General features: G+C 31.3%; 6 protein-coding genes, 1 long non-coding RNA gene and 1 pseudogene across 13 annotated transcripts in view; 3 read left to right on the forward strand and 5 right to left on the reverse strand.

The window, feature by feature from the left end:
• Positions 1-861: 861 nt before the first annotated feature.
• Positions 862-4,197, reverse strand: BAG4 (BCL-2-associated athanogene 4). Its single transcript, XM_028069763.2, has 4 exons — positions 3,948-4,197; positions 2,537-2,793; positions 2,305-2,451; positions 862-1,252 (listed from the first exon to the last, which is right to left on the reverse strand). The coding sequence occupies exons 1-4, from the start codon at positions 4,108-4,110 to the stop codon at positions 1,052-1,054; spliced, it is 768 nt and encodes a 255-aa protein (XP_027925564.1). The 5' UTR covers positions 4,111-4,197; the 3' UTR covers positions 862-1,051.
• A 733-nt stretch (positions 4,198-4,930) lies between these two features.
• On the reverse strand, positions 4,931-6,686 carry LOC114183745 (uncharacterized). Its single transcript, XR_003604508.2, has 3 exons — positions 6,598-6,686; positions 6,419-6,491; positions 4,931-5,188 (listed from the first exon to the last, which is right to left on the reverse strand). It is a non-coding gene; the product is annotated as an uncharacterized LOC114183745 (long non-coding RNA).
• Positions 6,687-23,485: 16,799 nt separating this feature from the next.
• On the forward strand, positions 23,486-24,344 carry LOC146886050 (uncharacterized). The gene has a single exon (XM_085672919.1). It carries the CDS (start codon positions 23,672-23,674, stop codon positions 24,167-24,169), a length of 498 nt encoding a protein of 165 aa, XP_085529045.1. The 5' UTR covers positions 23,486-23,671; the 3' UTR covers positions 24,170-24,344.
• Positions 24,345-29,884: 5,540 nt separating this feature from the next.
• LOC114183261 (receptor-like protein 7) lies at positions 29,885-33,933 on the reverse strand. The gene has a single exon (XM_028070203.2). It carries the CDS (start codon positions 33,552-33,554, stop codon positions 30,117-30,119), a length of 3,438 nt encoding a protein of 1,145 aa, XP_027926004.1. The 5' UTR covers positions 33,555-33,933; the 3' UTR covers positions 29,885-30,116.
• Positions 33,934-41,165: 7,232 nt separating this feature from the next.
• On the forward strand, positions 41,166-44,120 carry LOC114183426 (pantoate--beta-alanine ligase-like; annotated as a pseudogene). The gene is made up of 6 exons (XR_014995378.1): positions 41,166-41,871; positions 42,215-42,326; positions 42,528-42,659; positions 42,866-43,442; positions 43,639-43,699; positions 43,798-44,120. The product of XR_014995378.1 is annotated as a pantoate--beta-alanine ligase-like (transcript).
• Positions 44,121-45,339: 1,219 nt separating this feature from the next.
• On the reverse strand, positions 45,340-48,963 carry LOC114183536 (receptor-like protein 7). 2 transcript variants are annotated; one of them, XM_028070589.2, is made up of 2 exons: positions 48,197-48,291; positions 45,340-48,128 (listed from the first exon to the last, which is right to left on the reverse strand). In XM_028070589.2, exon 2 carries the CDS (start codon positions 48,118-48,120, stop codon positions 45,451-45,453), a length of 2,670 nt encoding a protein of 889 aa, XP_027926390.1. In that variant the 5' UTR covers positions 48,121-48,128; positions 48,197-48,291; the 3' UTR covers positions 45,340-45,450. The 2 variants fall into 2 exon arrangements, with proteins under 2 accessions (XP_027926390.1, XP_027926389.1); XM_028070588.2 differs by having other exon boundaries at positions 45,340-48,963.
• Positions 48,964-53,481: 4,518 nt separating this feature from the next.
• On the reverse strand, positions 53,482-56,578 carry LOC114185083 (pyruvate decarboxylase 2). Its single transcript, XM_028072584.2, has 6 exons — positions 55,820-56,578; positions 55,150-55,313; positions 54,409-55,059; positions 54,200-54,317; positions 53,914-54,102; positions 53,482-53,825 (listed from the first exon to the last, which is right to left on the reverse strand). The coding sequence occupies exons 1-6, from the start codon at positions 56,345-56,347 to the stop codon at positions 53,655-53,657; spliced, it is 1,821 nt and encodes a 606-aa protein (XP_027928385.1). The 5' UTR covers positions 56,348-56,578; the 3' UTR covers positions 53,482-53,654.
• A 10,965-nt stretch (positions 56,579-67,543) lies between these two features.
• LOC114184150 (uncharacterized) overlaps positions 67,544-72,089 on the forward strand; it is a 9,781-nt gene continuing 5,235 nt past the window's right edge. Inside the window, exons 1-8 of one of the 5 annotated variants that reach the window (XM_085673652.1) lie at positions 67,544-67,643; positions 67,759-67,833; positions 68,338-68,392; positions 69,730-69,898; positions 70,504-71,193; positions 71,277-71,403; positions 71,504-71,785; positions 71,867-71,971. In XM_085673652.1, coding sequence (XP_085529778.1) covers positions 70,526-71,193; positions 71,277-71,403; positions 71,504-71,785; positions 71,867-71,971 — 1,182 coding nt within the window. In that variant the 5' untranslated portion in view covers positions 67,544-67,643; positions 67,759-67,833; positions 68,338-68,392; positions 69,730-69,898; positions 70,504-70,525. Of the gene's footprint in view, positions 67,834-68,337; positions 68,393-69,729; positions 71,194-71,276; positions 71,404-71,503; positions 71,786-71,866; positions 71,972-72,089 lie in introns of all 5 variants that reach the window. The other 4 variants (XM_085673653.1, XM_085673651.1, XM_085673654.1 and 1 more) reach the window with 4 other exon arrangements.

Below are 72,089 nucleotides of genomic sequence, written 5' to 3' on the forward strand. Positions count from 1 at the left end.
ATGGAAAATTACGACACTGTCGCTGTGCTATCGTTCTTGTACATTTGTTCTCCATTGCCCTCTTTGAGAGGAAGAAGAAGAAGAGAAGAGAAAGTTCGCTCCGTAAAACTCATTCCGGAGAATTACCAATCATGTTCGAAAAACATTTTCCAGAAATTTTCATAGAAAACTCATTTCAAAACGTATTTCGTATCTTCTAAAAAGCTCATTTTAGAATTTTATTCCAGAAAGCTCTCGTTCTATTCTAAAAAGCTATGTCTAAAATGTTTACGTGTTGAAATCTTGTTTTAAAAGTTTTATTCTAAAAATCTTATTTCAAAAATTATAAAATTTATATTCCAAAAATTCTGAAAAACTGATTTAAAAAATTTCCAAAACAGATAATTTGGAAGTCTCGTTTTATGAACGGTAAAATAGTCATTTTAAAATTTTGGATCTGCGGCAAGAAATTGTGGCGATGCATCCTCCTTAGGGTTGCTTCAGTGTTGGGTTCAATATGACGGGCTTTCCGAGGAAAAGGGTGGAGAGGCAAGGAAGGGGAGGTGTTGTGGTTGAAAGGGAACTAGACTTTGTAGAGAGAAAGACTTGGAAGCGTTGATATATAATATAATTATCAAAATTATATGAATCAAAATGGTAAAATTTGTTGGTACACAGTAGATTACATAAATAGTTGGTTTACTTTAATTCTTGTGTTTAAATTTTTATGCTGACATTTTCTTACGGAAAGTTATCTTTTCAATTTTTGAAAGTGTATATTTTTCAAAGTAGTCCTTGAATGTTGTAGTAATTTAATTAATTAAAAATGGATGCAGGGTACTTGCTATGGACAATCTCAGTGCATATCAGAACAGATTCACGTAACCAGATTATGATCCTCGATTTTCCATTTTGTTCCAAATTCTAACTTTCAAGTATGGCCCTTAAAGGTTTATAGATATTTTGTGTTCAGCAAACTACAAGAAATTCAACTTTAGTTGAAGAATGAAGGTCCAAAAGTATGTTGTTGTAAATGCTTTATATAGTTTAATGTTACATAGAAAATTCCGACCTAATCATACCGCTCCCAATCTTGAGTAAAATTTGCAGATGATGACATTGTTGGGGCATTCAAGCTCCCCATTCCAGAGTCGAAGTGCTCCCACTGGGTTCCCACAGAGACAGTTTTAACAGTGGTGGGTAAAGGGTTGGGGTTGGAGTTTCTTTCCTTCAGAGCATCTAAAGTATCTACTAACTTCTGCACACGACGCACCTGTTGACAGGTGAAAAAAATTGATCTTCAGGGCTTCTAAAGAAAATGAAATTATGAATGATTATAAAAAAAATAAAAAATTGGAAATACATCAGTCACCACCATGTATTAAGCACAAAACAATACATTTTTTCACTCCATGACAAGAAAGAGGGTAGAGGGATAGTTTGCAAGAAGAGTATTTGATAAATATACTCGTAGTGACAAAAAATGCACATTAAGTTTCAACTCCACGACATGCATCAACCGTCATTCATACATAATGTAGTATTTCAGTTATATTGATGTTGTGATTGGATCTAGTATAGAGAAAAACAACGATGAGAAGTGTGAGAGTAGATGACATGGTCAGGTGATCTACATACAACATAGATAAAAATCAATAAATTATGATGATATGAGGAGAATTCACAAAGGATTTGGCATAGAACTCAAATTTTTCCATGGTAATTAGGCATATTACAGTACCCTATACAGATAAGCTTGACGGGAAAAGCGGAGAAGGTTGAAGTACAGCCACTATTTTTAGCGACATAAAAATTTGGGTTATAAAACTTAAACTAAAATGGTTGCATGCGGGTATGCAATTACACTCATTCCTAAAACCACCCTTTAACATCACTAAATGTCATTTTTCCCCCAATCCACATCAAATACTTTTCACCTTGATGAGAAAAATATTGTTACTTGACCAGCAACAACCACCGGATTTTTCATAATATATTTTCTAGTGAGGCTTTTGATTTTACAAAGTGCTTGCTAAGAAATTTCACACGAGATAGAAAATGTGTCAAAAGTCATCTTAGAAATAGAAGTAAATAAAAGTCTCACATACATGGATAGGGTAAGAAAAACTTTTTGATCCACATGCTGGCACAAAATATTGAGCTATATTGCGCCAGTGACAACAACTTATCTATATATAAATGCTGAAATAGGTGCTAATCAACATATTGCAAATGACAAACCAATAGAATTGTTTTTGTGGTTATGGAAATAAGCTCAACAATTAATACAAAGTTAAATTTTCTGCAACACCGTAGATACTCTACCTCAGCTTTTCTCTGCAGCTTTGCTTCACCTTCAGCCTGAATACCATCTAGTTTCAGCAATTGCCTCATAAGCAACTCCGTGCACGTCGAAAATTCTTTGTCAGAAACCCTGGTCCCTGCATCTGCAGCCACTTTCAATACAAATACCTGCAAATCAGATATGCATACCTTATTCTTAGGTCCTGTTATTATTTCTCGGTAAGGGATAATAATACAGGAAACATAAACTCACCCTCTCACCAAGCTCGTCCACATCTGCTCTGACTTCAGCAATAGCTTCAAAAGCCTTTAACATGTCATTATGTTTTCTAATTTCCTCAAGTTTCCATTCTTCACTAGCAGTATTATCCAAAAGCAAAAGCTTTGATTTGTCCATCACACCTTCTGCGTACAAATTCTCTTCATTATACTTTTCTTCTCCTCGGAAGAAGAGTTGCTGCTCTTCAGGCAGTAAACCAGTTTTGTTTGCAAGCAGTTTCTTAACATCCCCTGCCATCGAAGGCTTGGTTAAGAGAAAAACACATACCAATGTCAACGGGACATAAGCTTATGCAGACTTATTTGAGCTTATTAAATTTCCTTGTTTCAGTTTGATGACTATGCACAATATCTCAACTTGGCTTATATCAGAATATTGGCCTATTGAAAACTTACATCAGAAATGACTATGCAGAATATATAACCTTTCCCATAAACTCCAGCTTATTTCAATAAGCTTATTAATGAGTGTTTAATTAAACTACATCATACACATATTCTAGGGCATATACTACTTTTACGCAGCAACTTCTAAGACAACCACTGTTTTTCTGAAATATACTCCAAATTAAGGAACAATCAATGCCATAACACAGGACAATACATCAATCAGTTATGTTAAGAACATATCACAAAAAGAATTTATATAATATGCTTCAGGTCCCAGAACTCTCCAGTTTATCAACACATTCTTCTTATTTTCTCACAAAGTAGAATATTGTCACTGTGTGTGTGAGTATATGCTGAGTCGTCACTCTGGGTATCAACTATGTCTATACCGATAAGAACCCAAATAAGTAACATATAAATAATAAATGATTCCAAAAAAACAGCTGCCAACCAACCACAATCCCAGTAACAGCATCAAGGTTTTTTTATTCAAACCAACAGCAATTGTAACCACATGAGCAGCATTCTGATCTAATTGCAAGGATAACTAGTTACTAACTCACAAACAAACACAATTTAAACTATGAAAGAATTAAACAAAAACAAGAGTAAAATCAGTCAGAACATGCATATTCTCAAAAAACTATAACTCTGTAATCTCATCCCGTGGATTCGCCTCCTTCCCTAATTCATCTGGTTTGGATCTCAAAAAATTGCCTGTTCTAAAACAAAGAACATGTTAATTTCATAAAAAAGACCTAGTTTTCTTTTTCTTGTTTTGCATGAATTTAATCTCTGCTCTCCTCAACCAATCAATCAATTCCTAGCACATATGCATAAAACGAGCCACAGTGGAAAAACTGATCCATAAAAAACGTGAGATATTCTATGCTGTTGACCATATGGCAAGAGCCAAGAAAACTTCTGGAAACTGTACAATGTGCAAAATCCAATGGCTGAGAAGTGTTTGAGAAAAAGAAAGAGAAGATACTAACAGAAAGTGGAGTTAATCGGTAAGGAGAGGTCGTGGTGAGAAGAAGAGTGTGTCACAGTGATCGTCATCATCATCACGTTGATGTTCTTGAAGATGGCGCCGCTATCCTCGGCGGCGGCGCGTCTCTGCACGAACATGCCGCCTGGCCTCATCTCCCACTCCATCTCCGCCGCGGTTCCTGCAGACACCGGTTGTCGTTACTGTCGTCCACTTTCCCCTACCGTTCTCTCTGATCTCTAACTCCACCAACGATGACCGCTCTATTTATATGTTCAGATAAATCTAATGATTCTTTTTACATTAGTAACCAATTTTTGTAATGATATATTTAAATGTTAAGTTTTTATACTTTTTCAAATTTTATTATTTAATTTTTAAATTAAAAAAATTTCTTGCACGATTTTGAGATTATGCAATTTGTTAATCTTTCCGCCAGTTGCCTTTTAAATTAATTAGTAATATTGTGATCTATAAAAAAAGACGTGTGATGCTGTTAACTCTAAATTATACATTTTATTAGTTAATTTTTTGAATTATGAAAATTTTTATCATTTACTTTGTAATTATATGATATTTTTGTTAACTTTTAATTTCGTAAATCATAATTCCAAAAGTATACATATTAATTTATACTATTTTATTAAATGAATGTCATTTTACTAATAGAGGTAAGAGTCAATTAAAAAGGGAAGATAAGTGTTTTATTAATTATTAATTTTAAAAAATTATGACAAGAGGGTATTTGTGATCTCATACTCATATCTACTTAATTGGATAATTTTGTTAAAACGGAAATAAGTTTGGACTATATTCATTAAGAAAAACAATAGGGTGGGATGAAGACGAATCTCGTTATTTCATACTCATCTAAATAAAAAAAATCCATAATCATATATTCACTCCTAGGGATGGACCTTAGTTGATCCATGACGGGACCATGACTGTAACACCATATTTAATTAATAACCCTAATTAAAGGAATGTCACATAGATAATTGAGAGGCAAAGTCCTGGAGTATAATACTACTCCTTACCGTACCCAAGGCACTTAAAATGAAGTACTAAGGCACATCACGATGCCATAGACTAAACCAGATACAAGTTACACAAATAAACATCCAAAGGGCAAGATATTACATGGGCTATAGCCCTAAAGAAAACTCGGACAAAACAAGATCTGATCCAAGATGATCTAGGCAGCGAAATCTCCATCACCCTGACGACCACGGGGAGTTCTCGCATCTGCTCACATCAATAAATTGATGATCATTGCAAAGTGAGAAAACCACACACATAACAATCAAACAAGCAAAAGGTAAGCCAAAGTAGAAAATAGTTTATCATATTGTCACATACACTTTCATAATCCAACATGCAAATGTCAACAGATCATGTTATGACATGCACACAATACACTAAGACTCGAGACACGACTCATCCAGATACATATAATTAGTCGAATTCAGCGGATGCTTGCACTTGTGGTGGCCTTTACTGCTCTACCGAGCTAATTGTTCTAGTGTTTCATCCCTCATACACAAGGTTAGCCCTTAAAGTGTTCTAGGCCTCCTACTACTCTCACCACTTGAGTCAGTATGCTCTATGTGAGACTAAGTGACTCTTTAGAGTGTTAGGATGCAATCCTTACCTTGAATCCTTACTGAATTATATAAATGAGGCACCACCATGAAATCTCACTAACAGGGATCATGAAATTATGTCCTGACCAAATGAGGCACCACCATGAGATCTCACCTAGAGACTCATGGAATTACGCCTTGGCCAAATGAGGCACCACCACGAAACTATCGTGGAATTACGCCCTAATCATACCAACATCATGCTCCATCAATTAATATAGAATCATTTTTCATACCAACACCATGCCACTTTCATAACCAACCATCCCATTTGTTTTTCATGCCAAGATCATACCAACACATCAATTTAGTTCATCACCTTAGATATTTCATGCATATTCACATACCTCATACTTTAAATAGAGCAAATCAGTCAATCATACAATCAATAACAGTCATGTGAGAAAACAATGTGACCTACAACAGGTCTCGCTCAAGCCAGAAGCCTTCGCTCAGGCGAGAGGAGTGCTCTCGCTTAGGCGAGACTACAAACAAGGGTCCTGGGGGTTTCGCGAACTCTTGCTTAGGCGAGGCCATCTCGCCTGAGCGAGATGGTTTTTTGCTCAAAAACTTGGTTTCCCGCCTGAGCGAGTGCTCGAGCGAAAACCCATGGGCAAGCCTTTACTACTCTCGCCTAGGTGAGACGAGCTCACTTGGGCGAAAATAGTAGTTCTCCCTCACTGTTCTTCACCTGTAAAGTCCAAGATTCATCCAAAACAATATACTAAGCATATCCATTTTAAAGCAGGCACCATACAATCACCAGAGATACATAACAAAACCCAAACGCAGGCAAAATACGCTTAAAGTAAGAAACCCTAGCTTCCCTTACCTGAAATAAGATAGTCAAATGACTATAACATTTAAGCGAGTGAGCACGACAATTTTGAGAATGGGTTTGGGAGCTGGAAAATAGTGAAAACAGATTCCAAATGGGTTATCATGGTGAACCCTAGCTAGAATCACAGAAATCAAACTAAATGAGAAGAGTATGGACTGAAAATAACTTACGTGAGTGGAAGAATGGGTTGAACTCACTTGAACTCGAATAAACTCCAAACCCTAGAAGAGGAGCGTTGTTGTTCTAAGAGAGAGTGAGAGGGACTGAAAAGTGCAAAGAATGAGAATGTTAGCTGGGTTAGGGTCTTTGGCTCCCTATGGGCCAGCCCTAGGCCCAACTGATTTGGGCCAGCCCTTAAAAAAAGGGCAGAATAAATAGTGGGCCTTACAATGCCCCCCTCCCAAATTATTTTTCATACATTCCTTATTAAAATTCATAGTATAATTATGTTTTTGCATTAAATATGTTTTTAGTCCTTTAAATTTAGTAAAAATTAAAATTAGTTCCTCTTCGAAATTTTAGTCCAATTTAGTCCTAAACTTTATAAATGTTTGGAGTTAGTCTTTTTAACTAAATTTTGTTAAATTCATTTGACGTTTCAAACGCTTCTCCTAGTAGTAACTCTTCCGTACCAAGTGACGGATCTTCGATCAATATTTTGGGGGTGCCAAACTTTTGGTTGAATTACTTTTTTTATCCATTTTTTCTTTCAAAATGTCAAATTGGTCATTTAGGATATTTTAGTCTCGATTTGGTCTCGATTTTTTAAAAATTGATGCAATTTGATCTTTTTTGTTAAAATTTTTGAAGCAGAGCAAAACTTTTTCATCAAAATTGACATGAGTATTATGTCAATTACACCAACAAAACAAACCATCTTTATTCGCAACTTTATTTTTGATGAAAAAACATTGAACCAATTCAAGAAATTAACAAAAAAATGACAAAAATGCATATTTTTTTAAAAATTGGGACTAAACTGAGACTAAAAAAACTGGAATACCAACTTATTATTTTTGAACAAAAACAAGAATCAAAAGAGTAATTTAAAAATTTTATATAAACTAGTAAAAACATATTATTTACTTCTTTTACACTAATAAAATTATATTTATGTTATTATTATAATTATAAAATAAAATATAAATAATTTTTATAATTTTAATATAAATATTTTTTATTTATAATGATTAAATTTAAAACAATAATCAAATAAAAAATAGTTAATTTAAACAAATAATCATTTAAAAGATAATACTAACAAAATAACTATTTTTATTTAAAAAATATTTAAAAGGTAAAATTAAAAAATTAAAAAATAAATATGGACAACAAAAGGAAAATATTTTTCCTTTTATATATATATATATATATATATATATATATATAAATTTATAAAATTTTAATAAAATATCAAATATATAAAATATATTAAAAATATTAAAATTTTTAAAAATATATCAAAAATTATATATTAAATATATAAATGTGAAAAAAATGGGCGGGCCATGGCCCCCTTAGTCCCTCTTAAGGTCTGTCAGTGTCCGTACCCTACCCGCTAGATAAATATTCGTCATTTATCCGTACCTATATTCGTAGAATATCCGTTATGCGGGTACCCGCATAATTTTTTAATATCCACAACTACGCGCGAGTATTTACAAAAGAATAAAAATAAATATTTAACAACATATTTTAATCACAAATTCAAATGAAATACAATAAATAACATTCATAAATTTCAAACAAAGTCCAAATAACCCATTTAAATATTGTTGAATGACAGTTTATAAAGAAATGAATTTTTTAAAAATTGATTGATAAAAAAATAACTCATTCATAATCAATATGTTAATATTTTAATCATATTTTTTTTAATTCAAATTAGAGTATAATGAGTACGGGTATGCATGGGTACGAATACTATGATACCCGTACCCGTCTCGTTAACATGCGGGTATAAAAAATATACGTATCTGTTACTCGTGGGTATCCATGTACAATATCAATTTCCTACCCATTGTAGGTTTTATTGCGGATACCCGCGAGTTCAGATTTTTTTTACATCCCTATACCCATATCTAATTAATGAGGAGTTTCATTGTCAAAACGGGGACAAGTTCGAACAATACCCACGATGCGGGTTTATTTGCCATCCCTGGCTGACATTGAAGTGAGAAAGTGTCAAACAATTTAAATAACTCAAATGGTAACATGAAATGTGTTTGATGCGTAAAAAAAAATTAATGTAATTAGGTTAAAAGAACTATATTCATTTATTTCTAAAGTTTGGGATTAAAATATATCCAAGTTTCAAGTTTTGGACAATGATGAATTTCAATTCCGCATCAAAGTTCAGGACTAGAAAAAGACTTAACCCTACAAGTTATAATACACTCCTTTAACAACATTCCACACAAAGATTAAACTAATAACAATTGAAATTTAGTGTAAACCTTTTATTTATTGAACTTCAATCTATGTTGGATGATGATAAATAAAATAAGATTCAAGACAATGACATTAAATTATTATATTATAGTAATTAAAATATCTTTATACAATTACGATGATAAAATTGCCCTTATGATAATGAGTTAAAAAATAAAAATGATTATATAAAAATCATTAAAACAATATTCAACATAATAAAAATAAGCAACAAATAAAAATGTTAAAAATGATCAAATGTGTGTCTTACAAAGAATTTGATACAACATTCAACTAAATTGCATAAGAAAAACAAAAATAGTTAAAAATGACTAAATGTGTGTCTTACAAACAATTTGATACATTATTCAACTAAATCGCATAAGAAAAATAAATGTATAATTAAAGGTGCGATAAGATGAATATTACCTTGAAGATCTATGAAAAACCCTTCATATACCAAACTCGTTAAAATGTAAAAAGATAATGAAATCTATTTTAGCAAACTAAAATTCTTCAAATAAAATAAAAATTAAGAATCAAAGAGAACAAAAAGATAAATTTTTTTATATTACCTACTAAATAAAGAATTTAAGTGGTTCAACACTTGAAATTGAGAGTCGAATATTTTATTTAAAAAAAAAATATTCAAATAGGAAACATAACAATTATTAATGTAATTGATAACACATAATTTGAAAATAACCTTTTGATCAGAGGAAAAATAGCATGGAGATGTGAGTATAAAACAAATCTAACAATTAAAAGAGATAGAAAAAGTTATACAGCGAAAGAATTTTTTTATAAATATAAAAATTGAGAATATATATATATATATATATATATATATATATATATATATATATATATATATATATATATATATATATATATATATATATATAGAGGTTAAATCATTCCACAGGTCCCCATTTTTGTAGTGAAATCTCAAGTAGGTCCCCCCATTTTTATTTGACTCAATTGAGTCCCTATTTTTGAAAATTCGTTGCAATTGGTTCCTTTCCGTTAGTTGACCGTTACTGGTGCTAATTATGTGCCACGTGTCAGCACGTGGTTTTTTTGACTTTTTTTTTAATTTTTTTTTAATTTTTATTTTTTTTTATAATTTTTTTTTAAAAAAAATTAAAATTGCCACGTGTCAATCTGACATTGTGCCACGTGGCAGAGACAGTGTGATGTGGCAGTGGCAGTGCCACGTGTCAATATTGAATATGAAAAGTCTCAATATAGTCCCTGTATTTATTATTTTGTCTCAATTTGGTCCCAAGTTTTTTAAAACTGAATCAATTTTATTCCTATATCAGATTTAATTTTTATATAAATTTACAATGGTATTTTTATTCAGCATAAATTTTTATATAATTATTTAAATGTGTATTTTGTACTAATATTTATTTAAATTTTATTTTAAATATTTATATATCCATAATTTATAGATAAATGTTAGAGTTGCTTTAAAAATAAAAACTTTATAAATTCAAATATAAAATTTTAAAAAAAAAATTATAACAATTCTAACATTTGTCTATAAATTATGGATATATAAATATTTGAAACAATATTTAAATAAAGTTCAATGCAAAATATACACTTAAATAAACTTAATTTTGTTAAAAATATCAATTATAATAAAAATACCATTGTAAATTTATATAAAAATTAAATCTGATATAGGTATAAAATTGATTCAGTTTTTAAAAAATTGGGACCAAATTGAGACAAAATAATAAATACAGGGACTATATTGAGACTTTTCACATCCAATATTGACACGTGGCACTGCCACTGCCACATCACACTGTCTCTGCCACATGGCACAATGTCAGATTGACACGTGGCAATTTAATTTTTTTTTTTAAAAATTATAAAAAAAAAATTAAAAATTAAAAAAAAAATTAAAAAAAAAATTAAAAAAAAAATTAAAAAAAGTCAAAAAAACCACGTGCTGACACGTGGCACATAAATTAACACCGTTACTGGTCAACTAACGGAAAGGAACCAATTGCATCGAATTTTCAAAAATAGGAACTCAATTGAGTCAAATAAAAATGGGGGGACCTACTTGAGATTTCGCTACAAAAATGGGGACCTATGGAATGATTTAACCTATATATATATATATATATATATATATATTAATAAAGGAGATTATATTATTAGGGTTTAGAATTTTGAGTTTAATGTTCTTTTTTACATTATATAATTTTTTCTAGGTTTACTCTTTTAATAATTATTTTAAACTTAAATAACTATTTATAATATTTTTTAGTGATTACTATTTTAAATTTAGATAATTATTCATAATAAAAAAAATTATTTATAGCATAAAAGTTATTTTTTTATAAAAATTATCTAATATTTTTTTAATATTTTTTATTTTAACAATTAAAAATTATTTTATAGTTTAATAAAGATTTTGTTTTATATATTATCGGTATATTTGAAAATATTTTTCTTTTTAAAAGATGCACTTCAGAATGGCTAAAATAAGAAGTAAAAGAAGAATAAAGATAGTGTAGGAGAAGAAAAGAAAAACTTTATCACAAATGTCAACTATATATTAAAAACTATTAATGTAAAGTATACTTAAATGTATAACCATTTTGACTTTCATATGAGATATTAATGATCGCATTTATTAAATAAACTAATGTATGTATGATTTTTTAAATATGAAAAATAATATATTAGTAGATATTAGTATGTATGATTTTTTAAATATGAATAATAATATATTAGTAGATAATAATAATGTAATTTTATTAAATTAATATATAAAATAAATATATTTATTAAAATTAAAATAAAATTAATAGAAAAATTAATTATTGATGAATAAAAAAAAATAAACAATTTTATAAAAAAAAAGTAAAAATAACTGTTAATTTTAAAAAATTTAATAAATAATTATATTGTAAAAGATAGAATTGACATTAAAAAATATGAATACAAAGGAAGAAATCTCTTTAAATATTGTTATAGATAAACATAATAGAAGTCAAATATTATATTTGATAATTATAACATTTAAATCGAATGTAATAAAGATAAAATTATAAAATGTAATATATATTAGAATCGTATGAGATAGGGTGAATATGTAGATACTGGTCTTTATCACTTTACCCAATTATAAAATATTTATACGGAATAAGTACAAACAATACCTACCTACAGGTTTATATATTCGCCATCTCTAATAAAGATAAATAATAGTGATTATGTTAATAAAGATATATAATAGTTATATTTTTTACTAAAGATATATTTGCGGTTACCATCTTTTAATTCATAATATTCTTTTTATCTGTAATGTAAATTTTTAAGCATCATAATACAAATTATTTCATTACAATTTGATAATGTGAAAAATAAAACACATATTCTATTTAATATTTGGTTAAATACATTTTTAAAAGGAAAAAACTTGAAACTAAAAACTAAAAAATATAAATGAGAATTGGAATTTAATATTCTTAAATGAATAAAACATAAATGAAGGTAGTTAGAAAAATCTTAAATAAAAATATAAGATATACAAAATGTTAATGAAATCTCTTCGGCATCAATATGTCAAGAAATTTAATAGTCAAACAATGGTGTACATCGTCATTGAAAAATAGCTTCTAAACATTACAACATTTGGTTATGATGTTTTGCTTAGACAAAGATTAACATCAATATGTGTCTTCTTTTTAGCAAAGTATCTAATAGTTTACTAAGGTTGTGAGACCCCATTTTTCCATGTTAAAGAGGTGGGCCAACTTTGGTAAAAAAGTCCAAGGAGAACTCATCTTGTTTTCCAGAACCCCTTTAGTTTTCCATTCTGTCTCATTTTCTCCAAAATAGTTCACTCACCTTCTTCCTTTTCTGAATAAGGAGCTTTGCTAAGGCACTACAAAACTCCCCTCTAAGCTAGTCAAAAGCTCCATCCACGTAAGTTGAACACTCAAACTTCGTGTTTTCCCGTCCTTTTCAATTTGGTTGCATTGGTTCTGTCTAACGTTTATCCTTATAACCCTATTCCCGTTCTTGTGTGCATCTTTTTAGCTCATTAGTTTGTTCTTGGAGCTATGGTGTTGTTCCTGGTAGAACAGTTGTTCCTGATAGAACTCTCCTTCCACAGTTTTCCCTCAGTTTTGAGGTAAGGGAAGTTAGGACTTTAAAACTTTTTTTTAAAATGTCTTGCATGTTTTTGGTCTTGAATCATGGTTAAAATGTTGCTTTGATGTTCGTGGTTGTGTTTTTTAGTTTTGTTGTTTGATATTTTTGGTTTTTGCATGCTGAAAGTAGTGAAAACCTACTATTTTAGCTTAAGTGAGATCAGTCTAGCTTAAGCGAGAATTTCTAACTTAAGCGAGATCAGTCTAGCTTAAACAAGAATTTTTAGCTTAAGTGAGAATAGAAGAATTCCACTTTGTTCTCTGTTCAAATTTTAGTTTAAGCGAGACTTTCTAGCTTAAGCAATTCCAATCTAGCTTAAGTGAGATCAGTCTAGCTTAAGCAAGAATTGCTATAAACTTTTAATTCCTTATTTTAACTTGTGATTGACTGAGTTAATGTTAAAAATATGATGTATGAAGTTATGCATGAATGATGTGGCATTTTTTTTAGACTTGTACTTGATGTGTGTAACATGTGATGATAATTATTATGAGATAACATGTGGAATGTTGATGATGAAAGAGTTTTGAGGGAAATTCTTGGTGATGGTATGGTTAGTGTATGCCTTTGTAAGACCCGAGAAATTTAAATAATTAAATTAATAATTATTTAATAAATGCGGGTAGTAGAAGCCCTTATGGAATTTAATGTTAATTGTTGTGACATGGAAAAATACTAGCTTAAGTGGTTGAGAGTACTTTGATTGTGTGAGAGGACTTGGGTTTGAGTCCTATGTATGTCTTTGTGTGTTATTTTAATTTATGCATTATTTCGTTAATATATTTGGATGTTGGAATTAGAGCTAGGTATTTACTATGTTTTAAAGTTTTATTTGGGACTTGTAATAACCTTTGGAATTATTATTTTTTATTGAATGATTGTCACATTGAACATTAAATTTTGTTTTATCCCCGCGGCGGGAATTAATAAAGTTGCAACGTTCAAGCTTCTTTTTATATCTTTAAATATTTAATTAAGTAATATCTTTTAGGGATGTTACAACCTTGATATAGGATATATCTAGATAAATGAAGGTATTCTGAACTTTGATAATGTTCACACTCACACTCATATAAAGTATAATGAATTATGTGGTGAGAGTGGCAAGAGATCCTAGTCTTGGGACGTGTTTGGGCCCAAGGCATAATGGGATTAACCTTGTGTGTGGTTGGGTGATAGTCCATTGTGTCTAGACTCTGCAGAGTTTAGAAACCAATATAGGTGCATACTTCCTTTAGAATTCTATATCAAGCGCATAGATAATTGAGTTTGAGGGTCTTGCTTTGTTTTATGGATAACTGTAAAAGGTTAATTCTGATGTCGGTGCTTTATTTTTGTACTATAAACATGCGACGCTTTATTTACTAGAATTATTCTATTAAATTAGGACGTTACAAAGGTAACCCGATGATAAATTTACTTGATCTTATTTTTTCATTGTCAAACATGGAACCACCATAATTTAAAAAAATAAATAACAATATTATTTAATTTCAATAATTAACCAAATTAAAATAATAAAACAATGCAAACCTATTAGGTCATGTTTTCCCATATTTCTTTGTCATTATAATTTTGAATAACGTGTGTCTTCCATTTCTTTGTCTAGTAATAATGCATTATCATAAGTCTTATGTAGGCATGTCAAAGTCGGTCAGGTTCGTCAGCTCGCTAGAGAAAGGTGGGTAGGGTTGGAGTTTCCAATTTGTCAACCCGTTGTGGCTTGCTTCGCATAACTTGTCAAATTGGCGGGCCAAAGGCGGGCTAGTCCGCCCTGGGTCGTCGACCCTTTTTTTTATAAAAAAAAATTGTTTAAAAATTTAAAATAATTAAAAGAAATAAATTTTCTATATTATATAAATAAATTTTAGAAACAAAAATTTAAAAAAATTAAAAAAAAGAGAGTAGCAAGCCAGCTTGTCAGCCCGCCGACCCCCTCTGAAGCAGGATGGATTACCGTGTCTAACCCATTCTCCAATAACATACCAATCTGACTCGACTCGTTTTGGCAGCAGGACAGGCTAAAATGGGCCAGACTGACCCGTTTTGCCACCCATAGTCTCATGTACGTTCATTCCTTAGAGAACCACTTATTACTTATCATTAAGTGGAACCTTGATATGAAATATTTATGTATTTTGACTAGTACAATTTTGACTATTTCACTCGCATTATAGGCCTCGGTTATCAGGAAACTGAAGCATATAATGAGATAGTGACATTTTTGTAATTCCTACCAATTTTTCTGCCTCAGTTCCCTCAATAACCGAAGTAGAATCTACTTTTCTGCCTCAATTGCAATAGACCCGCTGCCATAAAGCCTTTTAGGCTTCGATTTCCCTTACCTGGAGCAAAACCTTAATTGGGAGAGTGACATTTGGCCTCAGTTATAATTGAACTGATGCCAAAAATCACTATTTTACCTCGGTTAAAAATTGAACCAAGGTCATATACCAAGTTAGGGATTCAAAACGCGAATGCACTGTTCTTCGTCTTCTACAACGCAACATTCACGTTTCTCTCCTCTAAATGCGTCGTCAACCGTCCATAACCGTCGTTGTCTAGCCTCCATTCATGCTGTCAGCAATCGTTGAGCCTCCTTCCACAATGTTGCGGTCATTTGGGTTCCACATTAGCCGCTGGTTCATCCCACGCAGCTACCACGCAGCCACCGCGCCAACCACTACGTCAGCCTCCATTGTGCCACCATTCCACGCCGTCAACAACTCTTCGTTTTCCCCAAATAATGTTAGTCTCTCGCGCCACCGTTGCTCCCATTCCGTCAAGCCACCGTCGCGCTCCGCCAAGTTCTCCCTAAGTGTGGTGGTTAGTTGAAATTCGAAAAATTACGTGATTCCCCTTTTTTTGTTTCGCGTTTTGTATAATTGTTTTTGCAATTTGAGTTGTTGTTTTGTGTTTTGTTAGGTTTTTATTGGGATTTTCTTGGTTTTATTTTTTTCTCCTATTTTTGATTTTCTTGTGTTTTTATGGTTGTGTTCTTTATCAGGTATTGTTGCATTTGTAACATCCCTATTTTTAATAAACTGTATTATTTATTTTAAATAAAACACTTAGAAAATCTTCTATGTTTATTAATGTTTCATATTTTATTATGATGTAGTTTAAACATTAAAAATATATTTTATCATGATGTAATTTTACTTATTGAAAATAACAATAAGAATAAAACAAAACAAATATAATATATATATATATATATATATATATATATATATATATTAGGTAAAAATATTTTAATTAAATAGGCGTGTGTAAAATATATATATATATATATATATATATATATATATATATATATATGGAATAGTGAAGGTTAGGGGAGAAGTGAGAAAAAGTGAGAAAGAAAGGAATGAGAGAGAAAGAAAGAAAGAAGAGAGAGAAAGAGAAAGAGAAAGAGAAAGAAGAGAGGGAAAGAGAAAATAGAGAAAAAAAAAGTTTAGAGCAAAGATTCAAAGAGATCCTAGTCCTCTTCAAAGATATTATTAGTGTGTCCTTCAATCAATAAGGTAATGAGGGAGTGAGGTTAAGCTCTTATATATTAATCTTAATAAGCTCATGAGTTTTATATTAATCTTTTATTTATTTTGACTCGTATATTATTCTATTTACTTTCATTTAACTTATTTTCATTTATTATCCACTTATATTTATTTTATTTAATCTCCAATTATACACTGATCCTGTTTATTTATTTATTTTATTTAATCTTTAGTTACGCACTGATCCTATTTATTTATTTATTTATTTTATTTTAGTTATCTTTAGTTACACACCGGTCCCATTTATTTATTTTATTTTATTTATTTCCAGTTACATACTGGTCCTATTTATTTATTTTATTTTATTTATCTCCAGTTACGCACTGGTCCTATTTATTTTGTTTTATTTTATTTATCTCCAGTTATGCACTGGTCCTATTTATTTATTTTATTTAATTTATCTCCAGTTACGCACTGGTCCTATTTATTTATTTTATTTTATTTATCTCCAGTTACACTGATCCTATTTATTTATTTTATTTTATTTATCTCCAGTTACGCACTGGTCCTATTTATTTATTTTATTTTATTTATCTCCAGTTATGCACTGGTCCTATTTATTTATTTTATTTTATTTATCTCGCACTGGTTCTATTTATTTATTTTATTTTATTTATATCCAGTTATGCACTGGTCCTGATTATTTATTTCAATTAATATATCTCCAGTTATGCACTGGTCCCGTTTAATTTATATTTTTATTATTATATTTATTTATAACATTCTAATCCTTATCTAATTATTTATTTAAAGTTCTTGATTTGATTCTTATTTTATCATTATTTTACAAAAAAAAATGTGAAGCGAAAGTAAATATTATTTTATTCAGTAAGCTTTGATAGAAGAAAATTGCATGTACATTTTAACGTTGTTTTATATTCTGTGTGTATAGTTTATACTATGACATGAATTGATAGTCATCACATTTTATGACCTTTGAAAATACCCAAGAGTATGTCAGTTAAGTAAGAGTTAAGTCTGGTTTCAATAAGTCGAGATTAAACCAGTGTCAGAGTGTTTGTATTTGGGAAGTCACAGTTTGATACACTGCGGGATGAAAGGCAGGGACCATGGTGGGGTCTAAGGAAGTTTTACCAAGTAGGTGAATATCTGGATAGTTCAGAATAACGCCCTGAACTAGGATATTCATAGGCCAAACTTGGGACTATCCGATACCTGCTCGGCATCGCCAAGGTTAGGTAGTGAGTATATATCTCTTTCGTGAGCCGATGAATGGCTAATATTCTCGAGAAAGAAATAATTATGATTGTACCAATATTTTATGAGAAATACTCAACTACCTAATCACTTCCCAAAGTAACTTTTGATGTTCAGATTGGATCATCAGAAGTGGGATATGGATCCATATGTCTGGTAAAACAAGATCGAGTTTTGTGGTTGTAGGTCCAAATCTAGGCCCCCAGTGTCTGTATTGTTTATTGAGTTTATTAAGATTGATATTTAAGACTTATAAAGACCTCACTCCTTTCATATTTTTCTTTCATATGTACTTGTTGCATGAGCAGAAGAGGAACCTGCTCAGTGAGAGTTGTTCGGGATATTATTGGTGGATCTTCTGAAGATTGACTCATGGATAATTTCTATTAATATCTTTAGGAGATATTAAAAATATAGATAAATATTCTATTCTGATGTAGGACTCTTAATATTTTACAAATATATATTTTTGTAGTATTTCATGAACAATTACAGAGATATAAACTATATATATGAATATGAAGTTATGTTATCATTAATGTTCTCTCAAGGAAAATCTTATGGTAAAAAAAAAATTAATTCCATATCTTTTTATCAAATAATAATAATTTGGTATAGTAGTCAGGGCGTCACAACATTGTGGTGGGACTATGTAGCTTTCGAAAATGTGAGTATCGTTGCATCCTCCCATTATCATTCGCTTCGCTTTTCACGCTCCTAAGTTCTTGTTTTTGTAATATAAGTCTATGGATTTGTAGTCTATTGTGTATTGGTTTTATTGTATGTATATAAGATTAATTATTTGCTTAAGTTAATCTCTTATTTTGCTGACATTCAAGAGTATTGTACCAATTATCGCAAAGTCCATAAAGTTTGGTAGGATAACATGTGCCAAATTTATAATTCAGATGTACAATAATATTGATTAGGATATTGTGGATGATGTCATGTTTCATAAAATGTATAATTTTGTTTCTGGTCTAACTAGTCTGGTTTTCTGAAAAAATATGCAGGTTAAAAAATGTGGAAATAACCAAAAATAAAAATTTTGTTTTAAAAGTTAACAGAACATACGGCCTCGATTCTCATTAGAACTGAGGCGGAAAGGGGGAGTATATGGCCTCGGTTCTCATTACAATCGAGACAAAAAGATGAGTTTCTGCCTCGGGTAATACTCGAGGCCAAAAGCTTACCCTTTTTTGCCTCGACCTTATATGCCTCAGTTCTGAAACCGAGGCAGAATAGCAAAAATAATCATTGTCAAATATCCTTTCTACACTGGTGATATATTATAATAAAAGGCTCATTCTTAACCAATTTTGATCAAATTCATCAAAATAAACCCTAAATCATTTGTTTGCACATTCATATTATCATCGATACATTTTCATTTGAACACTTGAACCCTAAATGAATCATAATTCATTTCTCATGTCTTGTATGGCTCCAAAATAACCCATTGACATAATGAGAAATTTGTCTTTAGAAATAAGAAAGTGTACAAAGTGAGCTTGAATGGTATGCCCTCCTTTGTATTCTACTTCTGTAATATTTCGTCTTTGTATGAAATATATTTTTATACATATATAATATGTTATAATTGTAAATAATACTATTAGACAAAATTATATATTAATTTCTTTATCAAATGTTAATATCATATTCTTATCTACATATTATATACTAATAATATTTATTATTTTTAAATAGTTGCCCTTCATAATTTAAGATACTAAATATGTCACTTCAAAGCAACTCTTTTAACTTTGTAATAAACACCTATGATATATATGAAGTATAGAAAAAGAAAAAGATATATATTGCATAAAACTATCTTTTTATTTGATTAAAATAATAATAATAATAATTAAGGGGTTAATTAACTTTTAAAAGTAAGTAAAAAATTTCCTTTTGTCTACTTTTTTTTCTCTAAATGAAATTTAAAATTATTTTCTGTTACATGAGTTTCTATCCCACCTAATCAAGCATGTAAGAAAGTTTCTTATCTCACAGTGAACCTATAAAAACAATGTGAAAAGGGTGACTATGAGGAGTACTCCTACTAGTTTCTGTTGTTGTTTATAAGACACACATCTTGTCCATTAGGAAGGTGTGGCTAAGGTTCTAAGGTCCTTTTGGTAACGTTTCTGTTACTCAAAACACTGTCACAAGTCATAACACTCACTCACTCTCTATAAATAGTCGAAAACAATTTGTGTCTGTCCCAAACAGGGACTCTTCCCCCCCTCCCACAACTAAACCAGATCTTGTTAGAGTCATGTTTCACCAACATAATCATAAAGCAGATGTTTTCATTCACCACCCTTCAATTTGTGGGACCCAAATCCAAACCCTAGCTCACCTACTTCATTTCACACCTTTTTTGGATTTGTTATCAAGTCCAATCACTAGCTAACCCTAGCTCATTCATGCAATCACTATTCACCAGTCATTTGCATTGCCTCTGTGGAAAATGGAAGTAGGAAACATCTACAGAGATCTTGGTAGATAGAAAAGGGAGACAAAGTATAATGAAACCTATACTTTGTTTAGGAAAAGAGAACATAATGGCAAGGTTATATATCAAATGATAAAATGTACCTTGTTAAGAAGATAAAAGAAAAATTAGTATTTGTTTTTAAATTACACTATTATTATTTTTTGGACTAAAATTTGAAATTATAAAATTGAGACAGATTTCTTAAAATTCACAACATAATATAATTTCCCAAAAAAGTTTCATTGACAATAAAAATATATTGAGAAAAATGTTTTCAAAAGTATGTTGCTCGCATTTTCTATACATAAAAAAAAATTTATATATATATATATATATATATATATATATATATATATATATATATATAAAGTTTCTAAACTTGATATAAAATTAGAATTCGTTTATGTTTTAAACTTTGATCCTTAAATTTAAAAAATAAATGAATTAATTTAATGGTATTAATTTTCCTTTACGTGTTAAATAATACTCTAAGCTGATTTTTAAACTAAAACATGTTAATTGTTGTAAACAATTCAAACATAAACTTGAAACAATATTTACGTTAAAAAAGTTTAACTTAATTAACTTAAAAGAATTATATCAATTTATTTCTTTTTAATTTAGGAACTAAATATATTAAATTTTAGAGACTAAATTGTATCAAAATTTAATATAAAAAAGAAGTTGAATTTCGTAACAAATTTTAGAGACAGAAAAATATTTAACATGAATAACTTCTATTTCTCTTTATATAATGATTTTTGGCAACACATATTTGCATTTCCTTTGATAGTAAAATGAGTAACCGGAGAATACTCTAACTTATTTCAGTAAAAGAGACGCTACTCTCCACTGATCTAACATACTTTGTGCAAGTGTTTTTGTTTTGAAAAGTCAACTCAGTGTGCTTTTGAACAAGAAATGTTAGGGTGATTGATTTTTCACTTTCCTCCTTTATACAGTTCTGTATTAGATTATAATAATATTATACATTTTTGGTGCAGAGGTTTGACAAGATGAGCAACAAATCTGAGAGGACAAGTAAAAGCTGGGAATTTTCATATGCACAAGTAAGCATAATCAGAGTTCTACCCACCCCTCTCACATTGTCAAAGCAGGAGCCACATCATGTGCTTGTGCTCAACCTTTGTCTTTCTGTCCCTCACCACAAAAATCTTCTCATCTTTCTTCAAGTTGATCACAACCACTATTTTCAGCTTTTGAAATATGATTCAGTATAACAAAAAACTAGCTATTGATTCTTGATCAATGTTCTTGGTTGAAATAAAAAAAACTGTTTTTTTCTTGTAGTGTTTTTTCTGTCATCATTCATCTTATGCAGCACTGTGATGTCTAGCACAAGGATGGAACTACTAAACCACTTTACAAGAAGCTACTATGCAGATTCAGATTGTTCAGGTTTGGGCGTGTGACCCAACAGATAGAGGGTTTCAATTTCAATCAATTTGAAATAAAGAGCAATTTTAAATGTTGTCACTTTGTCCAAATCAACCGTGCATGGGGTCCCTTTGTGATTGCAAAAGCGTTTCAAGAAAAAATTTATTTTGTAACATAAAAACATTGCTTTTTGGGTAAGATGCCCTCAAAAGAAAATCTTAAATGGATGAATTACCAATAACACGAGGTAAAATTAAGATTTTGTTTTGTTGAAAAGAAGAGGTAAATGTTTGATTGGAGCTTAAGTTGTTGTGTGGTTTGAAAGCAACATGCAATGAAAAAACAAACAAAACAACATGCATTGTTATTCTCTTTTAAGAAACAGTGTATAACCTAAGGATGAAAAGCAGAAACCGTACACAATAAAGCCAGGAACTAATGGTCTATTTCGTCCTTGGATTTAGACACCCTGCAACTGTAATAAAACATTTGCTTCGATTTCAGAGGAAGGACCCCCCTTAACAATTCCCACACTGTAATCAAAGACAAATAGATGGCCTAATCTCTGTCACATGCTAATTGGTTAGTGTTGTTGCCCTCTTTCTCAGGTGGGTCACTATGTCACACCCCATTTTTACTTTCTCCAACTTTATATAATTTAGTTTAGTTTAACATTGGCTAAGGATTCTCCCACAAAATCAATAATATTAGATAATTTTTTACATAAATTAATGTTTGGTTTAGTTAGTATATATATATATATAAACAGCATCTCAAGCTCTCTCACAATTTTAAAGTTATATATAGCAATATTATGTTATTTTAACTCCTGTAGTCAATGTTTTATCCGAAATTTAGTTAGAATCAGAAGCTCTAGGATTACTTTTGAATATTTTTTTCTTTGACAGTATATATTCAACAGTAAAATTCAATTAAAGTATTTTTGTTGGTATTATCTGAACAAATTTCCCTTGAACAAAATTATCTAAACATAAATAACTACAGTAAACGTATTTTGTTTTTATCAAAATTAAGTTTAAAACATATTTTTTATTCAAACTGTGTATATGCATATATACTCTAAGGACCCTAATTTACAAAAGTCTTGAATGTTGTGTTTGGATTAAATAAAGAATCTGGTTATTCCAGTTTAAAATTAATTAACATTAATAATAATAATAATCTTTTAGACAACTATATTTCCAGAAATCAACAAAATTAAATAATCTCTTGAAACTTAGTATTTTACTTTCTCTTTTCCTACTATTGCATTAGTTAATTTTTTCTAATGACTGTAGTTGTTTAAACATCATTTTTCTAATCTTATACTTGATAAATTGAAATTTGTTATTAGCAATAAAAAATGCTTAATTAATGTAAACTTTAAACCAAACATACCCAATCAACAACCTAAACCAAATAAAAAAACTTTTTGAACTGATATGGAGGTTTCCTAACTGCAAACCTGAGTATTCTGATTATAATAATCACTTATTTATGACATAATTGAATTGAATGGTTAGAAATGATAGAAGGCAGAGACACTAAAGAGAAGAAGCAGCAGAAGCAAAAGAGCACAAAGAGAAAAGAAAAAGAAAATGAGGCCCTTAACCCGGGTCCCTACCTAAACCTGCCGTATCCTGCGCCAAAGATGGCTCATTCACATCACGACATCTCTTTCAAAATCATTCATCCAATCTCTCTCACCCTAACATCTTCGTTAAGGGACATCTTCCTTAATTTTAACATTACTTTAACTATGAAAATAAACCATGTTGTTCGATCAGTATCTTAAACTCTCTCTGTGTACTTAGCTTAGCTTCCTCTCAGAATAAAACATTCGTGTAAAAACGAAAACCTCACTCACACCATCATGCTATCTATATAAGGAACTACCTCCCCTACCAAATTCAAAGCTTCAACTTTTCTTTACCCTCTTTCACTACTTTCTCAATGGAGTGCATCAACCCTACCTCTTGTGAAGGGTCATCTTCCAAGAACAAGAGCAAGGAGAAAAAGGGTGTGAGGAAAGGGAACAAGGGAGGGGTGAAGCTTTCCACTGATCCACAAAGCGTGGCAGCCAGAGAAAGAAGGCACAGAATCAGTGACAGGTTTAAGATCCTTCAGAGCATGGTCCCTGGTGGGAGCAAGATGGACACAGTGTCCATGTTGGAGGGAGCCATTCACTACGTCAAGTTTCTCAAAACCCAGATTTGGCTCCACCAAGCATTGATAAACTTTGTAGATTTTGATCATGATGAGGCTCAAGTGTACCTCCCCGCAGAGTATAATTTCCCTCATGAACATTCCCTTTCTCTTCACCAAAACCCTTCTTCGGTTTCGGTGCATTCTCAGCAGAGTCTACCACAGCCATCGCTAGCACAGTGCTGCTTCCGAGGTGAAGAAGATTGTAACACCTTTGATGCCACTGTGAAATATTGGCCTTCTTAGTATCTTGTCTTGTTCACATATATGATATATATTCAGCTTCTTTTATGTAGTAATGTGAACTCGTAATGGTTAACCTGCTACATATATATCTTGTGTTAGTAATATTATAATGATAGATCATGTGCAGTTCTTGCATGCTGGTGTCTTCCTCAGTCAACATAGTATATTTGGACAATTTTCTATGAGAAAGAAAATAAATTAAGTTTTTTGATAAGTGTGTTTTGAGAAGGTAAAATGAGAAAAGTTTTATGAATGTTAAATATAATTATATAAGTTAGTGTTAATTTAATAAATTGATTTTAAACTCTCTTTTTTTTTTCTCTGTAAGGGTTTATATTTGATATGTGCTAAGCTTTTGAAGAAGAAAATATGAATTAGAGCAATTGTAGAAGGTGAAGAGTTTGAAAACAGCTAGCCAGGGCCACTTTATTTGTCCCCCATTGGCCTCTAATCTTGGACTATTATTTTGGTCATATATGTCACTTACATGTTTCTTTGAGCTTGTTAAAGTATAATTTGTTAGATTGGACTTTAAGCTTAATTTAAAGTTTAGGACATGTAAAGTAAAATTTGTATTTTATTTATATATTATAAAATTGTCTTATGTTTGGTCGATGTGAGACTTTTAACAAAATTAAGTGTTATATCAGTAGTAAATCGAACCCCTTAGTAACATTGTAATTAATCAGTACATTTGGTTATATGGGTTTTGCTGCATTCAATAACTACATAGAATTTTAAAGAAAAAAACATGAAATAAGTTGAAGAAGTTTAAGGGGCAAATATTGTTTAGTATTTAGGGGTACCAGAAAAAAGAAAAAAAACTAATAAGGAAAGTTACTCAAAAATCACACTAATGTACTTTTAGCTAAAACATATATTAAGGTACTTTTAGCTAATAAAATATTTAACACTTAGTATAAGAATCGGTAAAACATTATTTAACACTTCTCTTTTGACTGAAAAAAACTAGGAAATGTTATTCTACATTTCGTACTTTTTTATGTAGTTTTGATACATATACTAAGAATTAACAATATATATATATATATATATATATATATATATATATATATATATATATATAATATAGATTGATCCTTCTCCTTTTATTTATTGTTCAATCATACTTCTTATGCTTGGTTCCACCAATAGGAGTCCTCACTCCATCAAACTTTATCTTCATTTCTACCAATAATATGATATCAATAATATAGATATTACAAAAAAAATCTTTAAATAATTATCAATTTCATAATCAATTTTAGAAACTTCTAATTCTTAAACAATTAAGTTGTGCAAGTAACTAGTAAGACCGAATATAATTTTTCCAAGAGACTCTATAATACTAAATAATTGTAAATTTAATAACTATTCTAGACTAAATAATATTTTCACAATTTGATGGTTATGTTTTGGTTAAGAGGAAAGTATCTTTCCCCTTATAATTTTAGTTTGAGTGAAGATACGGTCGCTCAAGTAATGATGTTTTTTGCTCAAGTAGCAACTTGGTCACTTAAGCAAAAATCATGTTGAAGTAACTATCTTTTTTAGAATCGATTTTGTCTAAAAGAAAATATTTCACACAAGCAACTTTTTTACAAGTTTATGTATATGCAGTGGCGGATCTTGATCAAAATTTCTGAAAGAGTCAAAATAATATACTTAAAATTGTTAGAAAATGATTACTCAACTAATACTAATAATAATAAAAATATAAAGTGATATAATAATAATAATTATTAAAACAATAATAATACTAAGACAATATATAAAACAATGAATATTAATCAGAGATCAATAATTATAATAACAATAATAAATAAAATAAAAGGTAAGGAGTAGAAATATCTTGGGTTGAGGCACGCATAGCGCTATCCTTATAGAGAAAACGACCCTACTGCACAGGGCTAAACAAATACACACTCATATGTGTGTCTTATCACAGCGTTTCTCTCCCAAGATACAACAACCCATCAGATCGATCGAGTGCAGCGAAGGATCTCCGAACCTTATGAACACCACTGTCTTAAAGATAATATAGAGAAGAAAAGAAGAACATTTCAGAGAAAACTCTAGTGTTTGTTGTCCATGTTGTTGTCTCTTTCCCATGCACCTAGGTGGTATTTATAGGTAGAAAAAGGAGACAAAGAAGTAAATAGTAATAAGAATATAGTCGTTAGCCATAAAAACCATTAACCCATAAATTAAAGGTCTATAAAAACTTCAGTAACAATAGAATTTTTATTTTAATTATTTATTTTTTAAATTATAATAAAATATTTCCAACAAAAATTTATATATTTAACATTATTATCACTCATTCAATGAAAATGAATAATACTTTAGTATAATTATAACTATAAAACAAACTACACCTTCTAACGGATTGTCATCGTATGTATGCAATGAGTAACCATACTATCATGTTTTAATCTTCACTCATTTTTTATTAATTTTAAAAAATGAATTTATTCTTTTATTTTTCATTAATATACCAATTTAAAAAACAAGTTTAAGACTAAAAAATAATTTATCATAATATAACCAAAAATTGAGAGACATAATTATTAAAAAATTATGATAAACAAGTCACAATTAAAAATTGTCTATAAAAAATATATATACAAAAGGGTCATGAGATAAAAAGATAGTGATAAATATTAAACGTATTTCATTACCAAGTGAGACCGGAGAAAATTAGTTTTTTTCTTTTTAAAGAATGGAAGGAAAAGAAATAAAAAATGAGGACAAAGATAATAAATTTTTTCTTAACTTTTTTTGTTTCTTCGTAACAACAAAATGAAATTAGGTAAAGGTGGGAGATAAATTTAACATGTGAAAAACTAAAAAGACAATTAGAATAAAAAATAAAAATTATCTTAATAATTTATTTTCTTTATTATATTTGATTTTATATTTTACAATTTATTAACATTAAATGTTATACATTATAATAGAAATAAAAAATACCTAATTTTATTTTTATTAACTTTTCAATATACTATTATCTAATTTAAAAAGATATATATTTAAAAAAAATTAAAAATAAATAATTAACAAATTTTATACATATATAATTTTAAAAAAATTAAAAAATTAAAAGAATGAAAAAGTTTGGAGAGCCGTGACCCTCCCTGCCTTAACTATGCTGCGTATATGTAAATGTGATCGCATGAAAATATTTAAGAATGTTATATGTTGAAGAATTTGAGATATGACATTTGTCATAAATGATAGTATGTAGATGATGATGTGAGTAATTATTGAATATTATTTAAAGAAATCCAATTTTAACCGCACAAAAAATGTTGGGTTTATATATATATATATATATATATATATATATATATATATATATATATATATATATATATATATATATATATATATATATATATATATATATATATATATATATATGTGTGTGTGTATGACATTAGTTTTATATATATATATAAGGCATTTGATACCATCTTTAACTCAAAATCTTGAGACAATAGTGTTATGGGTCTTTTATTCTTATATAGTGTTTAACTTTGTCTATTTTATCCAATGTGAAATTTTTGACTCACACTTCCCAACTTTCTCCCCTCAAGGTGAGTTTCTTGTTTTTCCATATGGTATATTTTCCCTCAGATGTATGGTGACCCCTTTTTGTTATGATTATGCGGTCAGTTACTGCAAACCATCGACTCTGATACCATTGAACTTTTGAAGATACGAGATATAAGATATATGAAAGATATATGTGATATGTTATACCAAGAAATATTTTTTTGTATCTTATTGATATACCCTATATATAGAGCAATATAACATAATTTTAAGTATAAAATATTTACAATACCTCAATCTTAATATAAAATATTAAATAATTTCTAAAAATAAAATATTTCCTAGAAATTAATTTAAATAAAAAAAATATTAAGTAATATATTAAAAAAATCATATTTATTTTTTAATATTCTTTAATCTTTTGTGACCTACAATATGAATTTAATTCATATATGAATTGTAAAAGATAAGGCAGAGAGAATAACACCAATATTACACTTGTTCACCTCATAAAAAGAGTTGCATATATAATTGTTTAATCACTCCTATCAAGCTAATCCACTAATTTCAAATTTTTACTAGTAATCTACAAGAATAACAAGTAATACAACACATATCACAATATCTTTAACCCTATAAGATATTTTACAAACTCTTGTCAAACCTTATCACAAGAAAACCCTTTTGATAGCTCCAATCAAGAACAATATAACTCAACAAAGAAAAAATTTATCAAACAAAATCATCTAAACAAGTTTCAACTCAAACTAAGAAGAAAAGAAAGAATGATGGTCTTAAATGTAAGTTGGTTAATTTATGATCTGGATTGCATGATTCTTGCAGAAAAGCTCTAAGAATGTTTTTCAAAACGCAAAGCTCTCACTTAGTATTTTGAAAGGTCTCATCGTTAAACTTTGAGTTAATTATATTATAAAAAAGGTAAAAAAAAAAAAAACATAATGTGTGGTGGACGAGATTAATGAAAGAATATCTAGATTGTTATATAGATTAAAATGATGTTTCTGATAATTATTAGGTACCGAAAACAATGAAATGAAAGCAAATTCAATTATTAGTGGAAATCCTAACTATACTATCAAAGATTCTAACGAAGTTGGTATGAGAAAACAATAAGCAATGAAAAAAGAAGAGAGAAATGATAATTTGGACAAATTAAAAAGTTATCTCCAAAGCATAAGTTTCTAGCCTATCTAACTTTTTCTAACTTTTCTCTTACGAATTCAAGCGAGCCTTGCACTACTACTACTACTAACTAGACAAATAGTTTGGCTTTGACATTGAAATATTGTGTTTCACAATTAAGAATTCACACAATAATAGGAAAATAAGAAAAATAAGAAAAGTGTATCCACATCCATGGCTCGTTAGATCTTTTAGGAAAGCTAGTATTCGAGAATATGAGAACATAATCACGAGTTAAAAGTTTCGTTTTTAAATTATAAAACCTTTTCATATTACCAAATCAATATTTTATAGTTTTATTCAGATTAGTTTTGTGCTTTTTATTATTATTAAATAATTAAATATTACGAAATAATTGTCAAATAAAAATAAAAAACAATTTTTTATATCATTATTGTTATAGTATTTTAACTTTCTTTTATATTCATAAATAAATTATATAATATTATAGTTAAAAATTATACGATAAATTTATTGTAATGTTTTGGTAAGTATATACGGTGAATAAGATACATTTATTCATACTTGTTTCTTAATTATTAATTAATTTTAAATCTATAGTATCATACATAAATATTATAAGCCTTTTGATCAACTTTTAAATTTTAATTCAAATCCAGACCAAACAGTTTAGTTGACAAAAAAAAACAGATAAAAATCTAAAATTAAATTCATTTTAATCAATTTTAATATTTTTATACATATTTATTTTATAAATTGGGAATGATTTTTATATATTTTAAGTTAATTTATGTTCTATATACCGAACAATATAAAAAAGTTAAAGTTGAGAACAATTTAAATCCCTCAACTTTCTGGAACGTATTTTAAGGATAAAGAAGACGACAAGGTTAATAGGAGCTTTTCATACTTTTCTTTCCGTATTTTATGAACTCTTTAATTTTTTAGCTTTCCATCGCGTATCAAGTGTTTGATGAAAAACCTGAGCGAGAGAACTGTGCATTGGCAAAGTATTATTCAAGGACTTTCCTTGTACCCACAAAACTACCTCAAAAGAGAGGTACATGGTTGCTTTCTCTTTGTATTTTGCTACCCGTTGGTTCAATTTCTATGTGCATACAAAATAGAACAAAGAATAGAGGGAACAACCAGAGAGGTAGGTACATGTATCGAATCTGAACAAAGAATAAAGGGAAAACAAAAGAAACAAATGCACATGTTTTCATCATGAGTGTGAATGAGAAGAATATGAATCTAGATAAGTTGATGTTGAAATGGGAGGTGATGGGAAACAGGTACACCTTGGATCATGAATAACCTTCTTGTTACTGATATGAAGCTTGGAACAGAAGGCACAGTACCGCCCTCGAAACCTTTGATGGACCAAGTTATTTTGCATCTCCCTGTAATCACAATCCTCTTCCATGTCTGAGTTATTTTCCTTAGTATCTTTCTCTGCTTCTTCTTCATCATCATTATCTTCATCGTCATGAATGGGAATCCAAGTCCAACCAAACAATGGAAGAACGACGATGAGAGCTTTATCAATTTTACGGTTGCTCCATTTTTTCGTTCTCTCCAAAAACAATGAGGGAGCCACAACAATTCCTGCTCCTACCCCAAAACCCACTCCAATTAATACATAAATCCAGTCAAATTTATCTGCATAATCTCTATGTACATCAGGTGCTTCTTCTTTTCCATTGCTTGTATCAGAGCAAATTTTAGTCAAAGGAGGTCCACACAATTCTACATTACCAACAAAGGAAGATGCATCAAATGATTGAAGTTGGGTACCTACAGGGATTTTCCCTTCCAGAAAGTTATGGGAAAGGTCTAGGTATGAGAGGAAACTTAAATTTGCAATACTTGAGGGAATTTCTCCTCCAAGATTGTTGCTTGACAGGTCCAATGATTCAAGTGAAATTAAATTCCCTAATGAAGGGATTTGGCCTGTTAAACCATTATGTGACAAATTGAGAGCATAAAGTCCGGTAAAATCTATAAGCTCTTCTGGTACTGTTCCATTAAAATTGTTGGACGAGAAGTCAACGGCTGTAATAAGATTTAGGACTTTAACAAACTCCAACTGCAAACCTTTGATTGTAAGTGTCACAGAGTCCTGATAATATATACCACCAAATGTAAGGACCGCAGATGTTATGTGATTTAATTTTGAGGCATCATGATATTCGTCAAGCTTCATTGCCTTCCATGTTTTGAAACATTTTCCTGGAAGTAAACCACTAAATTTGTTGAAGGCCACATCAAAAATTTGAAGCATTGGCCAACTACTGTTAGTATCAGGACATTGAATGTGACCATGAAATTTGTTTCCCCTCAAAACCAGGACACGGAATGTGGATATTGAATTTAAGAAGTATGGAAATCCATCATCGACCTCATTGTTTCCAAGATCCAACACCTCTAATGATGAGCAATTTTCGAGGGATTTGGGAATTGGACCCTTCAATAGATTACTATTGAGATCCAGAGTCCTCAGAGCACAAGATACTGGAAATTTATCTGGAATGCTGCCATTAAACTTGTTATGTTGCAGATTTAAGACTGCAATTGAGCCACTCTGTGTTAGGCACTCTGGAATCATCCCATTGAAATGATTATAGGAAACATCCAGAACCAGCAGCTGTGAACTATTGCACAAAAATTGAGGAATACTGCCAGATAAATTATTTTTGGATAGAGACAGAAAAATTATGGAAGACAGACGAGTAGCAGCATCTGTAGGAATAGTGAAACTGAAATTATTACTTGAATAGTCCAAATAAGTGGCATGCACTGGGAATATTTGAAGCTTCCCTTGGAGTTGGTTATCATGAAGGTCAAGGACGCTCAGATGGGAACTAGTGTTCTGCACAGATCCTTCTAAACTGCTGAGAAAATTGTGAGAAAGATTTAATTGAACAAGGGAGTTAAGTTGCCAGATCCATGCTGGTATAGATCCTCGAATATGGTTACTTGAGAGGTCTAAAGTGGTTATTCTGGAATGGTTTTTCAAGAAACTAGGGAACTCTGTCAGGTAGCAGGAAGCCAAACCTAAACTGCTCATATTGTGGAAGGAAGATATAAGTCCTACATTTGTAAGATTTGTGTCTACTGACAAGTTGTTGTGTGAAAGAGCAAGTGTAGTTAGATTTGAAAGTTTCTGAAGCACATCTAGCTTTATTCTGCCATTTAACTTGTTGAATGACAGTTCAAGGACTTTAAGAGACGTGAGATTAAAAATAGATGGAGGAATGGGGCCTTCTAAATTATTACTTCTTAAATCAAGAGTCTCTAACATGGAAGAGGAGATATTTGAAAAGTCATCAAGCTGCCCGCGGAAATGGTTGTTGGAGAGATAAATACTTTGTACCAATGGAAGTGCAAAAATAGAAGAAGGAATGTTTCCATCAAGTAAGTTGTCCTGAAAATCAATTTGGACCTGCTTTCTTAGGCCTTCCAAGTGAACATAAGTGATTGAACCTGTGAAATAATTGTGTGAGAAGTCTAAATGCTTGAGGTTCCTGGACATATTCAAAGACGGAATTGGACCAGTGAAATTATTAAACGAAAAAAGCAGAGAAGTAAGTTCCTTGAGTCCTGACATTGATCGGGGTAGTGTTCCGCTAAAATTGCAATTAGAAAGATCTAAGACGGATAACTGCCTAAGATTACCAATAGAAGCTGGCAATGCTCCTGAGAACCTTGTGTGACTCACAATTAATTTCTGAAGGGAACCATTCGGAGGTAATTCAGGCAAAGATCCATTAAGATCATAGTTGAATGACAAGTCTATGTCAGACAACGTTGCTACCTGAAAGATCTTCTCTGGAAATATTCCTGTCAATTCACAGGAACTAAGGTGAAGGGTTGTCAAATTTGGAAAATCAGCAAAGGTTTGTGGCACCGGGGATGATAAATTGTTTTGATCAAGACGAATAATTGATAAGTTTTGAAGTCTTGTCAGGGAAGGATCAAGAGGTCCTGAGAGATTGCAGTTTGACATGCTCAGCTCCTGCAGGGTAGGTAGCTGCAACAAAGCATTGATCCATTCTTTTCCCTCAGCTGATACACTAACACCATCCATATACAATTGTCTAATCATGGTGAAGTTTTGGACAAGCATATGTAGATTTAAGCTTTCAAGTTTCAGCGGTTGCTTATATAGAAAGGAAAGAGAAGAGATATCAAGAGTAACCAACCTTGCGAGGGAAGAAATATCTATTGGAATCTGCCCGACAAAACCAGCATGAGACAAATTCAGATATGTTAAGTTCTTCAACTTGCTGAATCCAGATGGTATCTGAGAACTAAAGTTATTAACAGACAAATTCAGTATCCGGAGACTCTGCAGGTTGAAAAGAGTACTTGAATTGTCAAATCCACCATTGATTGATTCTCCATTCAGGTCAAGGCCAATAACATGTCCCTCCTGATCACAGGTTACACCTGTCCACTTACAGCAATTTGTGCTTGAATTCCAGAACACAAGTTTGTGAGATTTTTCTTGCTCGAATCTGAGGCTGTTCTTCAATTGTAGCAATGACTGTTGTTGATCTTCCACAATTTGACCAGAAACCACGGTGAAATAAACAGTGTGATGTATCCAGAAGTAGTAGCATAATATGATGAAAAGGAAAGGAACATGGGAAATTCTCATCGAAGTCTACTGAGAAAGATACAAAAATGAACTAAAAACAAAGGCTGAAGAAGGAAACCGGCTAATGATAGCTAATGGACCCTTTGTTTTCCAGGTATTATCTTCCAATGCGATTTGCGAGAAATGTCATCAAAAGTGTTCTTAAATGTTACTTTCTAAGTTAGCACAGTCATACAACGTATATGCAAGACTATTGGATCCAGATAAGATATTAACTAGGTTTAATTATAATTTTAAGACAATTTTAATTTGCAATTTTTGGTTTTTAATTTGATTTTTCCACAATTTTTATTATGTAATGTTGATTAATTCATTGTCGTAACATTAAATGTTTGAGAAAAATACACAACCGTCAATTTGAATATATTAATGTAATAGTGCATCAAAATAACAAATGACCAAAAACCAGAGAATATATAAGTAGAATTAAACCTTATATTAGTGCTTGATGATGTTCCAACGAACGGTGAGAGGAAAAGTTGAGTGAGAGAGTGTAAGATGGGTGAAGCTAGAGTCAAAGTAAACCGCGTCTTCCTCAGCTCAGGTACCACTTTTCTTTTCTTTTCTTTTCTCTCTTTGTTCCTCATTTTCATGGAATTAATTATCCAACCAGAAAACAAAGAAAAACAACGTTGCCATTATTGCATTCACTTTCCAAGACATTTCTTGTCTCACGACTTTCTTGGCAGCTTAGCATGTAAAATGGAGCTTCAATTATTGGCAAGTTTGTGTTTGTATGAAGAGATAGCATAAAATCATTTTAGAATTTTCCTACATGTCTGATCTTAATAAAATTCCGTTGATTTTAATGAACATGGGGTTGGATTAGATGGAATTACAATACTCTCTAGTTTATTCCAATCACGAGAAACATGGCCCAGTTTTTCACGTCTATATTACGTTGTTGAATTTTATTTTTCGTGATATGTGGAAAATAATAGATCACATTTTGTCATCTACGAATTTTATCAGTTTTGTTAATTGGAGAATTGAGCATCTGAACTTTTAAAGCTCAGATTCTTCTTGACGTAGTTCATGGGTAAGAATGTTGGTTAGTGATTGCAAATGAATTGATATAGTTTAAAGCTTTATAATACTTAAACTTTTCTAAATTTTTATATTGAAATTAAAGTTCGATCATTATGCATTTATTTCATAATACTATGTTAGTTTAAAATGCTTTTTTTTTTTTATCTTGCCATTTTTTAATTTATGTTCTAAACTACTATCTTGAAAGTTAGGGAAAATAATTAGACTAATGTTTATAAAGTATTATTCAAATTTGACTTCATTTTTATGAAAAATTTTTGCCTCAATGAAATATGAAGTTAGTTTTTAAATTGGAGTCGAGAATCATAATATATAATATATATATATATATATATATATATATATATATATATATATATATATATACTAGCAATCACACAAGCGTTGTCGTGTCGGTCTGTTCGCATCTTTTAATTTTCAAAAATTTTAAGTTAAGATTAATAACAAAAGTTTTTTAAATTTAAGTTAAGATAAGATTAATAACAAAAAAGTTTTAAATTTAAGTTAAATTAATATCAATAATATTTTTTAATTTTCAAAAAATTTAAGTTAAGATCAATAACAAAATTTAAAATAGTTGTTAAAATAAGTTTTTAAAATAATGTTTTAAGACAAAAGAGATTTTTAGAATAACGGTTAAAAATAAATTATTTATAAAATATTTAATTTGTGAAATAATTAAGGAAAAAACTGGTATTATGAAATGTGGACACAAAAGAAGGAATCATCTTTATATATTGCGTTAAGTTGATTCAATAGTCTTCATCTCATTATTATATATATATATATATATATATATATATATATATATATATATATATATATATATATATATATAAGTTGACGAAGGTCGTTCATAATCTATCTAAAGATGCACAAGTCAATTTGGATGAAAAACATGGAGGCTACTAAAGAGATTCTTGGTATAAGTATCTTGTGTCATAGAAAAGGAAATAAGTTTTAGCTATCACAGGGGCACTACATTGAGGTGTTATATAGATTTGAGATGGAAAATGGTAAAATAGTAGCTCAAATCTAGAGGCTCCTTTTAAAGTGAGTCTTAAACATTAGTAGCCAAACCCCTTTATATTGAGGTTAGTTGTAGCTTATTCTAATTCTCTGTAATATTATTGTTTTATCTATAACATATTGCTACTTCACTGTTATTTATTTGGTTTGCGCTTTCATGTTTGGATGAACTGGTCACTCATCTTATTTAACTAATTTGGATTGAGTTGGAAAACTAATCTTGAATTTGTGGTATAATCAAATCAACTAATGCATTTAGATGTTAGGATGAGATCTTTTTGCTTTAGTTGAGTTAACAAGTCATGGACTTTAAGCGAGGATTCATGCATTAGGACTTGGGGAATCAAGGTTGTGATTGAGATTCTTAGGTTATAAACTGAAGGAATTAATTTAGATCTACCTTAGTGAACTTTCAGTGACAATGAACAATTGTTCTTTTATTTGATAAGACGGTAAATATTTAGTTAATGAAGGCAAGTGAACCTCAATCTCAATACACGATTACCAATTGATTGTTTATGATCTTTTATTATTTTGTTTTAAGTCCTTTTCAGCATTATACCAAAGATTTTTTCATAGCAAATTATAACAATTTTATATTTCTTGAATATTCAACTAAGTTCATGTGGATATGACACTTGTAAGTACTACAACTGATTTCATGCACTTGTTGGGATTAACACTAAGTAGTCATCAAGCATTCATCTCAGCATAAATGTTGTCTTTGCACTAAGGCAAACATCAACATTGGCATATAATGTGGACTATTGGTTGGAAGTCGAAAGGCATTCATCTCAGCATGAAGGTTTTTTTTGCACTAAGAAAAACATCAACACTATCGTAAGCGCAAGTTGTTGGTTGGAAGTCGAAAGCCATTCATCTCAGCGTGAAGGTTTTCTTTTCACTAAGGCAAATATCAACATTGGTGTATATCACGGGTTGTCGATTAGAAGTCAAAAAGGTGTTCATCTCAGTACGAAAGTTGTCTTTGCACTAAGGCAAACATCAGCACTGGCGTATAGCGCGAGCTGTTGGTTGGAAGTCGTAAGACATTCATCTCAACACAAAGGTTGTCTTTGCATAAGAGAAAAACATTCACACTAGCGTAGAGTGTGAGTTGTTAGTTGGAAAACTTTCTTTGAGTACATAGTAAAAAATCAAGTATAACATAAAAATAAAAATTACAAGTCCACCAAACATGTTAACAAACTAATGATCTTTTGAAAAAAGAATTTAAAGAGTAACTTAAAAAGAAATACTTCAACAATTTTAAATAAGTTCTAAAAAGAATAATTTAAAATAAAAGTGGAAATATCCATGTTACTATAATACAAAAATATTTTTAATTTTGAATAAGTTTTGTAAAATATTACAATACAAAATTACTTTTAATGTTCAATAAGTTTGACAAAAGGAATAATTTAAAATAAGAATAGAATTATTGTCTGTGTTCACGAGTAAATTATTAAAATAAGCAAAACTCACCTCCTCACACATCATTCCTAGCCACCATCCTCCAAGTGAGGCTATCATAAATTGGATTTGAAATAAAGTTAGATGTATTAGCCGTTAGAGTTGTATATAGTAATATAGATCAATTTTATAACTTTATTGTAAATAATTTTTATTTATTTTATAGTTAGTTTTATAATTAAAAAATGTTAAGTTAAAAAAATATCAAATTGAAAAAAAATAATATTAAATTTAAAAAAAAATGTAAAATTGATAAAATAATTATTTTAATTTAAAAAATATATTTAAAGGATAAATTTGAAAAACAAACTAAGGAAACTAAAATGAAGAATCTCCCTTATATATAGATGTTTAAATGTAATTATCATAATTATGAAATTAAATATAAATAAATTTTATAACTTTATTGAAAATAGTTTTTATTTATGTTATATGTGTTTTTATAATAAAAATGGTTAAATTTAAAAAAAAAAAACAGCCAAATTAATGTTAAATTCAAAGAAAGAGTATAATGGATAAAATAATTATTTTATTTTAAAAATATTATTTAAAGTATAAATTTGAAAAACAAATATCAACACCAAAAGGTAGTCTCAACGTTGGACACTAGAGTGGTTCTTTGGGTGTCAATCCCATGGGTAGCACTAGACTCGCTCTAACATTATTAATTAATGAAACAAAGGAATGAATTGGTGATAATGTTGTAAAAAACAAAGAAATATATGAAGAATGAGGCTGTGTATTATTGAGTGTGTATAAAATGTTACACAAGGTGTGATATATATACACAAAACTAACCCTAAGAGCCAAAAGTAAATGGAAGGTTTTTCACGAAAAAATCTTATTTGAGATATAATTCACTAAGGTGTGCATTGAGGTAAGGACTCTCCCATTGTGAATTTATCATGAACTCTACCAATCATTCATACTCATGTTGAAGAGGATGATTAGGTAGTGATAGTGGTAAGAGGTTCTCTCATAAGGACACTCCAAGGTTGTTATGACTTTGCTAGGGACTAACTTTGTTTGTGGTAGCTCAGTAGAGTAATGTATTTCCACCACAAGTGCATGATTTCGCGAGTTGAATCAAGTGCAAATATTCGAATAAAGTGAGTTTAGAAGAGTCATTTTGTAAGCATGATTGTGTATGATAATTATGATTAAATTTGTCAAATTTATTAAAGGTTTTTATGTTGTACATATACGTTATCTCTTTTTCAACTAGTTTACCTTTTATTTTTCTTGTTTGTTATTGCTCGTTGTCTGTCTTGCTTTTGCAATGATAATCTTAATTGCTGTGAGAATAGATGAAGTACTACGTATTGAACCATTTTGGTAAGTAGGAAGAGAATGCATGAGTTTAGTCATAAGCTTAAAAATCATATTCTACTAATCTTTTTGAAAAACCTTATGTCTTTTATAATCTTGTTTAGTTTCTTTTGGTTTGCATATACATTTCATATATTGTGATATCATAATAATAATAATAATAATAATAATAATAATAATAATAATAATAATAATAATAATAATAATAATAATAATAATAATAATAATAATAATAATAATAATAATAATAATAATAATAATAATATATATATATATATATATATATATATATATATATATTACTTGATTAAACTTAAACTATCCATTTCATAATTAACTTTTAAAATTACTTATTTATTTAAGAACCATAGATATCCTTCTTCTACAAAAACTATTTATTTATAGATTAATAGATTAGATAAACACAATAATAAAAATTTTAAATACTTTTTTTAATTTTTTTTTTTAAATTTAATTTAAACAAATTCACCGGTGAAAGATAACTTTGAGAATTGAAAATATTTTTGCATACATTTTAAAATCTTACAGAAATATTACTCAAAAATCTGTCATTAATAGCGCAATCGCTACTTAAAAAACTGTCATTAATAGCAGTAATTGCTACTCAAAAATCTGTCATTAATAGCGGCAATCGCAACGTAGATGAGATTTCCATAGTCTGCACCGGTTACAATGAGTGACAATTGTAACATTCTAATTTTAGCAGCTTAAAACTAATAAAATAGGATATTTCATCTTAGTGTTCAAAACAAATAAACAAATGTATAAAGTATATTAATACAGTCTTACAAATGATCAAACTATATAAATATATCAACTATACATGCCAAACATTTCTAACTCTAGACACAAGCTAACTACTTACAACAACTTCCCACTAAGACCTCCTTCGACCTAAAAGATGGCTCCTCAACCTCCAGAGGTGTCTCTGAAACTGCATCCACCACTGCTCCCACCGAATAGGTGATCATCGCAAAAGGAAAACATACAACATAAGACAAAAACACAGAAAAAGGGTAAGCTAATGACTTTCAAAGAATTTTCTTAAACCATATAATATCGATATATCTAACAACTACAAACAAGCATATATTCACACACATATATTTCTAAACTACGACTCAACTAATCCGGATACATTCATTGAGGTCGGATCCAGTCAGTTATGCACTTGTAGTGGCCTCTCATGCTCTGCAGAGCGACAGATTAAGAGAGTCAAAACTCTACCACATACAAGGTCAGTCCGTTAACACCTATGTTCAAGGAAAAACCCCTAGGCTAGTACCTCCTGCTCCTCTCACCACATACCCCATTCCTTTCTACTTGAGAATTTGAATGGTTATTAGAGTGTCAGGATAAATGCCAAGACAATCCCTATCTCAATGCATACACTACCACAATCACTGCTAATCCTCCTTGGGTTAGCATTAACCAATCTCAACTCAGTATCATATAAACAATCTCATATCATATACTCATCATTCATAATAATTACAAAGCTTCTATGATAACTAAAATACCACCCAATTTAACTCAAAAATACAAGTTTCAGGTTCTGACTCACTCGCCCAGCTAGTAACACTCGCCCAGCCACTGGTCCAGGTATGGAAGTTTTTGACTTGGAAATTCGACCAGCGAGTAGCACTAGCCCAACCACTGACCCATGCTAGCCCAACGAGTATGCGAATCTGCATAATTCTGTAGATCAGTGTTCTGCATAATTCTGTAGATCAACTTATTCGCCCAGCGAGTAGGCTCGCCCAACGAGTAAGCAAATCTGCATAATTCTACAGAAACTTATTTAAGCAGAATTATACCTATTCAACCAATCCATACAACTCCAAAACCTCCACCAAAGACCATTCGAGTATCGAACATTAATTCTATTAAAATATTTACACCAATTGCATCCAATTGCACCCATATCATACGATTATTCTCAAACAACAGATAAAACCTAAGTATTTATCGTTTTCAAACATCACAACTCAATTCACATATCAAACACATCAATCAATTACAGAATAATCATATAATAACATTCCTAACAAGTTTGTGAGACATAAAAGACATTAGCTTCCCTTACCTGGTATCCTGCTTAAACAATTCTATAAACGTCAAACGTCTCTAACTCCACAGGATTCTCTATCTACATATAGAAACATCACAAGAACGATCAGGACATACCATTATGATCACTGGTCAGCAAGACTCATATTGATAAATAAAACGACACATATGCAAGCGGTAAAGTGCTTACATACAATAGAAAATAGAAAAAGATCAAAAAGACAACGAAAACTTAACTTACACCGAACAGAGAGGTCCAAATTGAAGAGCTCACCAAGAGGATCAATCCTACTATCTCAGTTCTTCAATCAGACGACCGAAAAGACAGAACTTTTAGAGAGAAGTCAGAGAGCTCTAGAAAAGTGGTTTGTAGAAAGATGATGTGTTTTAAAATAATAAAACTCGTGTATAACTTCTATTTATAATAAAACCTTTTTAATATTAAAATAATCGAGTTTTACTATTTTTAAACCACTATCACTTCTAAAATACCATTTTCTGGTATTTTACAACAATACTAGCCAATAAGGTGAGTTTAGTTTTGTTTCAATTGTAATGTTAATGTTTTTTTTTTCTTATGCAGTTTTATGTTTGTAAATTCTAATTATTAATTCAAAGAACCAGCGTTTCTCGTTACTCCGAAATACTTTGTTCAAAAACCTTACTCCTTTCTGTTTGTTTCAGCCGTCACAATCATCGTTCTAGTTAGTTTTTTCCCAACAAACACACATTCGTTGTTCCATTCCATTTCATTCGCTTAATATTCCAAAAAATTGGAATGGCCACAACAGCCCCAAAGTTGATCTCCGACAAGAACGAGATGCGAAACTGGTCTCGCTCCATGCGGGCCCAAGGCAAGCTAATTGGGTTTGTTCCCACCATGGGCTTTCTCCACGCGGGCCACCTCTCTCTCGTCTCCCAGGCCCGCTCCCTCTGCGATGTCGTCGCCGTCTCCATCTACGTCAACCCGGGCCAGTTCGCGCCCTCCGAGGATCTCTCCACCTACCCCTCTGATTTCCAAGGAGACCTCCGCAAACTCGCTGCACTGCCCGGCGGCGTCGACGTCGTCTTCCACCCTCGCAATCTGTATGATTATGTAAATAACAGTGGTGACGTGGCGGGTAAGGGAGGTGGCGCGGCGGCGTCTTGCGTTGATGGTGATGGGTCGGGGCACGAGACTTGGGTGAGGGCTGAGAAGCTAGAAGTGGGATTGTGTGGAAAAAGTAGGCCCATTTTCTTCAGAGGGGTGGCTACTATTGTGACCAAATTGTTCAACATTGTAGAGCCGGATGTGGCTGTGTTCGGGAAAAAGGATTATCAACAGTTGAGAGTTATTCAGAGGATGGTAACCAATTTCTCATAGCTTTTCTGTTTTTGATTTATAAGAAAAAAAAATGATATTTTTGGTTAAACAGGGTAATTGACAATTTATGCTATCAATGTGTAAATAGGTGTTAATTTAGTTCCTGATTGAACTAAAACTATGACTTAGTGTCTGTTATAAAACTTAATAGTAAACTGTTCTTTGAATTATAACAGATTAATGCTAATATCATACCTAGTTCTCTGGGAACAATGAATGTCAGTCGCTAATGAAAAATCAACAAGTTCGACCAAATTTGTTTATGCTATGCTTACTACTGAGTTAGATGTTGGTTCATAGACTGACTTATTAATGATTTTTGTAGGTTCGAGATCTTGATTTTTCCATAAAAGTGATCGGTGCTGAAATAACACGTGAGAGTGATGGCCTGGCAATGAGTTCACGTAATGTGCACCTTTCACCTGGAGAGGGAAAAGGTATTTTGTTTAACCAATTATTTTTAACTGCTCAAAGCCAGCAGTGACATTAAACTGCAAAGCATCTTGAAAGAATATGTAATGATTATGTTCCAGAGCTTTCTTTATGTCATCCACTTCACTTTCAGCTGCACTAAGCCTTAACAAATTGTTAGTATATTTTGCCTTCTATATAGAGAGATTTATTTCAATCCTTTTCAGGCACTATCAATAAATAAATCTTTGTTAAAAGCTAAATCTGCAGCAGAAGATGGTGAAGTGCATTGTGAGAAGTTGAGGAATTTGGTCATCCAGTGTATTTCTGAGGCCGGTGGTAGGGTTGATTATGCTGAGGTAAGATGCAAAATGTTGTTCTGTTCTGTGCTTAATTTGAAAGCGCATGATTAATGAACTAATGCCAGAGTTACTTTGGCAATGACGTATGCCTTATTAAAATATATTTGGACCCAACAGATCCTTGAATGAAGCCAAAACAGTACAGAAGTAGAATTTTGAATAATAGAAGGTATTGTTAATGCAACTACATACGATTCCTGCAGATTGTTGATCAAAATAATTTGGAGAAAGTGGAAAAGATCAAGGGTCCTGTTGTCTTCTGTGTCGCTGCATGGTTTGGGAAAGTCAGACTTATAGACAACATGGAAATCAACTTGTCCATAGGTGTTTAGTCACCTTCTATCATCTCAGACACGGACCACACGCTTGATAGTTCAGACCACATGCTTAACAGTTCTTAGTTATAGATCATGATAGATTTTTGCTAACCATGCATGATTACCTGTAGATGCATTTTTCCGCATTATGAAATTCGCAGAGAGCTTCTACCAGTGGACACTTCTAGGAATCAATGAAGTGGGTTTTTCCTTTTTAATCAGGAACTCATGCGTGTTTTATTCACACACGAGTTCAACTATTTGCTGAATAAAACCTCCATGAATGTGAGAGGGGGAGGACTGAAATTTACTGAGTGCAAATAATTGTATTGAAGGTTCAACTATTTTTTCTTAAAGATTTATTTTATCGTTATGGTTTTGTTCTGGCAAAACTGTGCCAAGGACAGAGACTCCCCCAGGTTGAAGGAGAACGTCTCACCAATCTGCCCCAATCAATGCGTAGGTAAGATATATTTTTTCACATTTGGTGCTTTGTTTTATTTATCATTCTTCAAAGGTGATTTGATCCACAAGGCCATTGTTGACTGAAGCTGAGGCAGTGGCCTGCAAGAATTTTAACAGTTTAAAAAGTGAACTACTCAACTACCTCTAATAATGGTGTAATTTTTCACCTGATTTGACCTTATTCTGTTGAACAGAGAGATCCGATTTGCAAGAGATTCAGATGGAACTTCCTTGCCGGAGAAAATATGGCTAAAGGTTAAACTTCTTCTACTTGGTTGGTTTGGTTTATGAAACTTTGGACATTTAAGATATGTTTATCAGGAAGCATATAAACTTTCTACTGTTCCTTCCAGCAACAATTCTCTATCGGGGTCAATGATGTAACTCGTGTCCTTAAGCGCATGAAACCATGCACTGAATTAGAAAGCTCTGCTCAGCTCGTCCCTTTAAGAAGCAACAACAATAAAACTCCTTCAGTTAAGCTTCAGGTTGATTTCCTGTGTAGAATATGCAGACCTTAGTTAATTGCCTATTTACTACCTACCTTCATTTTTACTTATTAGTTCGTCACTTGCAAGTAAATTCTTCAACATGTACTTTTTATGGTGTTCTAACCTTTACATGGTGCTGCAAACAGCTAACTACGACAAAATAGATTATTTGTTTAAGCTGATTAGTGCAAATTCTAATGGTTGTTTTTGGATGTTTGCATGGTGCTGCAAACAATAATCGTTAAACTTACCCTTTTCCGCTCGTAGGCTTCACGACCACGAAGATGGAGGTAGCAATATCTGATGAAAGATAAATATCTTCTGTCAGGTTAATTGGCCGAAAACATGCATCATAAAAAATGCACAAATAGATGCATTGATGCTGTAAAAATATTTTATATTATCACACAATTACAAGTTATCATGTACAATAAGCTTTTTATTTTTATAATACTATTTTAATATTAATAATTGTCATAATTTTTAATTTATTAAACACATACACAGAAACTAAACTCTTATCAAGTACCTAAATAAAGGAAGAGAACATAATATTTACTCTATAAATTTGTTGACTTCTATAATAAATTAACAAGTTATGTCAAAGGTAACATTTGATTGATTAACAATGCAATAACTTTGGCACTGAAAAAGCATGTCTAGTAAATTCAATTAGGAATCCATACATATATCCAAGGCTGAGATTTAGAAAAGCTAGGAACATTTTGGTTTTAGAAAATATTTTCTATTTTATTTTTATTTATAAACGACATTTTATTTTATTTTGTTTCTTGTTTTTACAAGTTTATATAAGAAATCATAAAAATAATAGTTTTTCATTGTATCTTTGAACAACTCTTTGAAAACAAGTAGAAATCAGACATTTTTAGAAAAACAGTCACTTCGTTCCCTGAGTGGACCAGGACAATGTGAAAGATAATATTAAGATTGCTGGAGAAAATCTTAGTTAAGGAAAAAAATTAAATGCTTTACCATTTAACACCAATAAAAAATGAAATTAAAACATTAGTGAGGTAGAACAGTTGTGGGGTAACAGTTAGACCCATTCAACTTATTAAATCAATGGTCTAATCGGATTTTATGAAGAAAAAATTGAATAAAATAATAAAAGAAAACACTTATAATTTTTAATAAGTTTATTACATTAATAAATAATATAACTCTAGAAAATATATTTTTACCAAAGTATTCAATAATGTCAAAACAGTCGAGTGGTTTGTTCTCTTGCTGGGTTGTTGCAGCATGTAATTAGTAAGTTATCATAATGAGGTGGTGTGTACCAATGTGAGCACAATTCAATGATGGTGCTTAACTATGTGTTCACATTATCATTTCATTTTTCTTCAATTATATCATTATTGAATGAAAACACAATCAGGTATGTAATCCTACAGTGTTCTCATGCACTGTTCTTATTTTCTCTACAAACTCACATAACATGTGAAATCAACCGAAAGGGAAATCAATGTAACAGAGAAATGGAGTCCCTTGTAACTAAGGCCTCCATCTTAATACTTGATAGCTTTGTCCTCCACGGGTTTCGTACTCAAGATTCAGCTGTGGGAAGATACCGCACAGAATGGAGTCCACATGCTTCCAGTACCTTACCCTCCATTTCTTCCAAAACAGCAGGGGAACAATGAAAAGTCCAAGGCCAAAAACAAACCCCAATTCAGCCCTTATGATATTTCCACCAGTTCCATGCGACCTTGCATTTGGTGTAGTTGATGGCCCAGGTATTTCATTCCTACAGTTTTTAGGCAAAGGAGGTCCACACAATTCTACATTACCATCAAAGGAAGATGCATCAAATGATTGAAGTTGGGTACCTTCAGGGATTTTCCCTTTCAGAAAGTTATAGGAAAGGTTTAGATATGAGAGGTAATTTAAACTTGCAAGCTCTGTGGGAATTTCTCCATCCAAATTGTTACATGACAGGTCCAATGACTCGACCTCTTTTAGATTCCCCATAGATGAAGGGATTTGACCTGTTAAACCATTATGAGACAAGTTGAGAGCATAAAGTCCAGTAAAATCCATAAGCTCTTCTGGTATCGTTCCATCAAAATTGTTGGACGAGAAGTCGACAGATGTGACGAGATTCAGGACTTTAACAAACTCCAACTGTAAGCCTTTTATTGTAAGGATCACAGAATCCTGATAATACATACCACCAAATCTAAGGACCTCAGATCCTATGCGATTGAACTTTGATGCATCATGATATTCATCAAGCTTCATTGCCTTCCATGTTTTGAAACATTTTCCTGGAAGTAAACCACTAAAGTTGTTCAAAGCCACATCAAAAATTTGAAGCATTGGCCAAGTACTGTTAGTATCAGGACATTCGATATGATCTTGAAATTTGTTTCCCCTCAAAATCAGGACACGGAGTGTGGATATTGTATTTAAGAAGTATGGAAATGCATCATCTACGTGATTGATTCCGAGATCCAACACCTCTAATGATGTGCAATGGGCAATGGATTTGGGAATTAGGCCGTGTAGTTGATTACTATTGAGATCCAGAGTCCTTACAGCACAAGATGATGGAAATTTATCTGGAATAATTCCATAGAACTTGTTATGTTGCAGATTTAATACTTCAATTGCGTCACTCTGTGTTAGGCACTCTGGAATCATCGCATTGAAATGATTATAGGAAACATCCAGAACTTTCAGCTGTGAACTATTGCACAAGAATTGAGGAAGACTACCAGATAAATTATTTTTGAACAGAGACAGGAAAATTATGGAAGACACGTTAGTACCAACATCTGAAGGAACAGTGAAACTGAAATTATTACTTGAATAGTCCAAATAAGTGGCATGCACTGGGAATATTTGAAGCTTCCCTTGGAGTTGGTTAGCATGAAGGTCAAGGACGCTCAGATTGGAACCAGTGTTCTGCACAGATCCTTCTAAACTGCTGAGAAAATTGTGAGAAAGATTTAATTGAACAAGAGAGTTAAGTTGCCAGATCCATGCTGGTATTGGTCCTTGAATATGGTTACTTGAGAGGTCTAAAGTGGTTATTCTGGAATGGTTTTTCAAGAAACTAGGGAACTCTGTGAGGTAGCAGGAAGCCAACTCTAAACGGCTCATATCGCGGAAGGAAGATAAAAGGCCTACATCTATAAGATTTGTCTCCACCGACAAGTTGTTGTGTGAAAGAGCTAGTGTAGTTAGATTTGAAAGTCTCAGAAGCACATCTACCATTATTCTGCCATTTAACTTGTTGAATGACAGTTCAAGGACATTAAGAGACGTGAGATTAAAAATAGATTGAGGAATGGGGCCTTCTAAGTTATTACTTCTTAAATCAAGAATCTGTAACATGGAGAAGGAGATGTTTGAAAATTCATCAATCTGTCCACGAAAACGGTTGTTGGAAAGATAAATACTTTGTACCAATGGAAGTGCAAAAAGAGAAGCAGGGATGTTTCCATCAAGTAAATTGTCCTGTAAATCAATGTGAACCAGCTTTCTTAGGCCTTCCACGTGAGCATGAGTGATGGAACCTGTGAAATAATTGTGTGAGAATTCTAAATGCATGAGGTTCCTGGACATATTCAAGAACGGAATTAGACCAGTGAAGTTATTAAACCGCAAACGCAGAGAAGTGAGTTCCTTGAGTCCTGACATTGAACTGGGCAGTGTTCCGTTAAAATGGCAATTAGAAATATCTAAGATGGATAACTGCTTAAGATAACCTATAGAAGCTGGTAATGCTCCTGAGAACCTCGTGTGACTCACAATTAATTCCTGAAGGGAACCATTCAGAGGTAATTCAGGCAAAGATCCATTAAGATCATAGTTGAATGATATGTCTATGTCAGACAATGTTGCTAACTGAAAGATCTTCTCTGGAAATATTCCCGTCAATTTACAGGCACTAAGGTGAAGAGATGTTAATTTTGGAAAATCAGCGAAGGTTCCTGGCACCGGGGATGATAAATTGTTTTGATCAAGACGAATGATTGATAGGTTTTGAAGTGCTGTAAGGGAAGGATGAAGGGGTCCTGAGATATTGCAGTTTGACATGCTCAGTTCCTGGAGGCTAGGTAGCTGCAACAAAGCATTGCTCCATCCATTGCCCTCAGCTGATACACTCACCCCATCCATGTACAATTGTCTAATCATGGTGAAGTTTTTGACAAGCATCTGTAGATCTAAGCTTTCAAGTTTCAGCGGTTGATTATAGAGAAAGGAAAGAGAAGAGATATCAAGAGTAACCAACCTTGCCAGGGAAGAAATCTCTATTGGAACCTGCCCCACAAAACCAGCATGAGATAAATTCAGATATGTCAAGTTCTTCAACTTGCTGAATCCGGATGGTATCTCAGAACTGAAGTTATTAACAGACAAAGTCAGTATCCGGAGACTCTGCAGCTTGAAAAGAGTACTTGAATTGTCAAATCCACCATTGATTGATTCTCCACTCAGGTCAAGGCCAATAACATGTCCCTCCTGATCACAGGTTACACCTATCCACTTACAGCAATCTATGCTTGAATTCCAGAACACAAGTTTGTGAGATTTTTCTTGCTCGAATCTGAGGCTGTTCTTCAGTTTTAGCAATGATTGTTGTTGATCTTCAACAATTTGACCAGAAACCCGGGTGAAATAAACAGTGTGGTGTATCCTGAAGCAGTAGCATAATAGGATGAAAAGGAAAGGAACATGGGAAATTCCCATTGGAGACTACTGAGAAAGACTCACAATGAACTGAAAAACAAAGGCCGAAGAAGGAAACAGGCTAACGATGGCTTATGGATCCTTTTTTTTTCAGTGTTTATCTTCCAATGCAATTTGCCAAAGAAATGTCATCAAAAGTGTTCTTAAATGTTATTTTTAAAGTTATAGCTCAATCATACAACTTATTTGTAGGACTATTGGTTCATTCATTCAGGAACATTAAATTTTTGAGAAAAATACACAGACGTCAACATGAATGTATTAATGTGATAGTGCATGAATTATGAAATGACCAAAAACAAGAGAGAGTGTTAGATGGGTGAAGCTAGAGTCAAAGTAAAGCGCGTGAACCCAAGTAACCTTAAGTAACGCTGCATATAGCATGACCCTACTTTCACAACGCCATTTTTGTTTTGCCTTACATCACAAGCTCCACTACTTGGAAAAAATGGGAAAAGTATTGAAGACTGAAAAGTATTAATATATATTTATTTTATTAATGTTAATGTTATTTTCATTTTAATAAACATAGGTAAAAAGTATTGAAGATTGAAAAGGTGTTTAATTATTTCACTCATTAACATATTTATTTTTATAAAATAGTAATTATGTTATTAAAGTGTATAGTTTTATTTAGTATTTAAATAATTTATTTATATTTTTTTAATTGTAAAATGTAACTAAAAGTAAAATTAGAAAGTCGCTTTATATATTATTGTAGATATAGACGTAAACTCATTTAGAAATATGTCTAGGAATTCGATTTCTTTGTTTTCTCAAACAAATTTTTAACTATCAATTTAGAATTTCTACCCAAAAATCTATGAACGGATCTAGAAATCCAAATAAGCCAGTGATTTTTCAATTATTTTAATGTTTCTTTTTTATAAAGCATAATTATTTAAACATATATCTTTTAATAAATAGTTATTTGACAAATAATTCTGATAAGATATTTACCAGTTTTACACAAAAACCTCAAACTATTTTTTTTTTATTTCTAATTATTAGAAAAGAAAACATAATAAAAAAATTTATTGTTGAGTCTTTCAACAAACAATACAATTCTACATATCACAATATATCAATTATTTAAAAATAGAAAGTACGATAATGATTTCTCAAAATTATGTTGGGCAATAAAATACTCGATTTGTATATTTTTCACTTCTCAATTTCAGTAATATTTTAACTTCTAACTCATCATTACCACATAATTTTTTCTACAATTTGTCTCAATATCATAAATTCATTGTTTCATACAGGTGATTGGTTATTTTGAAATAGATATAAATTATTATTGTAAAAGGATTTTTTGTGTGACAATATTAAACTATTCAATCCTGCATACTATGACACTACGAAGCACTGTTTGCCTATATTATTCTAACTTTTCCTGCAAAGTTTAGCTCTGTAACAACTGTCCTATTTAATTTCCAAAATATTGAAATCTGATAAACATAATTATAAATTTAGTACTTTTTAGGCATCGCTCTCGAAACTTCTTCACAATTTTGCTTTTAGAAAATAAAATTTAAATTATTTTTTGTCTTGACTTCTAAAAAATGTAAAATTATTTAGATATCGAAGTATTTATGATATTTCTTTGTAATGTTATTAAGTTAATATATAAAATAAAATTATATTTATTAAAAATAAAATAAAATATATCATAAGAAAATGAGAGAATAAAAGTTGATAAATATAAAAAGAAAACATAAATAGATAATTTTATAAAAAATTTATAAAAATAACGATCAACTTTTAAAAATAATAATTATATTTTAAAAGGTAAAATTAGAATTTTGAAACACAAAAGGAAGGAATCTTCTTGTTATAAATAATTTCTTTAATAACATATAACCGTGTAAAAGTCGTGGTAATATTAAATACATGATAATGTATTGATAAAAAACTATTTAATTAATGTTTCAAAGAAAGTAAAGAAATGAGTATATCCAATTTAAAAATATATTTATTTAATGGATATTTCTTGCAACACACCTCTAAGCAAAAAAAATTATAAAATATTTTGTTTACTTAAATGCATATTTACAAATTATATATTCACAAGTATATCTAATTACAAATAATTTATTTTCCATTTTTATCGAATCATCATCACATAGGATCTAAAACAACACCAACTCCTAAGATTCACTTTGTTATCTTACAACAAATTTTGAGTCCCCTTCACATATGCTTTTCAACGACCACCCTCACACTTTTGATCATGCAAGACGACACAAATGACAAGAATATCCATGTGAATCAAGCGTTTGTACATTGCCCCGAGTGTTTTCAACCCTATACAATAAAATCCATGTTCTCTTCTTCATCATGTTCATGCATTCTGACGATGAAGTTTTGTTGTTACTGTTGTTAATGAATGTGACAGGCTCCAGCTTGATAATATCAAAGTAAATTAAACAAGCACCGCACGAGAGATTCAACTGATTTTTTTTCTTAGATTTAAATATATTTTTATCCCTTAATTTTGAATGAAAAGTAGAATTAGTCTTTCCTTAAAACTTTAGCCTAATTTTAGTTCATTAACTTATGTTGCAACCAAAATCGTGACAGTACTGTATACATTGGTATAAGTTTGCACTCATTTAAGTCTGCATCTTGTCTAAATCCACACTTGGAAAGAAAAAATTTTCGGATCAAATTTCGAATGACTTTTTCATTGACTTCGTATTGGCAAGCAATACCTCGCATGGAATGCGGTTTAGATTGCTCCAACAAAGCAACAATCTCCAAGCGCTAATAATCATCCAGACTTAGACTTTGACCTTTGCACTTTGTGTACCGTTAATCTTTCACAACGATGTAAATTCTTTTTTCAATAAATATAGGGTTTATTATATTATTCATCATATTCCATAATTATATGACACATAATATTCTTATTATATAATTATATAATTATATAATTCTTAATATCCCACAAGTCTGTATCTTAGTTAATTCTTCATCAAATTCTTGAAATCAAATTGTAAATATAGGTGAGTGTATATTGTATATAGACAAATAACAAAGATTAGGAAGGAAAACTTTTTCCAACATACCTTTAATGAACAAATTGTAAAATATTTTTGTTTACTTAAATACATATGTAGAAATTATATATTCATAAGTATATTTAATTACAAATAACTTATTTCCCAATTTTACAAAACCACACATACATAAGATTTAGATAGGGGTGGCAAAACGGACAAGCTTAGTTATTTTGGCTCAACCTGTTCTTGACTCACCAAAACGGGCCAGAAGAATGGTTCGTCACCAAAAAATGAGCTAAAAAATGTAACTTATCCCGCTAGAGGGTGGTCGACGACTGACGAGCTACCCTGCCACTTTTCTTTTTAATTTTTTTAAAATTTTATTTATAAAATTTATTTGTATATTCTTATAAATATTTAAAATATATTTAATCATATATTTTTTTAAGTGATTAATTAATATTTTTAATTGATAAATTAAAATAATTATTATATTTATATACTTTTATTATAATTAATAGTTGAAACTTAATTCGTAATGATTTAAATTATAATATAATTATATATTTAAATTTTTAAAAAATTTAATATAAAAAATTTAATCTTTTTAATTATGTTTAATTTTAAAATAAATAAATAAATAAATAAACGGATTAGGAGGCATGCTAGTTGCCAATTTTATCAAACTACTTTATTTTTATTAGCAGACGCATTTATGTGCTCCTACTTTTTAATCTTCATAGAAATTTGAATTAAGATAAAAAAAATAGAATTAATTTTTAAAATAGTTAAATATAAAATTTTGAAAAATAAAATATATACACAAAAGAAATTTTTTAAATAACTATTAAAGATAAAAAGAGATTTTTGGAATAACATTAAAAATAAATTATTTATAAAATAATATATGTACAAAGAGTTGATAAGGTCTTTATATATTATTGTTATAGATACTTATATATTTATAATATAATTATTTTTTTAATATTTGATAATAAAAAAATTTATATATTTTTATTTAAATACTTAAAATATCATATTTTTTTGTTGTAGCTTTTATTTTATTTAAAAGAAAATATTTGATTAATATTCAAAATAATAAAAAATAAATACAGACACAAATAGGAGTATTCTCATTTTTCATTAAAAATAAAGAGAAAATAAAAGTTCCACGTCCATTAATGATATCCCTAGTTTATATATATAGACGAATAGAAGAAAAAATTATTCCTAACGTACCTTTAATCCAACAAAATTTAAAATACATGTCTTCAAATTATAGCCAAACTCACTTTATAAATATCAAGTGAAAATAATGCAAGTTCATAAATATATTTTTCCAAAAACTTTATGTTCCCATTTTTACCAAATCACCCGCACATAGGATCTAAAACAGCACCGACTCCTAAGATTCAGTTGTTTGTCTTATAAAAGATTATGAGTCCCATAATCTATGTTTTTCAAAGAGCAACCTCATGCAAGACGACACAATTGAAAAGAATATCCATGTGAATCAAGCGGTGATACTGTTTGCGTGGTCTGTTTTCAACCCTATAAATAAAAAGATTCGTGTTCTCTGATTCATGTTCATGCACCATTAATAATGTAAACTTTGACGAGGAAGTTTTGTTGTTACTGTTGTTCACGGATGTGACAGGTTCAAACTTGATAATATCAAAGTAAATTAAACTAGCACCGCTCGCTCGAGAGATTCACGTGATTTTTTTTTTTTTCTTTAATCCTAAAAATCCAAATCTAACCATCTCAAGTGAAACACAACCCAAGCGAAGAAGCTTTAACAAAATGTACTAAAAAGCAAAAATGAACAAAGTTGAAGGATATAGATTTTTATCTTAAGTGAAAGAATTTACACAAACAAAAGGACTCAGTTGCAAAAGCAGTTTAAAGCCATTAATAAAAGTAAATTCCCTAGAAGGACATGTCAAAGGGACAATTGAAGCAATTTAGACATATAGGCTGAATGAAATCTGAAGTTTATTGAGGATTGGGAGGACGGCTATTGGCAGCAGAGACCCTTGAGCCCCATTCAAGCAATTCTTTGCTGGTGTCATCCTTGTGAACAATCACCTCAATGAAGCATAAGGAATCTTTCTTGGGTCCTGTGGCCGTGGCAATTGCTTCAACTAGCTCCTCTTCACAGAACACCTGAAATGAACCATGCATCAATCAATACAACATATTCAACACTCCATCTTGCATCAATGGAGTTTGAGGATTATGTCAAGAAACTCACCTTGGCAGTCCAGCATTTCCCCTGACCGTTGTGGATTGCATCAACTAACCCTGTGTAATTCCAGTTCTTAATCACATTGTACGGTCCATCGTGAATTTCAACTTCAATGGTGTATCCACCGTTGTTTATCAGAAAGATGATGGTCTTTTGCCCGCTCCGCAGCATTGTTGATACATCTTGGGCAGTCACCTGCAAAACAATTTAAAAGCAAAGTTAAAACATCATACTTCAGTTTGAGAATGCAATTTCAGTGAAGATTTACAGAAGTAGTTATTGCTAAATATACCTGAAAGCTTCCATCACCAATGAAGGCAATTACTCGCTTCTCAGGAACAGCCTGAGCATAACCAAGAGTTGCACCAACAGACCACCCAATTGAGCCATATTGCATTTGGAACTCATACCTGTCAACCAAATTTTTATTAACACTACAAACACTACAAGCAAGATGATAATTAAACACAACAAATTCATTCTATCAGATTCTTCGCTTACCCACATCCCTTGGGCAATTTCAGCTTTTGGCAGTTAAACCAGGAGTCCCCTGTCTCTGCAATCACAGCAGTTTCACCAGACAGCATATTTTGTATATGTTGGAACAGAACATTAACCCTGAGAGGTTCTTTTGGTGCTGCCTTCAAAGGATGTCCTTCAGGGACAAATATCCTGTGGTAATTTTCATATGCAGTATTGTTGTGCTTGAGGCGCTTAGCGAGTCCCTTGAGGAAATCCTTCATGAGCACACACCCAAATGCAGGCCCATTTGCGATCACAACCCGATCGGGCTGTACAATGATGGCCTTCTCCTTCTTGAGAAGAAGGGAATATCCCACAGAGCTGTAGTCGTTAAAAATGGGACCAGCAAACAAGTATGCATCGGCAGACTCCACAATCTCAGCACAGAAGGCAGTGCTCACAGCACCCCAATAAGTTCCAATGAAATGAGGATGGTGCTCTGGAACCTGCCCTTTAGCTGATGGCATTACAGCAAGCGCATAACCACAAGCATCAGCCAGTTCAACAAAGGCTTCACCTGCTGTTGCCACCCTCAGTTTAGGACCCCCCACCAGCACTGGTTTCACTGCCTTGTTAAGGAACTCTGCAGCTGCCTCCACTGCTGCCTCCAGCCCCAACTTGTTACTCAATCTACAAGCCAAACAAAAACAATACTAACATAAGCAGCTAATCGCCAATGTTTCCAATGAAGAACAAATCAACAAATAAAAAATGGCTTACCTGGGAGACAATGAAAAAGGAACTGGATCACGACTGAATGTGGGGTGAGGAATCCCAGGCAAATTACAACTAATGCTTATATACACAGGCTTGCTTTCCTTCAGTGCAGTTGAGATTGCTGTATCAATCAACTCGTGAGCATCTTCCAAGTTATTCACCACAGCCTATCGTCAAACAAAGCCACATTAACGCATTTACCATAAAATAAAGAAAAACAAACACAACCAAAATTAAACAAAAGCACACTAAGTTCAACTCTGGATAAACCTATCAATTGGATAACCTTCTAAAGAGGAAAATAAATTGAGCTCAAATCAACCTACATTTTTTCAAAAACAGATTTTAACTTGTCAACTTAAATTTAACTCAAGGAAAATGTCAGTTCATTTTATCTTCTCATTTTCAATTTGTAAAAGTAATAATAAAAAAAAAAATGTCTCTGTTGTACTTCTTTAATTACCCCTGTATTGTCTTCTAATTAAGAGTCTCATGCCAGGGATTTCTCAAAGTCCACGCTCTGGTTGAGTAGATAAAACTGATGATCATCAGTGCATAAACTATTATTCATATTTTTGTTTTTAACTTCATGACACATCCACACTAACAAAAAATGATGAAAAAAAAAAAAGTGTGTGTGCGTGAGAGAGAGAGAAAGGGAGAGAGTTGGAACCTGGAAGCAAGTAATGGTCTGAAAGCACCTCAACTCTTGGCTGAAATCGGGCAAACCGATGGTGTGGTGGAGGATCCGACTCGTACCATAGTCGTTGGAGTTGGGCCCACCAACGACGCAAATCAGCGGCAAGTTCTCGCTGTACGCTCCGGCGATCGCGTTGAGCACGCTGAGCCCGCCAACGGTGAACGTGACAACGCAAGCGCCGACACCTCGAGCACGGGCGTAGCCATCGGCAGCGTACCCGGCGTTGAGCTCGTTGCAGCAGCCGACGACGTTGAGCGCGGGCTCAGCGATGAGGTGGTCGAGCAGAGTGAGGTTGAAGTCGCCGGGAACGGAGAAAACATCGGTGACACCGACTTCAACGAGGCGGCGCGCGAGGTGGCCGCCGAGAGTGGAGTCTCCGCAGCCGTTGATGACGGCGGAAGGAACACAGGGCTGTATGGCAGCGCTGTTGGTCTGATTGCACGATACGATGTCGTTGCAGGGAGGCTTGACAACGTCCAATGAACCTATCTTGGTGTCCATGGCTTGGACTTGAGGCTTTCAGTGAGAAGTTGAGAGGAAGTAATGGAGAAGGTGTGAGACTTGTGAATGGTTATGGTTTTTGGTTGGAAAGAGATCTAAAAGGTGATTGGAGAGTTTTTTTTAGTGTTGTATGAATGAGAAGAGTGTGGAAATGAGAAGAAGGTTATATAGTAGTAGTTCGTGCGGGTTGGTGGTAAGTGGTAATCGCAAAGGGAAAGACAATGGGAGATAACATACCAGGGGCGGTTTACCGTTTCCATTTTGGTTCTCTGTCTTCAGTGTTCTTTTTTCTGAAAAAACACTGTCAATAACAATGCTTATTTTTCTGATGGAGTGGACCCATCTGCTATCATCATTTACCTTTCTGGGAGGTGAAATAAAAAAGTGTGATTTTGTAAATTAATTGAAAGAAATTAAAAAGTGAAAAACTTTACCAATAAAATATTGAGAAATAAGACTTCATGTTATGCCATACCATACCAATTAATACTAACTATTTTTTTACCCGGTTAACATTTATTAGATTTTAATGAATTTCATTTGTTATTAATGACTTTTTTTCTTTTTAAGTTTAGAAACGAGACGGTATTGTAAAAACGTTTTGAGATTGTGCAACACGAAACATGAAAGATTATTTAAAATGCAGCTTAAAATCAATCTACATTAAATGAAAATGTTAATCAAATATGTAATTATTGTCCAAAATTTGAAGGTGGTGAGATAGATATGCCTCTCAACCCTAGACATTAAAAAACTTTCCGACACCCCTTTTATATAAGAACTATGGACACAAATGTTTCATATTGTCCTCTCACAATGTCAAGATTGGTGATGCAAAGTGTGTTTGGTTTCGCCAAAACTGGAAATCAACTGAAAAATGGAATTGAACTTGGCATGTGTTTGGTCTTGTTGATGTCATAGTCCAAAAATTGAGTTGAAAATGTGAAAAGTAGAGTTGATAATGTAAAAATCTATTGTATCTTTTATAATAAAAATAAATTGGAAATTATAGTTATTTGTGTGGATGATTGAACACATATTTGGATTGATCGACGTGTAACATTACTATTTTGCTTTGTTTTCTTCATTCACACTGTTCTAGAATCCAGAAAGTTCAAAGAGAAAACAAGTTTTGTATCCACGAGCTCGCAAATGGAAAAGAACGTCTAAAATGATTGCGAAGATTTCGCTTTTTCCTAAACAAATAAAACATTGGACCACAAAACCAGAAGGAAAACCGTAACCGGTATTACTACTATGGTGGTCATTGGTCAGGTCAACGGCGCAATGGAGAACGCGTGGTCATTTTATGAAACTTCCTTAGGTGTCACTACTAAGTGCAATTCAAAACAAAATCTTGATCCACTGTAATAATTAAAATTATTGAAAATATAATAATTTAAAAAAAGTAATACCCCACACGAGAACTATATTTTAAACATAACTAGAAAATTATTTATGTTAATAGAAGAACAACATACTATACGAAGAAATAAAAAAAAAAATCTATTTTGGTGAAAATATCATCTTTGACAGAAGAAAAGGAAGCATAATAACTTGGCACTAAAAGGAATCGCTGAGTTGGCAAAGTCTTTGTCCATCTAAGAAGTTTCTGTCGTTAGAAACAAGAAAATATAATTAACTCAATTTAAAATATTAATGTTAGTTTTGATTATAAAAGATGAAGAAAATGTAGATATATTTGAAAAGAGAAAAAGTGACAATAATCCATTGGATTGAGGAGGTGAAGAACCAGTGGCTGGAAACTGAATCTAACAAAGGTCACGCAGGGTTTGAACTTTGAACCAACTTGGAAATAATTAATTAATTAATTAATTAATGGAGTCGAAGGCATGTGCGTGTGTGGTGTGTGTGAATCATGTTCGTTGATTCGTGGTGAATCTCACACATGATTGCGGTGAGATTCGAAGTAGCAACGTTGGGCGTGCATGATGGTGGACGATGAGTCATTAGCATCGCTCTCAAAAATTTTATTTAATCTTCACCGTCACTCTCACAAGTGTCACAAAAAGGAACCAACATAAAGTGAATTATTGAGTACGATGAATATAATTCCATCAACTATTTGTACTATGTAATATAATATAATATTATGATATTCAACTAGTACACTAGTAAATGGGTGGTGTTCTTCTATCTAACTTTATTTTCATTTTAAAAATTTAAATACTTTTTTAAGGAATGATATTTTAACAAAGAAAATTTTAATAAACTTCGACAATCCATTGTCCTTTTCCTGATTAAAGTGAAAAACTTAAAAAAATAAAAATAAAATAAAACTGCATTCATTTCTTTAATATTATATTTAAGTTTTAATAGGAATACTATTATATAATTGTAACCTTTAATATTGAAATTTAATATTCAACCGTATATTAGTTTTTTATATTTAAGATAATAATTGAGAGTTTTAAAAGATTTTTTTTTTCCAAAGTCACTCATCTACATGGGTACACTGTGGGCCTGAGCTCAAAAGACAATAAGCATCGACAAGTTTTGAGAAAAAATATTTTCATTTCTCTGATCCAAGTCATCACTTTATTTTCGAGACATTGTCTCCTATTAGTCATGGTCAAAAAATGATCTAAATGTGGGCTGTCAAAGGGGTAATTTGGTCTGGTCTGGTCTCGCTCGATTTACTGTAGATTAATCACTCAGTAAATCAATTCAATTCAATTTATTTATTAGTGAGTTAAAAAAATTTAAATTCGATTTGATTTATTACGGGTTGGTGAGTTAAACAAGTTGGCTCACAGATTCACTTAATTAAAAAAAATACATTTTTTTAATTTTTTTAGTCAAAACTAAATAATTATTCTAATTAAAATCTAAATAAACTTTAATATAATCTAAATACAAACCAAAATCACAAAAATACAAATTATTTATGTGTTAAGTAAAAAAACAATCTAACATGATCCAAGTGTAAAACCTAACTTAAGAAAAAAATTGTGTAACCATTTATTTGCACCAATCCAGGTCATCACGGGTTCAATCTGGATGAGCTAAGTTCTAGGTAGGCCGAATAAAAAATCAACCCATATTGAAATTTGTAAAAAAATTTCAACCCAACCTAAATTCGTAATGAGCTGAATTGACTCGTGAATTTCAATTCATTTTGACTAATTTATCCAAATGCTTCAATTACATGTATGGGTGTGAATATACATTTTTCTTTGGACGAATTTAGAGTGTTGCAGGTTTTGAATATTGCGTCAACGCAACTCTATCCTAAGAGTTGGGCCATTCTACAAGTGTTCCATCTAATATGCGACTTGCACTTGAATCGATCATCTAAATCTACATTTTTATAGCACTCAGTCGATCAAATTAATTGAGTGGGTATCCTTATCAACCAACCAACAACTTCCTTGTTTGAGCCATATACCTCCTTTTATAAGAATTTTAATGGTGAAATTTGTTAAGGCTTGATACCTCCTTTTGGTCCCAATATTTATAACAATTGTTCAAAGTTTTATGTCAATTATTTTTACTCAATATAATCTGAATACTTATTAAAAAAAAATAATGTGGTCTCTTCCGTTACATCAACATTAAATCAATGAAGGATGAAAACTTGATAAAGTAATATAGACATTATTTTCTCTTGCAGAAATAAAAATGTATCAATTTGAAGCACTTAGAGTTTAGAAGGTTGTGGTAGAGTTGCGAGGATGTTGGTCTCTTTCATGACCGACTAAATTTTTTGATATCTAATTCTTTGCATTCTTGTGGTGGATGAACAAGGATAATAGACTTGTAGACATACTGGATAATACTATTTAATATAATACCAAAAGTTTACAAAATTAAACTATATTCTTAAATCTATTTCTAGATTTTTTTGAAATTATTTTTAATTTATCAAATATTGAAAGCATTAAATATAATGTAGAATTCAATAACTAACCACTTACTCATGATAATCTTTTAAGATGATATTTATATAATTATACATAATACAATAATTAAAAACACACACAACATCAACAAAACTAAAAAGTATTTAAATAATACATTATAAATGATTTAAAGTTAATTAGCATTTTTTTAGAGGAAAGAAAAATTGAGGAAAAACAAAAACTATTTATTTAAAGTTAAATAGCATGCAACGTTATAACGATATAAGAAAAACTACTTTTAACTGGGGTTAATTTTGGAGTTATTGACATTTTTAACTTCATTCACTACAATAAAATATTTCATTAGTAATCAATTTTAGTGACTGTTAAAAGTCTCACATCGACTAAAGATAAGACAAATTCATAATATATAAGTGAGGTGCAAACCTCACCTTACAAGCCGGTTTTGTAGGGTTGAGTTAGTCTTAAAACTCATTTCTAACATGGTATCATAGCCAAATTAGAGTTTATCCTAACGAACTTTCTTGGACATTATGTTCCATCCGCTATCAGGCCGTTAATGGACCACTCATTTCTATACCCACGCACGAGATGAATATGCCTCGGCTTAGGGAGTGTGTTGGAAGTTCCACATCGACGAGATGAATAACCAATAATTTTTATTTTTTAAATTAGTTTTTAAATTGTTCACTGTAGTGACTAATAACTTTTGGTCACTAAAATTTGTTACTAATGAAACAATTTCTTTCAATGATTAAGGGTGTTACTCATGATTAACCTTTCCCCTATAAAAACAAAGGTCACAAAAGGATTATTTGTACCTTATATAACCCCTAGAAAAGTGGAACTAACCTATGGTGTTGTAAGCTTTGTTGCTTCTTTACTGTTTGAAACCCATACTACTTACCAATAGTTTTAAAAACCGCTACTACATGTCAGTGGTTTTAAACCTCTACAACATAAGTGATTATTTTTTGTGTTGTACTTGGGTTCAAACCTCATTAATTTTATTTATTGTATTTTTTTAATGCAAATAAATCCTGCAACTCATGAAAAGTAGTAAAAAGCAAATATTCTAAAATTTGATATTTTATTTCTAGTTGAATATAACATCCATAAAAGGATCAAACAATAAAGTTTACAACTTCAAGGTAAAATAATGTAAATAGTAAAGTCTAAAAGTTAAAACTTGTGAAATATTACAATATCTTTGTTCTTAATTATAAAAGTACACATAATGAAAGCTCAAATAACATTCTTCAATTATGAATTTTGATGTTCATCATTTGATGGGTGATGTGTCTGACGAGTAGTGGACTTGACTTTTCTTCTTTCTTTTTCTTATTTTTCCCACATTGTGTACTTGTCTAGGCGAGGTCATGATCAAAGTGAGGGATCAATGTGTGTGGGGTTTTTAGTCATACAATTTTTTTATTTGGATTTAAAATTGATAATCTCACATTCAATAATGGCTAAGGGAGATAAAAACATTCGATTAATATTCAAAGCACTACTCCAATTAAGTCTCGAGAATTCAAAGAACTCTACATGTGTGCTTACTCTTGAATGGTATTGTTACGTTCATAATCGCTTTAATTAGTACACCAATTACTCCATTTCACCTTAATTGAAACATAACAATTGTAGAAACTGCGAACACGTGAAGCAACTGTGAATACGTGAAACAATTGTGAAGCAACCACGAATAATCAAACCTGCAACATAAAAGCCCTTGATCAGGCAAAGTAGATGGTCTTAGACGCACCACGTATTTGGGAAAATGTAGCACCTGAGACTAAATATCTTCACAAAGACAAACATCAAAGAGGGGCGAAGTGAGAAATTAACGCTTTAATGAGTACACCAATTACTCAATTTCAACTTAATTGAAACATAACAATTGTAGAAACTACGAACACGTGAAGTAACTGTGAATACGTGAAACAATTGTGAAGCAACCACGAATAATCAAACCTGCAACATAAAAGCCCTTGATCAGGCAAAGTAGATGGTCTTAGATGCACCACATATTTGGAAAAATGTAGCACCTGAGACTAAATATCTTCACAAAGACAAACATCAAAGAAGGGTGAAGTGAGAAATTAACATCTTTGAAAACCTAACGAAAGTAAAGGAAAACCATTATCAATTAGAAGTTAAGATTGACATATAAAGATTCAAAGAGGAAAATGAAGAGAAATCTAAAGCTTCCATAGACAAAAAAAAAGGAAAATGTTTTTACTAAAATTGAAAGATGAAGATTTGAAGTCACGTGAAAAGGAGAAAGAAGTAGTCTAACTTTTTAACATTGAAAAATGATAATAGCTAGAGCTATCAAAACGGGTAATTTGACCCGACTTGGCTCGACCCACCACGGGTTGATCACTTAGTGAGTCAGCTCAACCCGTTTCACTTATTAACGAGCCAAAAAAAGTTGAACCCGATTCGACCCAACCCACCACGGGTTGGTGGGTTAAACGGGTTGGCTCACAGGCTCACTTAATTAAAAAAAATATAATTTTTTTGTTTTTTTCAGTCAAAACTAAATTATAATTCTAATTAAAATATAAATAAACTTCAATACAATCCAAATACAAACTAAAATTATAAAAAATACAAATTATCTATGTGTTGGCTAAAAAAACAATCCAACTTGACCTAAATACAAAGTTCAACTTAATAAAAAACACTTGTATGACCCTTTTGTGGATTGTTGAGCCAACTCGGCTCATCATGGGTTCAACCCAGGTGAGCTGAATTCTACGTGAGCCGAGTAAAAAATCAACTCATATTGAAATTAATGAAAAATTTTCAATCCAATCCAACCCAAACACGTGATGAGCCGGGTTGACTCGCGAATTCCAACCCATTTTGATAGCTCTAATAATAACGGATTTATGAAAAAAAAATAAAGAAAAAAAATCTCTATTGTTCATTAGGAAACTTCCTTATATTTACAAAAAGTTTAAGAATCATTGGCCACGTACATGAGATTATTATAAAAGTACATATAAAAAATAAAAAAGTACATATAAAAGTACACGAGACTAAGTTTGGGATAATAATATTTATTATAAAAGTACATATAAAAAATAAACGTAAGGATAATATGCGGTTTTATTTTATTTTATTCAACTTTTGACATCCCATTTAATAGAAAATTTTTAATAAATAAAATATCGCATAACATAATATAATAGAGCAAACAGACAGGAAGTATGTTAGAATCAACCATTATAGTCATCTAAAATATACTGAAATATCATAAAGATCATGAGCGCAAAACAATGCCATAAACACAAATAAGGTCAGTTTTGTGAAAGATTGTTCATACAGGAGCAAAGAAAGTCATAAATCAAGATCTTCAAAAGATATGCTTGGATGAGCAATAACTAATCCTAATCTAAATGATAGAATTTGCACCATCCCGACGATCACCAGGGGCTCCCTCATCTACTCACACCAACATTGGTGATCATTGCAAAAGGAACACACAATAAGGAAACAAAACAAAACAGAAGAAAGGTAAGCTAGTGAAAATAATTTAACAAACAAATAAACAAGTTATGAGCACAAACAACATGTGATAACAACCAAAAGAAGACTCTCTAACTCGATTATCTGGATACATGTAATGAAATCAAATTCATTTGAAACTTGCACTTGTGGTGGCCTCTATTGCTCTGTAGAGCCATTGCTAGTGTGTTTTGTTGACAAAAAGAAGAAGATGGACATCTTCCTCCAATAAGGAGTTTTGATGATGATGATGATGACTTATGAAGAAGTATGAAATACTTGATGATGATGCATGGAAAAATGTTGAAGACTTAAAAGAATGCTTTGATTCAAGAGATGCATTGAAGACTTAAGGGTTTAGTTGTTTAGGTCTTGTAATCTGTGTATGTTATTTAAAATAGTTAAATTAGCATGTCAAGAGTCAAAAGGCAAAACCCAAGTAGTAGAGCACCAAGACAATTTTATTTATTTGTAAAACTCACTGGAATAATCGATTATTCTTAGTGATAATCGATTATCTTAGTTAAAACTAATTTTTGAGAAAAGTCTCTAGAATAATCGATTATCACTACTGAGAATCGATTATCACCTACTGATAATAGATTATCCTGGCTGATAATAGATTATCACAACAAAAAAAATATTTTCATAAAATTTTTTGTGATAATCGATTATCACTTAATATAATCGATAGTTGTGACTTAACTTTTCATATTCTTAACCTAATTCCTAAATAGGCTTCTATAAATAGAGTGATAGACTTTCATTATCAAACACAAAAGTTAGAGAAGTTTGAGTACTTAAGAACATTTTGTGGGAAGGTTTTGAAAAACCTAGTGTGGGAAGAGCGATAACTTTCATCAAGTGGGATCTTGAGTGATTGAGTGTTGTTGATGTTGCTAGGAGAAGTCAATCATCCTTTGTGTGATTCAAAGGAGGTGTTCATTTCTTGTGTGATTCAAGGAAGGTGTTTTCATCCCTTGTGGATTTCAAGGGAAATGTCTTCATCTCTTGTGTGATTCAAGATAAATATTTTCTAAACCTTAATCTTTTTTATCATTGATTGTAAGTTTGGTTTATTTTAGTGATTTAGTTAATCTCGTTTTTTAGAGATTAACAACTGGACGTAGGGTCTTTTGATCCGAACCAATATAAATATTTTGTGCAAGTTTTCTCTTCCTTACTCTCTTTATTTTATTGTGTTTATTAAAATACAAGAAAGAATTTTAATTGAACTTTGATATTAAAAGGGGAAAATTTTAAAAGCACAATTTTTGTTAAGAACCAATTTCACTCTCCTCTTGGTTTTTTGTCCAAACGCCAAACATTTTGTTGCGCGATACCAACAATTGGTATCAGAGCTTGCTTTGATAGTTATTCAAATTTTTCGAAAATGGTTGGACAAAATCAAACTTTTGTTGAGGGTGCGTCTATCAATAGACCTCCTCTTTTTACTAGTGAAAATTATCCTTTTTGGAAAGTAAGATGCAAATTTTTCTAGGATCAGTTGATAGAGGCATCTGGAATGTAGTGTTAAATGGATCATTTGTTCCTGTTAATGTTGTTAATGATGTGCAGGAACCAAAGCCTTTTCGCAATGGACTGCGGAAGAAAATAAAAGGGCTCAATATGATGTTAGGGCCAGAAATATAATATCATCTGCACTAATTCTTGATGAATTTTATAGAATTTCAATTTGTACAAGTGCCTAAGAAATGTGGGAGATTTTACAAGTAACCCATGAAGGAATAAATAATGTTAAGCATGCAAGGAAGAACTCATTAATTCAAGAATATGAGATGTTCCGAATGCGACAAGGCGAAACCATTTACGATGTGCATAAGAGATTCACCCACATCGTTAATCACCTCTCTGGGTTAGGTAAAATTTTTGATATTGATGAATTAAATATTAACATTTTGAAATCTTTGAACAGGACATGACAACCAAAGGTTACGGCGATCACTGAATCTCAAAATCTTGCAACAATGTCCATGATCGCTCTTTTTAGTAAGTTGAGAGAGCATGAACTTGAACTTGGGCGTTTAAATGACGAAGAGGACCAAGGAAGGAAAAGGAACATAACTTTTAAATCTGAGATTGTAAAAAGCAAAAGCCCCAAAGAAGATGATGACTCTGACGATGAAAATATGAGTCTCATGATAAAAAAATCCGCAAAGTTTATGAAAAGCAAAAATAAAGGTCATCAGAAAATCTATAAAAATGAAAACCAAAACTTTGTTTCAAATTTCAATTGCTATGGATGTGGTGAAACAGGTCACGTAAAAGCGGACTGTCGAAATGCTGAAAAGGGTAAAGAGAAGAAGGGCAAAAAAGTTTTCAAGAAAAACAAATGGGAGGATAACGATTTAAATTCTTCTTCAAGCTCATCCAACTCTAGTGAATCTGATGAGGAAGCAAATATGTGTTTGATTGCTGACCATGACTCTTCTGACAGTGAGGTAAGCTCTTGTGGTGAAAATGATTATGATGCTCTATATGATGCATTTCAACAATTGCTCTTTAAATCTAGTAAATTAGATGTTGCTCACAAGAAATTAAAATTTGATTTTAAGGAGTAACAAAATAAGTTTGAAAGGTCTCTTGAGGAAAAAGAAGTCTTAAGAAAAATAAAATTTCAATTTAAAAAAATAAAGAGACTGAAATTATTGAATGTGCATCTTGTAAAAGTTATATGTTTGATTTAAATATTCTAGAAAAACAACTTGAAGATGCATTAGAAAATAAAAGTGTTAAAAAGCCTGATTTTAAGAAAAATGATTTAAGTAACAACAAGCAAACTCCTAAGAATAAAATAAAAGAGCACATAGGGTATGGGTAGAAAAAGGTAAGCCTTATTCTAGGAATATAAACTGTGTAACATATTTTTATTATATGCAAAAGGGGCACACTTCAAATAAATGTAGAATTAAACATTTTGATGTCTCTAATGAAAGATGTGCTTGGATTCTTATTATAAAGTAACATGTCTCTAACTTCAAAGGACCCAAATAAATTTATTGGGGACCAAAATGTTATTGTTATCTATCTCGCAGGTTATATCAAAATCAAAAAGGTCTCTTTAAATGTTCAATAACTAGTATATTCATCAAACTTTTGGTATCTGGTAAATTGTATCCCTAAATGGTGATTCATTCTTTAAATATTTTAAATATTTGCTTTAATTTTACAATATTATATAGTGATGTTGTAGATGAAGTCTTCTTCTTACACCTAATATTTGAATTCACTAAGTTTGAATGAACCTTCAATGGTTAATTCATCAAACTCTATAAACTTCACACTAGATTATAATAATGTATCAGTATAGGTTATTTACTATCCATCTATAATAATATGTAAACTTTAATGCTTATACAATGACAATATAAAATTAGATTACATTCCCATCCAACTATAATTATCCATTAGTATAAGTCAGGCCATTATTGTAAAATTATGAAATTTACTAACATACAAAATATTTTGTAATTGGATAATATAAATATCTAAAAATCTTTTTATTATAAACTGTAAATAATATTTATCTTGTGCAATGTAATATTGAAATTCTGTAATTAATTTTCCTTCGGATTTTATTTGTTATAAATATTTTTTAAATTCTACAAGAACGTCCTTAGAAATTCTGAAACATTTCCCCTCAAATGTATTTATCGCGTCTAATTTTTTTTTAATAATTTGTCAAGAAAAAATCTGTAAACAATTCCTTCAAATTTTCATTAAAGTTTTATAGTTTTAATTACCTATAAAGATCTACAAACTAATCTGCAGCAATTTTATATTTTTTAAATATTTTTCTCTTAAAACTCTCGCATACCTGCGAATTTTCCTAGAAACTCGTTTGAGTGACCTCGAGCCTTGTATCACGATTTAGGGTTTGTATAGCACTAAACACTTCCCATTCGTATATCAAATGTAGCAATTTACTGTGTAAGTTATGTATATATTTCTCTTTCGTGTTTTAATATTATATGTTTTTCTCTCTGTTAGTGTTTATCGCATAACTTCATTGTTTCAATTACCTACTGACTCTGAGCTTTGGACCCTGTTCTCCACCGCTGTCAGGTACCTCGAATTGCGCCCTCAGTCCTAGCACTGATTTAGGGTTTTATTCAAAGTTCATTCTGTGCATTTTTTACTTGAACCACTTGAATCTTCTTCGTTTTATGCATTCTATTCGTATATGCATTTGAAAATTTTCAGATTACTTATTCAAACCTATTGGAATTTTCAGATTCGTGTTTAATTATTAATTTAATTTAAGTAACTACCGGAGGGAGAAACAACGTTTATTGCCCTGGCTTGAGTATATGGTTGGATTCCGGTGCTAATTAGGATTGTTTTAGGTTTTTATATGGTATCTTGTTGATAAATTCCTTTTTTTTTCTAAGGATCCTCACGTGTTTTGAAAACCTCGTGTGTTTTTCTGTTACAGAATGATTGTGTCCTATAGAAACACAGTTCTCTGTCTACTTTGAATTTTGTAGTTGATTATTCTTATATGCATTTGATATTTTTGAGGTTCCTTATTCGATGCCAGAGTAACACTGTGTTCATTTGTCTGACTAGTTTTGTGCGAGGTCCATTTGTGAAGCAAAGAAATTAAAGCATGCCATAATTTAAGGTAATTTGCAAGTTTATGTTTCTACAGCAGCAGCAGCAGCTAGTTATCCAACAACTAAAACTCAAAATGCAGTTTCAGTTATTTTCAATTCCCTGTACAAGTTTAACGAAAACAGGAACAAAAACATCATGAAGTGAAAAGCATAAACTAATTTTTTTGCCATGAAAGTTATAATCTTATGGGCATTTACAATTGGGGTAAAGAAGGGTGACGTGCAGTTTTTGTATTCGGAGAGATTTTATATTCATTGGGTTGGTGTATCTCTGTGTGGCAACTAGCTAGTGTTGTGACGGGTGAAAGATTCTTTAGGGGTTCAATTCTCTGGCAGTATTTAAAACCATTTACATTGACAAGTGCAAGGTAATTAAATGACTTTAAATAGTTCATGATGATGCTTGAGATATAGGCCTAAGAATGAGGACAAATAATTGTAGTAGTACAGTGTTGATTCTGTACACGAATCTAGACCTAAGAATTAGGAGGAATAATTCTCTCTAAAATTGCTACAGCTGCAAAAGGAAAGAAAATATAACAGGATCCTAAATCTAGTTGTACAAATCAGAATTGTGTGATTCTAATTTCACCATCATTGACAGACATGACCTATTTCCCAAATTGTAGGATATTTCATCCAGTGCCATCTCTAGGCCATGTACATTATTCCACTTTGTGAGCCTCCAATGAATCTCTATATTCAAATAAAGATGAGGGAATGTATTTATTATTTTAGAGAAAATGTTCGTAGGAATGTCTTATCATATGAGCTTTTAAGCAAGGTGGTTGGAGAATTGCAATTTTATTATATAACTCTAATGCCAGCGTAAATGTCACCACATAACTGTAGCCCTTAAGAATACTTTGTTTGTGCTTTTTATTTTATTCCTAGTTTTATATGAAATAGATGATGACTAGCAAATTAAGAACACGTGCATTGAGGATGCCAAGCTGAGGTGTCTAAAGTTGTTACAAATTACTTTTTGCTGTTAGGCTAGGCAATTGTAACCAACTTGAGCATGGCCAATGAAATCAGAATATCGTCATTTCAGTAAAATGCTGTTTTCTTTTCTGATTATTCTTTGCAAACAATTATTTTTTTCTTTGATAAAATCTCCTTGCTTCTGCTCTACTATCCAAGCGCTTAGGGTCTTTTCTCCATGCTTAGCCTTTTTAATCTATTTGATAGCAGTTCTATTCTGTTTTGACCGTTATTGCTTCCTTTTCTTTTATGTAGTGTCTTTTGCCTTCCACTTGGCAGAATGTAATTGTAAATTCATGAATAATATTTCTTCTCTTACACCTTTCATCTCTTTTTCTCTCCTACCTATTCTGCTCGTCAGCCATCCCTGCACTACCATGTTCTGAAGAACTCAGCTTACTAGTGGCTCAATCCACCCAGAATCACAACAATGATTTCTCCATCAGTAATGGTGGCCCCTCTGACAATAGAACTGCAACCAACAGCCTATTCTTCTCGCATCTCTAAGGTGGAATTCCATCGGTTTGATGGTAAGAATATTAACCGTTATTGTATATATGTGCACCCAGTTCTTTTCTATGGATGGCACAACAGAAACATCTAAGGTTCGTTTTGCCCTCTATTTACCTTAATTGGATTTCCCTACGGTGGCATCTCAACTCGATGCATTGCAAACTTGATGTCTAGTCTTCCTCAGCGATTTGGTGAAGTTTACGATGACCCACTCAATGTTCTAATTCAAGTGAAACACACAGGCAAGATACAGGAATATGTGGATGATTTCGAGCTAGCCTTATGCAGGCCTTCTTCCTGAGCGCTCTTTGAGCATATTCTTCAGTAGACTGGAACATGAAACCCAGATGATATTCAAGATTATATTAACTATAACCTAAGAAATATGTTGATAATGAACCTACATAGTTGGAGACAATTGCAAATTAGTGCCAAAATTTGTGAAAATAAAGATTTGAGTCTTATTGACTAACTATTAATCAATCTTTAAAAAAGTGTCTTCTTGAATGGAATTGTGTCGTGTCATACACAATTGAGGGTTGGGTTTTTTTATTGTTTTATTGACATCACTTATCTTGCTTTTTAGTTTCTAACATTTGAAAATAAAATACTTCTGTTTCAGTAATTTTAGAGCTGAGCTGAAAATGGAAGAGCCTACACACCGAACATGGATGTATGCTAGGCTTCTTCCTAGACGAAAGGGTTATAAAAAAAATTTTTTAGAAGGTGTGAAAGAGTTTATTGATTTTGCTTGTCGACAACCACAGTATTTGAATGAAGGTGTGATAAGGTGTCCTTGTAATGTATGTAAAAATGAAAAGGACTTAGTCCCAGGCATAGTAAATACTCACATTCTTGAGGAAGGGTTTGCACCAAAATATTGGTACTGGACGTTTCATGGAGAGAAAGTTCCTCACAATAAAGATGTTGAAGTGAATTCTATGTGTAAAAATACATCAGAGTTGTCTGCTGCTATTACAATGTTAAATATGTCGCAAGCTTGCTTGGATGATCAACCTCAACTCATTCAAACTCGACCTCAACCTCAATCTATTCAATCTCATTCTCTAGCTCAGTCTCAATTTCATTCCACCCAACCAACTCAACCTCCAATTCAATCACAATCTCAATCCCGATGTCATGCCACCCAACCTACACAACCTCAACCTCAAAACCAATCTGAACACATCCCTACTAAAGTCCTTCATTTGGAAGAATATCCAATGGTCAATAAAGCCCAAACTTCTTCATCTAGTCAAGTCAGTGAAGGCAATACTGGAAACAAAATCATGATACTCCCAGAAGGGGATGGGTGAGTCTTTTCTTCTTTAACATATGATATGAATTTTATTATTTGATTTTTAATCATTCATAATTTTTAGTTGTTTTACACAGGTTTGATCAACATAAGTTGGTGGTTCGAACAATTGCTTCAATCATTCGTACTAACTTGGAGGAGGCAAAACCATCATGGAAACAATTATCTATAGGTCAAAGGAATTTGTGGTTCAATATATTTAAAGTAATCAATTTCAAGATTTGATTAGAAATATATAACTTTTACATTATTTTTGTAGCATGTCGAATCTAATAATATTTTCAATATTGTGAAACCGATGTAGTCAAAGTTCACATGGCCACCTCAATACAAGGACATGGTGCGACGCAACTTTGAGAAGAGGGGTTCAGCTAAAATGACTCAATTAATGCAAGATGTTCGGAAAAATTTAAATCAAAAACCAACTTGGATGGAAAATGATGTGTGGGAACAATTGAAGCAACACTGGGGTTCCTCAAATTTTAAACATAAGTCGGAAATAAATAAAAGAAATCGGGAGTCTATGGACGGTGCATCACTTCACACCGGAGGATCAATTCCTCATCGTTTGCATTGGAAGAGAATGGTATTATTAATTTACCAATATATTTCATTGTAGTAGGTTTAATATTAATGATATTTAAGCTTATTTTATCATTTGTCACAGAAAGAGGCAAAAGGGACAGATCCATCATTGGTTGAGTTTTATTTTCGTACTCATCGAAAGAAAAATGATCAAAGTTGGGTGGGTCCTCATGCAGAATCCGTTTATGTAAGTTTAATACTAACGAATGATTTCAGTCATATTTCATTGTTTATTTGAATTACAATCTGAACTTATACTCCGCAAAAGTTGGCTGATGTCAATGCAATATTCTAAAGGGAATGTA

Source organism: Vigna unguiculata, chromosome 5, assembly GCF_037176805.1.
Source record: "Vigna unguiculata cultivar grain cowpea cultivar isolate G323 ecotype 2 chromosome 5, ASM3717680v1, whole genome shotgun sequence".
Lineage (NCBI taxonomy): Eukaryota > Viridiplantae > Streptophyta > Magnoliopsida > Fabales > Fabaceae > Vigna > Vigna unguiculata.

Coding starts and splice junctions, on each gene's coding strand:
- BAG4 (XM_028069763.2), bottom strand. CDS start 4,110: ATGGAGTGGGAGATGAGGCCAGGCGGCATGTTCGTGCAGAGACGCGCC. Junction 2,452..2,536: donor TGGACGAGCTTGGTGAGAGG/GTGAGTTTATGT, acceptor TCTGATTTGCAG/GTATTTGTATTGAAAGTGGC. Junction 1,253..2,304: donor AGCTGCAGAGAAAAGCTGAG/GTAGAGTATCTA, acceptor ACCTGTCAACAG/GTGCGTCGTGTGCAGAAGTT.
- LOC146886050 (XM_085672919.1), top strand. CDS start 23,672: ATGGAGTGCATCAACCCTACCTCTTGTGAAGGGTCATCTTCCAAGAAC.
- LOC114183261 (XM_028070203.2), bottom strand. CDS start 33,554: ATGAGAATTTCCCATGTTCCTTTCCTTTTCATCATATTATGCTACTAC.
- LOC114183536 (XM_028070588.2), bottom strand. CDS start 48,654: ATGGGAATTTCCCATGTTCCTTTCCTTTTCATCCTATTATGCTACTGC.
- LOC114185083 (XM_028072584.2), bottom strand. CDS start 56,347: ATGGACACCAAGATAGGTTCATTGGACGTTGTCAAGCCTCCCTGCAAC. Junction 54,318..54,408: donor AAATTGCCCAAGGGATGTGG/GTAAGCGAAGAA, acceptor TTTGGTTGACAG/GTATGAGTTCCAAATGCAAT. Junction 53,826..53,913: donor GGAAATGCTGGACTGCCAAG/GTGAGTTTCTTG, acceptor GGTTCATTTCAG/GTGTTCTGTGAAGAGGAGCT.